This window comes from Durio zibethinus, chromosome 11 (assembly GCF_047325235.1).
Source record: "Durio zibethinus cultivar Kanyao isolate XHJ-2024 chromosome 11, ASM4732523v1, whole genome shotgun sequence".
In the NCBI taxonomy this organism is placed as follows: domain Eukaryota; kingdom Viridiplantae; phylum Streptophyta; class Magnoliopsida; order Malvales; family Malvaceae; genus Durio; species Durio zibethinus.
Window position 1 is genome coordinate 20,602,105 of NC_143172.1, and position 60,948 is coordinate 20,663,052.

Sequence of the window (60,948 nt, forward strand, 5' to 3'; positions counted from 1 at the left end):
GGAAGGCAGCCACCCCACCCAACCCTCCGCTTTCCCCACTAATTCTATGAATACTCCTCCTCTCTGACTAACAAGTAGTAGCAGTAGTAAGAAGCAAAGCAGGCAGCTCCAGCCCCAGCCACCACTATTGCTAGTTGCAACAAATAACCGCTACCATCTCCTTTCTTTCCTTGCATTGAAATTGCATATTTTGCATAAATGAAAATGAATGATTTCAGTATCACTTTCTCTCTCTTCCGTCTTTGTCTTCTATCCAATGTCAAAATTTTGCGTGACCCGTGGGCTTTAAAACAGCGTTTGCATTAAGAATGCCGTATTGGATAATATTTTGATTTAAAAAAAAAAAAAGTGTACATCAATATAAGTTGTTTTGATATATTATTTTAAATTTTTTAATTTAATATAAATATATTTATAGATATACATAAATTTATATAAAATAATATTATTAATAATTTAAAAAATAAATAAATAATATTTTTAAAATATAAATAAATAAGTTTTAAAATATAAAAAATAATATTATTAATTTATAATTATATTTTTAAATATTTAATCTGATCATATTATAATTAAATGAATATTTTTATGTAAATATTAAAATAAAAATTAAAAAATTAAACTTTATTTCATGATTGCTATACTTTAGACAGAAAGCAAAATTATTTTTTTGAAAGAGATTAAAATATTTATAAATTTTGATTTGAAAAATGAAATTATAAAAGATAACAAGTTATAGTAAAAAATAAAAAATAATAATTTTCAAGAATTATTTTCTTAATTAATTTTATTTTTATTAAATTAAAAATAAGTAATAATATAAAATAAATTAAAAATTATAAAATATATTTTATATTTTATATTTACGTGTCAATCAAAATAAATAAATCTATCAAATTTTATCAAAACAAATTAAAATTAACAAAAATAATTAATATTATTTAATGTCAAATTTGATATTAAAAATTATTTTTAAATTTATTTTGATATAACTAAATCATATGGATCCAATTCAAAAATAAAATCAAACATCATGGATTTGCATTCGCCCCTTGGTACATCATACATGGACCTTTCTTTTTTTATATTTTTTTAAATTTCCTGCTCACTCCCTGACCCTGTTTCTCTCCAATTTTTTTTATAATTGTTTTTTAACCGACGCTCAATTTCGGTAGTTTTCTACAAAGTGGTACTAGTGCATCAGACATTATACACTCACTCTGTACACTGTCCAGGTGGGCACAACGGCAAACACCTTTTTATTTACTAATTTCGACAAAACAACCATAGATGCATTGCTTGGCATACCACCTTCTTTGATAGAATGACCTTCTCAAATACTGTATTAACTACCATTAATTTAGCAACCAACCCCCATTCCCCATTGCCTTTTCAAATTTTAAACTCCAATTCTCAAAAACAACACTACTTCTTCCCTCTCAAATTAGTCTTTTATTGATTTTAATAGAGTTTAACAAAAAAAAATTTTGATTTTGATTTTGATGTATACTATATGAAATTTTTAATTTTTAATATATTTGTTGTTCTATACTTTTTAATGCCAAAATGGAAAAAAATTATAAAAAATAATTTTTAAATATAGTCAACAGTAGCGTGATATTTTATTTGTTAAATTTTTAATTTTAATAATGAAAATTTAATATCTTAATAGTCAAATATATAAAAAAATAATAAAATTAGTAGTTTAAAAATAGAAATACTACTTCCTACCTACGGAAGCGTTCATTCATCTTCCAATTAAAGCCTAGAAATTGAATAATTAGAAGAAGCCCATAATGACAAAACTAACCTTTTTGCCATTGCTTCAGCTACTACTACGAGACACAGGTAGTCCAAAGTCCTTGTCTTGATAAGTTTGTTTTTGAGTTGAGAGTAGGATCCAAATCCCAAGCTGAGTCTTACATTCTTGGCTGTTTATGGACACTACGTGGGAGTTTGCCAAAAAGTCAAACTTGATGCCTTTTTGGAGAGGCGCAATTTTCTCATCAGCTAACCCACAATCTTTTTCAACGTGGACACCAAAGATTCTTTCCTCTTTCCCTCTTTTATTCCTTAACGAGGGAAAATCATACTTTTTATTATAATATTTCGTTTAGTATTTTATAGTTGTAAGGAAAAATATTTAGAGTACCCTTAAATTTTGAATTTAATATTGTTTTTATTTTTATACTTTCAAATTCATTTGTTGATTCTAAAACTTTCAACTTTGTAATGAAAATTTTTTTTCTTCAATAATCTTGTTAAATCTAATTTTAAATATTAGTTAGTGCCACGAGTGGACACACATGAATGTTACTTTATATATTATTAATTTATTTAAATTTTCATATTCAATTTTAACTTTAAATTTTATATTAATATTTAAAAATTAAAAAAAAAACTTGTTAAAATGGAAATGTTAAATTTTATTTATTTTACACTATATTATTTGATAAAATATATTAAAAACTTATATTATATTTATTTCTTTAAAAAATTATTAAAAATAGAAAATTTTGAAATTTATTTATTTTAAATTACAAAACTAGACAACATATAAAAATATATTATTTTTAAAAATTAAAAATAAGAAAAACTTCTTAAAATAGAATATTTTAAAATTTATTTATTTTAAACAATAAAATTTGGTAAAATGAATTAAAACTATATTATATTTTAAAAAAAACCTTATTAAAAAATTGAAAAGTTTTATTTTAAATTCTAATATTTGATAAAAAAAAACGTATTAAAAATATATTATATATTTAAAAATATAAATTATTAAATAATAAAATTTTGAAATTTATTTATTTTAAATATAATATTTGATAAAACATATTAAAAATATATATTATATTTGAAAAATAAAAAAACAAAAACTTCTTAAAAAAGAAATTTTAAAAACTTATTTATTTAAATTATAATATTTGTAAATATGTTAAAAATCTATATTAAGATTAAAAAATAAAAAACATAAAATTATTTTAAAATAAAAAATTTTGAAATTTATTTATTTTAAATTATAATATTAATAAAAATATATTAAATTATTTTTACAAAACATCCATTTTTTTTTCTTTTTCTTTTCTTTTCCCTTAACTGTCACATCAAAACACTTAAACGATAAAATTGAATGAATAAATTGACAAAAATATCAACTCGTTGTGATATTTGACAACCAAAGACAAATAAATTATTTTTTGATGTTTAGGACCAAAACGATATGTGCTCTAAAATTTGAAGACCATAAATGTTACTTTTTTTTTTTACATGTTAGAGCTCAAATCCATGCTTGTTTTTCAAAGTATCAAAATTTTAATCATTGCTATCCTCTAATTATTATATGTTACATCTATACTCATCCACTATATCGATTAAATAATAAATAATTTTATATTTAAAAAAATTGTGTAAAAAATTTAACGATATTGGTAAACATGAATTAGAAAAATGTGAAAATAACTTATTAGTATAGTTACTTAATAAAAATAGCAACAAAAGTTTTAAAATATGTAAGTCAAAATCCTATTTTGAAGAAAAGTAAAAATAATAACATATCTTTATTAATACATAATTTTTTACTTAACTTTATTATTTTTTGTAATTACTCATGATTAAATTAATATCACTTACCTCATAAAAACCGTACTTAATAACAAAAATTTTATAATAATATAAAACCATAGATATTTAAAAGTGTGATTAGATGTTGGATCAAATCATTTCAGGATATCAATTTAGATTGGGTGGCATATTATTTCAAGTCAAAACATTACGGGTTTTGGAGTAATTGTAACCATTGAATTATTAAAAGCTTTTTCACGTTATTGAAGGCGTTTGGATTTCCAAAAACTGCCAAAACTTGATGCCAAACAATATGTATTTGTAAGGCCTAGATTAACGTTGGAGTTTTAAAGTTGATTTTTGTGATTAACAGCTACTTTATTATCATTATAATCTCTAAACTTGTATTATTTTATACATTTTTTATATTTTATTTAAATTTGATAATTTAAAATATAATATGATAATATGACATGAATACGATACGAATAAAAAAAGTGATATAATCTAAAATTTTAATAAAAATTATATATGAATTTAATAAAACTAATAAAATACATTTCATGTTTTCATATCGATATAAATTATGACACGTAATTTTTATATAAAATATAATATAAATATATAAATTTTAGTATTTTATATTACACGAACATACAAATCACCAAATATAATTTCAATTCATCATGATACATTTCACACAACTTCAAAATTTTAAATTATATTTTTTTATTATTTTTTAAACACATATTTTTCAACTGCAACAACAAAATCTAATAAAAATAAGTTTGGAACCAGGCTTTTATATATCTTAGTGCAAAACCATCTAGACTTGTGCTTTTGAAGATCGCAAAACCTACTATTTTTTTTTTTTAATTTAAGTTCAAACACGCACCAAAAAAAAGGAAAAAAAAAAAAAAACCAACCTCTCATATTTTCTTAAATGATGAGATTACCGTTAGATTGAATTTTGTTTTTTAGATTTAAAAAATATGCAACATATAGCTCTACATATGTTTAAGTTAGCATATATCCCATATGGCTTATCACATTAACTATAGAACAATTGTCAAATTAGGCACTATTAATTTATTAAAGGCTTTTCTTTATTTAGAAGTTTGTTTATATTTATCATTACTTATTCGTAAAATTCAATGAATAAATATGCTTTCGAAAAGAATTATAAGATGTTGTAATTAAGAGACTTTTTAAAGATTTAAGTTGTTTACTCTCGTAAGTTTTGCCAACATGCATTTACTATTAAGTTACAAAAGTAAATGTTATGTTTTGCTGCCAATGGAAGTCCTATTAACTTTCACCAAGCACTTGTCTTTACAGCTCAATTCAAAGTTCAAACCATCCAATTCTGAACAAATCATGTTATAATTAATTCTTGTTCCTTTATCACTTAATTCTCATAGAAAATCTTCTTTAAATTTTTGTTCAAGGGTTCTAAGTGACTGGATTAATTTTGGTAGAGCTTCTACTTAATAATTTGTGTAGGTTAGCAACGTGCATATAATTATTTAATAATTATTATTATAATCAATTTATTGATTACCTTAGTTACAATTTAATGGATACGTGACAATTTTTAAATTCGTTCTGTTGTGATGGAAATTTTACATCACTTTATGAGATGATTTTTTAAATAAAAAAAATACAATTGAGAAATAAAATCCCTGACTGTTTATTAATTATAATGCTAATTCAAGAGGGCCTGTGTGTATGAAGTCGGGGTATATCTTTGAGAAATCATTGTGCTGATTTTCTTGCAAATTTGGTTACGAAGCTGTTACGAGTATCTCTATCCTTGAGATCGATCGCTCAACCGGACGTTTGTATGCCGTTGAATCTTGGTGCTTGTAGGTGTTGTGTTTAATTTTACGATCTTAGCTGCAGTTAATCCGGTCTCTTCTGCAGAAAAGGGAAATTTTAGGTTTTTTTTTTTTTTTCTTTCTTTTAGTTAAATTTGCTTATTAAACTTAACGAGGATGTTGCAGCAAGATCCGATCCGAGTTCCTTGGCAGCAGCAGGCTTATCTTTTAGATAGTAGTGCCTAGTATTGGTAGTTTAGGATATATGTAGTCTACATCTCATGTTGAAAGGAAAAATCATCTATATGTAATTTAAAAAAAATACTTGTGTTTTAAGTTATTGAATTAAGTGTCAAAGTAGATTAAATGATTTGAATTTATCAGAAAATTTTTTAGTGAGTCAAATAATTTTAAAAGTAAAAAATTAAACATTTAATCTTATTTATTAATTTTTTATTTTTTTAAATTTTTTATTTATTAACTTTTTAAATATTAATAGATTAATGATTTTCTAAATATGATAAATAGATTTATTTTTTAAATTATTTATTTATTAATCTTTTAAATATTAATAGATTAATAATAGTTATTTATATTCTAAATAAGCTTATTTTAATAAAAATAATTATTTTAATATAAAATATCATAACTATTTAAATATAAATAAAAATAATTATTTTAATATAAAAACGCATAACTATTTAAATATAATTATTTAAATAATATAATTATTTGAATAGAAAAAATATGATTGTACTAATGGTCTTTATCATTTAAATAAAATGTATGACTATTCATTCATTATAAATAAAATTTTCTTTTACTAATTTTGCTTCGAAAAATTTAAAATTTTATTGTATTTTAAAAGTATAATTGCTATTAAAAAAAATATTCTTTAAGCCTCAAAATAAAAATTTTTCTTTCTTATTATTTCTTCATTCTCAAAATTTCTAGCAGCTACTGGTTAATGGGCTTCACAAAGAAGGTTGGATGGGGTTTTATAATGAAGGCATAAGTTTATACCCTTTTGATTGGCCTACAACTTGAATGGGAATATAGTTGCAACAATGTTTTGATGGAATCAAATTCTCTTTTAACTGGTCAGAAGATTAGATATGCAGCCTCTTCAGGACATGGATTCTCTTTATGAGGTGGTCTAGGAGTGTAAGCGTACATAAGGATTGGCATTGCTCTCTTACTCATGTTTATGGGGAGACAAGTTTTTGTTATAATTTTCTATCTCAAGCAGATCATGAAGGTGAGTTTGAGGTTGCTACACAATTCAATCTCCATCTGGTTCGGTTAAGTACCTGCACGAAAATATTATGGGTACATCGAGGACGAAAGCCTGTATAGTTTAAGAAGTCAATACCGGATTTCTTTACCAAAAAAATTCGACGGGTTGATATATTTATTAAAAAAAATAAATTAAAAATTGAAATTAGAAAATCGAAATCAGAAAGCTGACATAGTTTGTGTATTAAATGTAATTATTTAATATTCTATGATAATTTTTTAATAAAAACATGCCTTATGCGAAAGAAACGTAGTATTTAAATTTAATCAAATTATATACAGTTTTATATACTCAATATTTAACAAGCCATCTCAATTTAGTTAGCTGATCGAATTTTTGAATTTAATTTTTATCTAACATGAGTTTCGGACAGAAATTCTGAGGAACTTGACAAAAAAAAAAAAAAAAACTGAATCTAAATCTTGTAAGAAAGAAAGGATAGAGTAAAAGTGGGATAATTTACAATCTATGTGTACACGCATGGATGTGTAAGAGTGACGTGGTACAATTTAATTTATTGAACATTACATCGGTAGTCTATTCTTACGTTTGACAAAAGTTCCGGCATAATTTTTGAGAGTTGTGGACAACAATAAATCTGCCCTTATAATGTAGTTAGACATATTTTTTTTCAAATTTATAATCTCTTCCGGTCCTCTCATCTATCTACCCATTCCACGCATGCTTTACCGTTTACACCAAAGCTATTCATTGTTCTCCATGACTACATACATTGGCTGGCTATGTATGATGTATACTAGAATATTACCCTTGCTTTGCGTGGGAATTTTTTAATTTTTATAAAAAATAATTTAAAATTTTTATCTTTTTAAGTTTTTAATTTTTTTATGTTAAAAAAAAGAGTTTAAAAATTTTATATCTAGAGGTTTGAATATGGTTGTTTGTATTGATTGTTTGTTAATTTTTTTGTAATTTATTAAAAAATCTTAAATCTAATATTTTTAGGTTTTTAATTACAAATTTTTTGTTTTTAAAAGACAATTATAAAAATATTTAAATTTTTGGATCTGATAATTTTTAAAGAATTTTTATTATTTTTATGAAATTTTTTAGTTGATTTTCATGTAGTTTATTTTTTCAATTGATTATTTTTAGTTGCAATATTTTTTGTCTTAATAAGTTATTGAAATTTATTATGTTGGTTAGGTTTAAGATTTTGAAGGTTAATTTTTTCTTTGATAAGTTGATATATTTTTATGATTTTTTTTATTATCTAAGTTCTTTTCTTTTTTTTTTTCACAAAAGCATTGGAAGTACGACAACACATCACTCCTATTATATTTTTTTTATTATATAAGCAAATAATTTTTTAAATTTTGTTTATTTTAAAAATTTTCACATGATAAGGATTTGTCACATGTTGACGTGATAGCCACTAAAAATATTTGAAAAAATAATTTATGTACAGGACAAACCTCTATAGCAGACCTTTTCCTTAACTTTGACCCAACAAAAATTAATATACACTAATTAAATACATTTTCCATCACTCTAACAAATAAGATGAATATTTTGTCACTCTTTATTTTTTTTATGACTATATATATATAACTTAAAATCTATTAATCATCTTATCTGAAATTATTAATTAAGAATTATCTATAATATTTGTTATGTCATTATTTTTCTTCAATATTTGATGTTTCAAAGTAATGGATCTTCTTCTTGTGTTTAAATGATAGGTGTTATTCTATGTTGAGCTATAAATACAATTATTGTTTTATTGAATTATTAGGCGTCAATCCTAATAAAAAATTTAAACTCTAAACTTTCAAAACTTTAAAACTTAATATATAATTTTTTTTTTACTCATGCGACAAAGCACATATTTCTATCATATGTGTGTGTATGTATATATATCTATATATATATATATATACATATATATATGCTTTCTTATCGATTTAAAATATGAATCTCAAACTAAATTTGGATGCATTATTTTTAAATTAAATAAAAAAGTGTGTCAATAATTTTTTTCTCACCAAGAAAATTAACTTTATTTTTTTTAATTCAATGTTTACTATTATTTTAGGTTTAAAAATGATTATAACAAAAAATCATTTTCTATACATCATCAATGAAATTTTTAATTTACATAAGTGAGATTCAAATATGTTTTTTTTATTATGATATTAGTTATTTATTTTATTTTATTATATATAAAACTATGTATACAGATTGTAATGGGATGTTTAAATAAAAAATGAAAAGAAAAAAAAATCTTTGGATTCAATATAAAGAATAGAGATTAATACTGCTGATTTGAAACTTCCATTATCATTCACATGTGTAAGAATCACTTATAAATTGCGAAAGTCATATTTATGAATAGTGATTAAATTTGTATTAAAAAGTAAGAGAAAAAATATAATGGAAAAAAGCCTAAACTTCAAAAAAAGCATGCTTTCTTCTAAAACATATATAGTAATAGATGTCATTTGTTAATTCATGTGCAGATCATTAATTGTTTTTTGGGCTTAGAATTTTTTGTTGAAAATATTTATTATTGAGCTCTTATTGATATATTTATAAACATAGGCATAAAGTTTCTATAAATCCATTCCTCCTACTAATTTCCTCTCTTTTTGAACATTTTTAGGTTTTTTACATGATACAATCTTTATATCATAAATTATATAGTATATATTTTGGAAGTTAGTAATTAAAAAAATTTTCAAACAAAGTTAAATTGAATATGAACATCTATTAATTTTGGATATCAGATCCCATAACTATTTTCAAATCTAAACATAAAACTCTTTTTTATTTTTGTTTCAAATTGATTTTTTTATGATTTTATTTTTATTTTTAGGCATTAACCGTTTATCAAATGTTACAAAAATAAAAAAATTTAATTTAATAACTACAACATGCTACATCTTATAAGGTACATGTGTGTTTTTGTAAAACAAAATGCATGATTCTATCTATTTTTACATAAATTAATTATATTCTACTATTTGATATAATTAAATTTTAATCATTTGTTCATTTTAAATCAATTATAATATTTTTTTCATTTATTTTTATTTTATAATAATTATTCAAAAAGTAAAAATAAATAATAAATACACCAATAAAAGGAAAAACTTAATTGACTAGTCATGGACATTAAAAAAAAATAAAAATAATGCGCATTTATTTGTGTCACTGTTAACAAAAATAAGTCTAATAGTGTTGAGCCAAATCCGAAGACTTTCAATTTTAGCCTATTTGCAAATTGTGGTCTCTAAATTGAGACTTAGGAATAGTGGGGGAAGGTTCATTATAAACAAGGATAAAACAACCAAAAGAAAAAAAAAAAAAAAGAAAAAAGACAGATGGCATCTTCAAAATCCTTCAAGGATTCTTTTCATATAGGGTGTATAGATATATTTTAAATTATTAAATATACTAAAAGTAAAATTTTTTAATTCTACAAATGATATTAAGATGGTAACATGTATTTTTTAGTGTACATTTAAAAAAAAAAAAAAAACTAAGTTAAAAAAGAGTGAGACATGTATCATCATCTTAATCTCACTCGTGAAGTTAAAAAATTTCATTATCAATGTATCAAATAATTTCTCATATTTTATATAGTTCTACTATGCTAGTGTAAATGTTACATTTTTTTTATCATTGGATCAAAATGTTTAGTGTAAGTGTTATGAATTTAATTTTGATCCAATTGTTAAGAAAATGTGTAACATTTACACTACTACAAGTAGATCCCCACTCTTATATATATATATATATATATATATATATTTATACACACGCTATATATATACATATACATATACATATACATATACACATATTAGTTTTTGGCACATGCATGATTTATGTGCAATTTTTATTTTTAAAAATTCAATTTAATAATTTTTTTGAATACTATGATAATAATGATAAATACTAACAATTTAACTTTGATTTTGGTATAATATAAGTAAAATTTGATAACTTTTGATATAATTTTTATTTTGATAACTTTTAATATGTTTTGGTAACTTTTGTTAAAAGTTTAATAACTTTTAATAAATTTTTTGTAATGTTCAATACCATTTTGGTAACATTCAATATTAGTTTAGCAATTTATGATATAATTTTTATAATCATTGATATAGTTTTAGTAATTTTTGATAAAATTTTGATAATCTCTTGATGTAATTTTTGTAAACTTTCAAATAACGTTGGTAACATATGATACACTTTTAATAATCATTGATAGAATTTGTATCATCATATATTTAACTATGAATTCTCGTAACAAAACGTAATTTCCATTTTAGCATAAGATAATTTTTTATATCATAACATTATTATTTCATTTAAATTTAAAATTTTTTACTATTTTTTTTAATTGAATGGATTCATGGTAAGTTTATTTTAGCCCCTTACAAAAAAAGTTCTAGTTCCGTTTGTACTAATAACTAGGATTTAACTCCTAACAACTTCAAGTATTTAAAAGTTATTAATTATTAAGAATTAAGATATCATTGATTTTTTTATTATGTTATTAATTATTTACTACTAAATTATGAATTATTTATTATTAAATTATCAATGATATACTATTAAATTGTTATTATTTACTATCGTATTATTGATAATTTACTACTAAATTGCTATAAATTTATTATAAAATTATAACCGATATACTACTAATTTATCGATAATTTACTACATGTTATCAATAATTAACTAATTTATTACTAAATTATCACTAATTTACAATTAAATTATTAGTGATTTCTTCTATGTTATTAATGATTTATTTCTAAGTTACCAATAACTTACTACTAAATTATCAATGATTTAGTATTATATTATTATGCATTTACTACTTAGGTTTTTATTATTTACTATAAAATTATTACAATTTATATCACTAATTTGTATTAAATTATCTATAATTTACTATTAAGTTTTCAATAATTTACTATTAATTTAATTTTAAGTTTTCAATGATTAACTACTAAATTATCATTGATTTACTACTTAGTTATTTACAATTTGCTATTAAGTTTATCAATTAATTACTATTAAACTAAAACTAATTTAGTATTAAATTATCACTAATTTACTATTAAGTTGTAATTGATTTATTATTAAGTTATCAATTATTAATTACTAAGTTATTACGTATTTTGAGCTATCTCTAATTTACTAATATGTTGTCATGCATTTACAATTATAAAATATAGAGTTTAAAAATCCAATAACAATATAAGATAATTTTTTTTTATATAATAACATTATTACTTTATTCAAACTTAGAATTTTTTTACTATTTTTTATTGAATATGTTCATGTTAGGTTTTTTCAAACTTGTTACTAACCAAAGTTAAATCCTAATGAACTTTAAATATAAAAAAGTTATCAATAATTGACAATTAATTTATCATTGATATAATATTATGTTGTCAGTAATTTATTACTAAATTATCAATGGTTTATTACTAATTTATGAATGGTCACCATTAAGGCATAAACAATCTACAATTAAATTGTTAATGATTTATTACTAAGTTATTGATGATTTATTATAAAGTTATAACTGATTTATTATTAATGTATCAATAATTTATTATAAAATTATCAATAATTAACTAATTTACTACTAAATTATCATTGATTTATAAATATGTTATTAATTAGTAATTTACTACTACGTTATTAGTAATTTATTATTAAGTTATCAATAATTTATTACTAAGTTATCAAAATTTTTTTATTATATTATACATTTACTATCATGTTATCATTGGTTTACAATTTAATTTTTGAATGTTTACTACAAAATTATTATTGATTTTCTATTAAATTATCAATGATTCACTATTAAGTTATCACTGATTTATATTAAATTATTTATGATTTATTATTAAGTTATTACTTGTTAACTATTATGTTATCAATTTTTCACTATGAAGTTATAATGATTTACTTTTAAGTTTTTAATAATTAATTACTAAATTATCAATTATTTATTACTAAATTATCACTTATTTACTATTAAGATAATCACTGATTTACTATTAAGATATTTATTATTTACTATATTAGTTAATTACTATTAATCTATTTCACTATTAAATTATCACTAATTCATTATTAAGTTATCATTGATTTATTATTAAGTTATCAATATTTAACTACTAAGTTATTATTTATTTTTTAGTTAGTTATCATTGATTTACTACTATGTTGTTATGTATTTGTAATTGTATTATAATTGATTTATTACTAAGTTGTTATACATTTACAATTTTGTTTTACTGATTTACTACTAAGTTATCAATTATTTACTATTAAATTATCATTATTTGCTATTAAATTATTACTAATTTACTACTAAATTATGCGTAATTTACTATTAAGTTATTATTTATTAACTATTAAGTTATCGATGATTATAAATCGATTATATTGTACTTTTAAGTTTTCAATAATTAATTATTAAGTTATTATATTATAATTAATCTACTACTAAGTTATTATGCATTTACTATTTATATTATCATTGATTTACAATTAAATTATCAATTATTAACTATTAAATTTCTTTAATTAACTATTAAATTATTATTAATTTACTATTAAGTTATCACTAATTAATTATTAAGTTATTGATGATTATTACTAAGTTATACCGATTTACTTTTAAGTTTTCAATTAATAATTACTAAGTTATCAATTATTTACTACTAAATTATTATTGATTTGCACCGATCTATCAACATTTTCTAGATATACTAAAAGAAGTTTAGGTCTGCAAAATCAAAGTTAGATGCGAGAGTAAAATTATAAGTAAGGAAGGTATAGACACTCTCACATCGCTCATTCTAAAAATAGTACCAATTAAATATATGTAATCCTTTAATATTGACAATGTGATCTTTTTTATATTTAAATTTAATTTTTTAAAATTTATTTATTAAAAACTTTTTTTGTTATGAAATCAGTATTTTTATTATTTCATATTCTATAAATTCTTTAACACTTTGACGAAATTTATAGAAAATCATTTTTTAGAAAATATTTTAAGAAAATTAACCATTCACAAAATTCTTTAAATTTCATCATAAAATATTTTATTTATTTATTAACAATGATTTTTAGAACATTTCGACTCTTTGACGAGATCGCAAAATTTATTAAATAGATTTTAGAATTATCCCGACTCTTCGGTAAGATCCTAAGAAATTTTAAACAAATTTAGAATCATCTCAACTTTTCTGAGAAATTCTAAATAAAATCATTTTTTATTTATGATAATTAAGAGATTAAATTAAATATTAAATTAAATTTTATTGTGATTATTTTATTTTATTGTTATTATTTACTATCTATTATTTTTATTATTTAAATGAATAATTTATTTAGTAAAAAAAATAAATTCTTTTGTTTTTTGTTGTGGATTATCCCAACTCTTTTGTGAAATTTAAAAAATATTTTTTTGTAGTAATTAAGAGATTTATTTAAAGAAACACTTTAATTTATTTTTATTTTTTATTTTTTTTATAATTTTTAAATAAATATTTATTTTAGTAAAAATAATTTTAAGATTATCCAAGCTCTATGGTGACATCCAAAAAGATATTTTACTTGTAATAATTAAAGAAAATCAAACTCTTTCAATTTTTTCTAAAATTACATTAAAAAAATTAACTTAAATAATTCATTAGTTTTCATATTATTATTATTGTTATTATTATTATTATTATTATTAGCAAAAATTACTTCTTAAATATCTTAATGCTTTGGTGAAATTTAAGCAACAAAATTTCAATTTCCTTAAATAGTTATTATTAATATTATTTTTATTTTTAAGATTTATGCGTATTATTTTTTTATTACGTCTATATTTTATTTTAATTCTATTTTTATGTTTTATTTATTTCTAAAAGAATGAATATTAATAATAATATAAAATAACAATAATATCATAAAAAAATAGCAAAAATCAAAATCAAAACTAAAAGTAAAAAGAAAAAAGAAAAGGAAAAACCTGCTAAACGGTTCAAGTCGCGTGTGGATCTTGCGCAGGTTGACATGGATCCGGCTCCAAAATGACATTGTTTCACTTAGCCTATAAAAGGTTTTTTTTTTTTAATTTTTCTCATTTCTCTTCTCACTTAAAAAAAAAAAAAAAAAAAACTTTTCTCTTTAGAAATCTAGCCCCCTCACCGACCATCGCTATTCTTAGTTTTCAATCAGTGGTCACTGTGCCATTGCTTGAAATTTCAATCAACATCAAAAAGTTGAAAAAAAAAATCTAGATTTTGACCTATTTCCCAGATTCATGTGGTCGAAAATTCAAACGGTTGTCAAAAAATTCATCTTTCCCAGATTTTGGTGACCTTAAAAAATTTTCAAAAAAATTCTTATAACAGCTTTTTTGATCTCTTAACCCTCTTTTCTAAAGTAGTTTTACCAAAAAAGTTTAAAATACCTAGGTTGAAAAATTTTTTTTGGTGTCTAGAAAAATTTTTTGCTGCTAGTTCATTTGAATAAGAGGATTGTGATAGTTTTGTTTTTTTTTTTTATTTTTTTACTTGTTTATATTCCCTCCCTTTTTAAAACCTAATGGCTTAACCCCCTCTCTGTTTGTTTTTTTTTTTTTTTTAGTATTCCTCTCTTTTGACTTCTATGTGTTTTTTTTTTTTTTTTTTGCTTGTTGGATGGCCCTATTTATAGAGCCTTTGACAGATCCAAATCTTAAAAGATCTGAGATTTTTTTATTAAAATATGCACACCATAGTTAGGCCAGTTGTCAGAGCTGTTGGCGATTGATCGTGATCTTAAACTTAGATGGCTTTCTAGCGAGCGATGCATGCTGGTGCATTCAATGCACCAAGACTTTTAATGTAGTTTGACTTCAGAGAAGAAATGACCATATGTAGAGAAAAAAACATAATAATAATAATAAGATTGAAAGGGAATCGGACAAAATGAGTATCTACATGTTCCTTAAAAATTATTGGTAAATTATCTTTTTTCTTAACAATTTAGGATTTTTTTATTATTTTATTATTTTTTAAGATTTTTGTTGTTTTAAGTATTTTTATAATTTAAGACATTATTTTAGGTGTTATTACATAGTTTAATTATTTTTTATATTTTATTTTTTTTATTTTGTAATTAATAATTCAATTCCTCTTTTTTTTTGCAAAATTTAGGAGCTTGCTTGTTAAACAACACTCTAATAATTCATTGACTACTAGCTTTTAGTTTGTTTTAATTATTAAATAATTATGATTTAGGGTTAGTAATTTTTTGAAATTTTGTTGAATTTGTGGAATTTAGGTATTTTGTGGAAATTGAGTTTTGTGAAATTTATATGATTACTATGAAAATTTTAAATTTTTGTTGAATTTGTGAAATTTGTGGAAATTGTGAAAATTGGAATTTATGAAATTATTATGAAAATTGAAAATTGTGGAACTTGTGAATTTATGAAATTATTGTGAAAATTATAAAGTGTGAATTTTTGTGGAAATTTTGGAGATTGTATAATTGTGAGTATTTGAAATTATTGTGAAAATTGAAATTTTGTTGAATTTAGTAGAATTTATGGAATTTTGAGAATTAATGTTTAATTTAATTAGGTTATATATATATATATAATTATGTGCTTATGAATTTTTTAAAATTCAATTAGGGTTGAGAATGGATAAGGATAGAAGTTGTAGGTATAATTGGTTAGATGCAAGTGGGTTATTAACAATAAGTTCTTGGCAAGAGTTAAAAAGTTTATCAATTTTGTATTTTCTCAAACGAAGTTTGTTAGTGGGGATAGAATTGAGTTTCCATGCAACAAATTTCAAAATAAATGATTCCATTGAGCGGATGATGTGTGTAACTGTCTTCATTATGATGGCTTTTTCATTGGTTACACAAATTGTTATCTTCATGGAAAAGTTGAACAAGGTCAATTATCAAGAAGTAAAGATCAAGAATTTCATCTAATGTGTCAAGTAGAAATAGAAAATTCATATCCCAAAATGGTTATGGATTCTTTAAATTTGAATTTGATTCAAATGAAAATTTTGGTAATGAGCCAAGATATGAGGAGGTACAATCGAATTATGGGGTATGAAACTTTTTTCTTTGATGAATGATGCAAATGAATTGTTGTGGTTAGGTTACACAAAGCACACAATATTATTTGTTGTATCTCAACTTTAAATTGTAAGTAAGAGTTTAACATGAGTGAAGCATGCTTTGGTCATCACATGGTGATGATAAAAGGTATGTTTCTAGAAGATGAAAATTTGTTGAAAAATTTTTCATGGTAGATTTTATGAAACTAAACTAAATATTGAATTATGATATAATACAAGTGTATTTTGATCTATGTGGATGATTTCCATGGGCTTAAAAATATAAACTTAGGCCTAAGACCTCGAAGGATCAATCTTTTAAAAGGAAAGATAGTTCTTCTATGACATGCTAAAGACCATTAGTGATGGATTGTAAAAATACAAAATTTTTAAAAAAGCATGAGCGATGGAAAATCCATCGCTAATGCCTTTTACCAACAGAATGTACAAAACTATTAATGAAATATTTTCCTTTCACTAATTCCCATTACCGATGGAACATTTTTTTTTAATTTTTCCAAAGTAAACAAAAAAATAATTTTGTTAGAAATTATTTGTTGCGACAAATTATTTAGGAGTAACGACAATAAATTCTGTTGCTAAAAATAATAGTATTAGCGATGGAATTGGACTTTAGGGATGGAACACAAATAACCGACCACAACTTTTTGAGAGTATTAGTGATGAATTTTTCATCACTAAAAAAAATTTCTGTCGCTAATACTACTATCTGCGACGAAAAGTTCCGTTACTATTAGTGTTATTTGTTGTAATTATATGGAGCTCTTTCCAAAGTTATTAACTCAAACTGATATCGAGAGGAGATTGTCAATCCCAACCCGTATTTTGTAGTTCTTTCCCTTCATCGATATGCAGATTTGCAAGCTATGGACACCAACGGAGGATTTTGGACTTTTTGATGCACTTGCCGAGACGGAATTTATGCAAAGCATGTTTTTCCTAAGGGATGACTTGAATTTGTCTATGCCAAAAACCTCAAAATCCATGATAAAGCTGTTGTTACAAGGAGAAAGACGTCGAAGCCGCAATTCTTTAGAGAATGGAAGTGAGAAGGGAAATTATGAGGTTAATTAATGGGTCTTGGATTGAGGTGGAGCATTTACATCTATAATGTGTGGCTTATAAGCATCAGCAAAATCAATTTGAAACAATTCAAAATTTAAATTGAGTATATATAATTTTTTAATTTTTAATTTAATTAAAAATAAAATAATATATATAATTGTAAAAATAAATAAACCTGACTTCATTTCAATACATTTTACAAAATCAACAACTTAACAATTATTTAAAACTTAAAATAATTGAATATAATCAAAATTTGAATTGAAATAGTAATCCAATTATAATTTAATATTTATTGTTTATCTTTCATAACAATTTAAAAATACCTTATATAAGTTTTTTTTTTTTTCATTCATCTTCAATATCTTATTTTTATTGTTTTTATGGTTGAATTAGTTAATTAATTTTTTTAAAATAATATTTCTAAAATAAAATTATAATTATAAATAATTAAATATACTTTTTTTATTTGGATCTAGAATTATTTAAATTCAGTTTTTTTTTTTTAAAGCATGCAACGTAATATATTTTTAGTTTCAATCTGCCTATTTTAATTATTTAGGCCTACACTTGTCTTGCTGTCGACTGGTTTATACTAATTAATTCGATCGGAATAATTGCTTCTTCATGTATGGAATTCGAGTAAAGGAGTGAATATACTTAAATTTTGTTTTGATTGATTTTTTTTTTAAATACAAAGCAAAACAGTTAAATAAATAAATAAATAAAAAGGTAAATAGCAAAAATTTTAGTATAAACTGTTTTAAAAATTTTAAATAGTTGAATTTCACATAAACTTTATATTTTTAATTTTAGTTGATTTAAATTGAAGTTGAAAATACATTAAAGATAAACTTGTTAATTAAAAAGTTCATAGGGGCATTTATAATTTAATTTTAATTGATTTAAATTAAATTTTAAAATAAATTAATAAAAGGCATTTACGGATAAATTTGTTAACTTAAAAATTTATAAAAGTATTTAGGTCCATCATTTTTAGCACTTATGGAGTTTACATTTTTATATATAAATAAATATAGAAATATAGATAGATGATATAAAAGAATAAGGATCCACTTATACTAATGTAATTCTTACATTTTTTTAATTCTTGAATCAAATTATTAAATTTAAAATATTATTTTAATTCAAATGAGTCATGATTTAATTTTCATCAAAGGGTCAAAACAAAGATAAGAGTTCTACTAATGTAAATGAATCCCTACTATATATATATAGAGAAAGAGGAAGAATCTAGTTACACCAGTATAAGTGTTGTACTCTTTTTTAACCTTTGAATTTTGATCAAATTAAATATTTTAAATCTTAGCCATTTTGATCTAAAAGTAAAAAAAAAAAAAAAATGTAACACCCACAATATTCATATAATATATGTTTCAAGTTAAGCTTTCAATTAATTTTCCGATTAAACTACTTAAATGTTGACAATTTGTTATAGGCTGTTTTTCCTTTGTCACTAATTAATTAATACTGATGGAACAATCAATCAATCGCTGGCCTTATTACTCAATTTTTTTGCTGATCAACTTGAGCAAATTATTCATAAATGCATTTGAGTTATTAAATTAAAAAAAAAAATTCAATAGCCTATATATCATCTTAAATTGCTTTGCCACAATTGTTGTTGATGTTTGTAATAAATATTATGCTCTATTCTTAATTAGTTTATTTGGCATTTTCCTTCACTTGAATAAATTTGGAAAGCATCATGTGTATTTGCAGGCAAATCTTTTTTTGAGATCACATAATGCCAATTAATATCTAAATTTTGTTCATTACACGAAAAAGAAAATAAACTTCTATGACTAATTAATTTTATTCAATTGTAAATAACTATAATTAATTTCCATTTTGCTTTTTTCATTGAAAAACTATAATATACTAAGAATATTATTTATTATAATTTTATGTGTAATTAAATTTTTAAAAAATATTGAAATTTTTTGTGAAATAGTTAAGAATGTTTTTTATTTATCTTTGGCTTGACCAAATAGAGTTATAATTTTTCATATACATGCACTCTTGGAAAACTCATTTTAAGCTTTTACATACTTATATATATATATAAAAAAAAAACCTCAATGGAGATTGTTGAATCGGTAAAAATCGAATACTTCGCTTATAAGAACTATATTTGATTTCTGTTATCACTAGTTCCTTTTGATGGACAATCTCTAAATGTATGCTCTTTTTAAAACCATTATGAAATAAAAAAGCCTTTTTAACCCTAAACTTTTTTCTACCAAAATTCTTTCACGAAAGTTAAAAGTTTATTTTTCGTAACCCTGTCTGACCCAATTTCTGGTTTATAAAGCAAAGCAAGCTTAGGAAAGAAAAGAAAAGAAAAACATATAATCATACTCGTACTGTAGTAACTTTTCTGCAAGTTTGTTCAGTTTTATTTGGTTTATTGCTTATAAATTATGTTATACATTCTAGTTGGCATTGAATATTGCACTATTATTTTGTATTAATGATTCCTAATGTTTACAAAACCATTATAATATATTATATAGTCCATTATCACATATAAAAAAAATCACATATAAAAATAATAATAATCATACAATTAGGTAAATAGAATAATTTAAAGATCATAGATTTATCATGTAAATTGATCTACTTTTTTCTATATATAATATAACTAGCAAGACGACGAAAGTTCACTTTAATAGCTATATATAATATAACTAGCAAAATGAAAAGAAATGTGTTGGCAACGACGAAAGAAAAAAGGTTGTTCGATATATATTTGCTTAAGCGAAAAAACAAAAAGAATCAGAGATCTACACAGCATATTTTTCTAGGAAACAGTTTCTCCAAGAAATATATAGTAATTGAGGTAATAAAATAAGCCTTCATTTTTTTCAAGTAAACAGATTCTCCAAGAAATATATATAGTAATTGAGGTAATAAAATAAGCCTTCTATTATAAAAGTTCACTTTAGTCCTTATGTTTTTCATAAAATTTCCTTTAAATATGCAGAAATAGACACACAGGCTTGATTTCAGTATTGTTTATTAAATATCTTGAAATTCTATGGAAATTTTCTAAAAGTTGCGACATCAAGTGAAAAAGCTTGTATAAATGTCGTTGGTTACCAATATTATTGCCAAACCTTCCATCGTTATGAGGGGCTAACTCCTCCTCTATATTTTTATAGGCAATTATTGTTCATGAACCTTCCTTGTTCACAAGGGCATAATATGCCAAAGTCATCATGAGATATACATGAAGTATTGACAATAAGATGGATGAAGCATATCCAAAATATGAAAAGCATACAATTAATGGTCGACGCCATTTTATCGCTTAAATCTTACAATTCTATGAATCATCTTTGCTCGTCAATGATATTTAATTACATTAAATGATTATTGTCGTTATTCATTGACTTTTTACTCGGCAAATATTGAGATCATATCTATTAAAATCATATCTATTAAACATCTAACTTAAAATCAATTGAAAGTTGAAAGATCTAACATGAATATATTACAAGATATTAAAAATTTATTATACGTGAGATAATTCACTTTAACAATATCCTTTTAAAAAATAAATCATGTGATCAACATATGTTGGTAAATACTAAATTTTTAATTTCAGTGATTAGAATTCAATTTCTAATAATATCAAATACTAAAAAGAAAAACAAATAACGTGTCAATTTAACTATCAAGAAAACATATTCACAAAATTTATGGTCCTAGGGGGCGTTATGACATTTCAATTGCTTGTTACAACCCGCCATGGTTGATTAATTAGGCAATACCTTGTTTCAAGGGTTCATTTAAAGCTGGTATTAATCGATTGTATTGCATCAGATTATGAGTGAAGCAACCAAAGAATGGTCTTCACTTCTAGCTTAAGGAGGAAGATAAGTGTTGCCAAGAGACGATGATTTCATGTGTAGTAGAACCCACCTGAAAACGAGATGGTTATTAAAGGAGATTGTCAACGTCAAATATAAATAAAGGGACAGCCTTATCATTCATCAGTCATCACCATTTTTCTATTGTTCAACTTGGCGATGGCATGTGATTTACAAACGTTGATTTTTGTTCTGTCCACCCAAGTTTTGTATTTGGCTGTATATTTTTCATTCTTGATTCTTCTAAGCTCGAGTTCCTTGCCCTTGCCGTTGATGATAGCATGACCCAAAGCGGTTTTTTAATATTATGCTAAGTAGTGTTGTCACACATTTGTTAAATAAGTTGAACCTGTCATTAATAATCAGTTGATTTTAAATTGGATGTGTAACATATTTTTTGAATTTTTTTGAAAAGTAATGAAAGTTGAATCATGCATGCATGGATAAAAATGAACATTTTCAAAGCTTTGAAAAGCAGAAAGTACGGCTCCAATATTTTTGAATAATATTTACAGTGAGCTTTGGTGATGATGATGAAAATGAAGAAACACAAAAGAAAGTAGGTTAAGAAAGTGGAAAGTTAACCTAACAAAGAAGGTGATGATCGATCGAAGGGCGTGTACTTTGAATACTGCAATGAAACAGATGGTCCAGCTAGCTCTCTACGCCTTTTAATCCTCGCATTAATTCTTACCATCTTTCAGCTCTTGACGTTGATTACTTCAATTTTATCTCCACGACATCGTTAGATTTTGCAAGCAACCTAACATTTAATTTCATCTATTCATTTTCATATTCATACCGTACTCAGTTGCCAGGTAATTAGGCATATATATGTCCATTTTTTTTTTACCTTTTACAAACAATAAAAATAATGATGGAAGTTATTTGATCATGATTAATCTTCAAGGTTTTTTGTTTTCAAAATTTACAAAATAAAAAAGAAAGGATTGATTCTCGAGGGGTTGGTGACATTTTGCCTTTGAGAGGAGACGGATGCATACTTGAATTAAATTTGGACGATGAGCAATATAATAGGAGATTGTTGAAATCAATATATATGTATATATATATATATATATATATATAAACATGTATATATGTATGTACTATATATAGAAGTATGCGACCTGCAAATCCGATCTAACAAATTTATATGCAATTTCTGTGATGTTATCTTAGGTGTGTGTGTATCTATGTATATTGAATTTTTGTCAAGGGATTAAATCAATGTAATTTTGATCGAAGCATATTAATTAATTAAGCTTCTCCTACTTAGTAAATTAAACTTTATTCTATTATATATATACTTGAAACTGTTAAATATTGAATCTGATCACTAAAATTAAAATTTTAATATTCTAACAATTGTTAGCACTAATTTATTTGATTTGATTATGTTATGTTCTGACCATATAATTTTGCTAATGCTCACTTTAAGGATGAAGGGTATTAAAATGAATATGACCTCAAGGTAGAGTATTTCATTTTTAATGTAAAATTTTTTGTAGCAGGAGGATTTCTTCAAATTTTGAATTATTTGTTTTAGATGTATTTCAAGAAAAATTATTTAATATACTAAAATTTTTTTTATTCTAAAAGCGGAGTTAAAAAATTAACACATCTTATTTTTTAATATACCTAAAAGATACTTGTAAAGTCTACAAGCTTTACTATCAATGCATTTGATAATTTCTTTATATCCTAATCCCATGACCGTGTAGTGAAAATGGGAAGCTTCCATGCACTTCTTCCAGCTGCGTGAATTAAGGCAGATAGGTAAACATTACTAATATTTTTAATGAATTCACAACGCCCAATCTAACAATCCAATAATTTCAATTTCATTGCTTAGCCAAGCCTGAATCTGAATCACAATTCAAAATCAAAACCAAAACACAGCATCTTACCGTATGGCCTATAGTTATTGGGGGTCGGCATAAATTAATGGTAATACGTAACAAACTTCAAGAGTCCATCCCGGAATTCCTTGTTCATACTTTAATGTAAAAGCCTCTCCTGTCTCAAACCAATCATGTCAAACTTATTGGATGCCTTCAAATCCTCAGATTCAATATTTAGCCTACCAATGGTTGCCATCATTAATAGGTTGGGGAGGGATGGGTAGGACGTAACTTGGACAAGAAATATCCTCTGTTCACAAACTGCAATTTAAGATCAACAACTAAATTTTTCGTATAAATAAATTACTCAAAAAGGAACTACAACAGCGACAACTGTCCTGTCCTTCACTTACATTGATGATCCCAAATGAAAATTTCATAGCTTCGTATAAATTTACATGAAATTTTCACATGCTATGACTTGGGACCTTTGAAATGGGATTACATACGCATCTTACATATATTAACTACATATAAAAATCTGAACTCTGCATCTTGTAGATCATTTATTTTTTTCTCCATCTCAACAGACAACAGCCACAGATGCTAAAACTTGAGATAATCCTAACCGTCATAAGTTACAACAAATTTCATTCAAACATGGCCACCTATTTAATAGTCTTAGCGGTATTACATAAGAACCTTACATTTTTACAGTGCAAAAGCTGAAAAAACTATCCTGAAGAATGACCTGTTTGAGAGGTGTCAGCATGATTAAGACGTTTTTTCCGGTATCTCCATGCTACTTGAATATGGTTAGCAGCAACGCTTCTCCAATAGGGTGATTCATACCTGTTACAAGGACAATTTCGTCATGTATGAATAGAGAAATACAAAATCAGCTTCTAATTAAGAGTCCAACATCATTCCTAGCTCTTAACCATAAAATGTGCCCCTAATTGACCTAAAGGGCAGAATTTACATACTGTAACTTTTAGTAGAAACTGGGGGAATGCATGTTTTTATGGAGGTCATGATTGATGAACTCCATCTCCCTAACTGGAAATTGAAGCCATTAAGGCAATAGATCTGAATTGTTATTAAGATATTAACTTTCATGACCATATGCGATCTGCACCACCAAATTGAACTCAACTAGAGAGATAATGATATATATCATGGAAGGTTCAAGCAAAACCATTGAATGATCAAATGACATTTACTTTCCCAAATTTTGAAATGCCTGTTGCAGTAGGTAGTAAATACAGTGGCTATTCCATATCCTTCACTGGAAAGTGGAAATTGAAACCAACGAAGGCAACAGATAGTGAATTGGTAATAAGATATTAACTTTCATGACTGTATGTGATGTTGCTACCACCAAATTCAGCCCAACAAGAAAGATAATGATATAGATCATGAAAATTTCAAATAACATTCCATTGAATGGTCAAGTGTTATTTACATCCACAAATTTTGAAATGCCTATGGCAGTAAGTAGTAAAAACAGTAGCAATTATTAGTTCACTTCTATAACGACCAACCCAACTACTAAAACAATTGATAACCGGGAAAACTGAGGCTTTAAATTGCAGGGATGTAAAAACATTTCATCTGCTTAGATTTGAGAGGGCAGTACAAAACTCATACCCTAGTTTTCTACGTACAAACAGAAAAAGCAAGAAATTGACATAGTAGAAGCTGTGGAGGACCTGTAGTTTCTGAATGTGAAATTCATAAGAGTAAGATTTTAGAGCCTTTTATGAACAGCCCAAGGAATGAAGAATTGAGCTACCAAGAGAATGGTAAAGAATGCACAAGAATCTCTAACTTGTGAATATTCTCTGTTGCTATTTAAATAATCAGAAAAATATCAGTTATTCATTCTTTTGGGGATACGCTGTATGGCCTAACAGCAAATAAAGTGAAAGGACGCCAAAGATTAACATCATTGTGCTAATTTAGGTTTACACCATAAGTTTCATTTCTAAGAAAAGAAGTCATGGCTCAACAGTCACAACAATCACTCAAACGTCCTAAATGACAGCCATGTGAATCATGATTTTTTTAATAAAGAAAAAAAACCTTCACCAATAAATTTAAAACTTGTCTTAACTCCACACATAAAATTTTGAATGTACTTAGTACTGTTAAAAAAGGTTTAGAACAAGTGAGAGTTCCAAATTAGATGCCTAACTTGAGGAAAGTAACCTAAAAGTTAAAGTCAACATGCATGTGCTTGTCCAAGCTTAAAAAAAAAAAAAAACAGAAAGAAAGAAATATGCAAACTTATTTATGAAACTATTGACATGAAAATAACCTTATGGCCCCTTGAACACGAGGATTGCGCAAGAACCTAGCGAAAAGACTGGTAACTTCTTCTATGTCTGCAGCCCGAAGGGAAAATGCTTCTACGTTTGTCAGGCACATAACTCTTCGGTTACTAAGCAATCTCTGTCCAGGAATCCTGATTTTCTTGCCATCTGCAACAGAAATCATGTTGATAAAATATCTTTAGCTTGCAGATCATGAATTCTACGGCCTAAAACACTATTACTTTAAAGTCCAGCATGATAACAATTTGAAAATATTTAAGCATCTAGAAAATGCACCAAAGTAAATGTCAGTTTCAAGTTAGGTATCATTATAATACCTCTGTTTACTGAAGAATGCTCAAGACACCATGTTAGAAGCTCCTCACCACAAACATCCCCTTCAGATAAGGGATCCATGATTCCATTTTCTCCATCACTTACCATTTTCCCACGCACAATAAAAACCATCTTTTCAATCAGACTACCAGGAGACAACACGTTGCTTCCTTTAATATAGGTCTTTTGTCTTAACCTCTTGCAGATGGCATCTAAAATAGGATCATCCATAAGAGCAAAAATACGAACCTGCAGAATGAAACATTTTCCAAATCTCTGAAAGAACATCTCAGTTGTTATAATGTCATTAATCAACACAATCCCAGTAATGTTATGCTGCTAACCATCATTTGCAGGTAGAAGTTCTTAGTAGAAGAAACCTGGTAAATGATGTTTCTAACACAAGATTTATAGAAGTCATCACCACAATTGATGTTTTTAAGAAGGATGAAAAAAAAAAAAAAAAACACTACCCATTTCCATAGGCCCATGGAGTAGCATACTTCCATAAATTAAAGCTATTGGAGCTAACTCAGTTTTCTGGGTTTATCATGACAGACTTTTGGTCAGCCACAACATTTTCCAAAAGATGTGAACCAAATAACATTTAGGTCCTGACCAGAAATAAGAAAAAAACATACAGGCCATTGTTAACAAGTAAATACATGTGAACAAATACTGATTAAAGTTTAGAAGACATTAGCTCATGCTACTAATATGAGAATCCATCATAAAGGAGAAGCCTAATTAAGAAGGAAGAATGCTGAGTTCAGTAACCATCAGACAAGTTCCGGTTTCTCAAAAAGAAAATTAAGGAAAATATGTAAAACATGGTACCAGCAGTGATATAATATATTTTGTTAGCATACCACCTTCTGGAGTAAGCAATTATCCCTTGATACAACAGGACTAACTGTTACAAAGTTGTTATCATCTTTACAAAATATAAAATACGTAAAAAATGAAAAACAAACTACATAAAATATTTTGATGTGCATGTTTGGACAAATTAACCGAATTAGAAAAGGTCTGGAAGATCACTTGATGATATATAAAGTATATTTGTAGCATAAGAGGCAAATTTTTAAATTTATATCCTTCAGTAATAATCGACTAAAACTATTACATACAACCAATATTAATGCAAAAGAAAATGTATTTACGAGTCTAAGGCACAATGAGCACACAGATTAGTTAATCTATTAGCTATCAGCAAAGTTAACCAGATATATTTAGTATTATTCACATGTATATACAAGCACTTATCATTCATGTGTCAATTAAAAAGATAGATTTTGGCTTTCTGCAAATTAGTATCGGTCTGCTTCAAAAAGATAAGCCAACTTATTTTCATACGAGGACAAGTAGGAGGATATGTTTCAAAGGATTTTCCAAGTACGATATTTTGCAGCATGGAGACAGTAAACAGTTTAATTGTGTTTATTAAACCTTCAGTACACAGAAAAGAGCATTATTCATTTCATTCAGAGATTATGAAATTCACTTTCTTAACAAACTTGAAGAGATGGCGTCTTATATCTCTCTGAAGGTCTTCGGGTAAGTTCTCAAGAAGCATTTCTTCATTTACGCCTCTTGTGGCAGACCAATTATATCGTTCAGCCTCTCGTACGTTCCTACACAGCAATTTAGATGATTAATTCTAAATAACTATCACATGTTTAAACATGATGCCAAAAGTAGGTTTTGCTTGAAGCCAGTCGTCCAAAAGGCAGCAGCCTCTAAGGGAAGATCAAACTGCCAACTAAAAACCATGATGCAATGTGACAAGGCATACCGACAAATATATCCTAGTGCAGGATAATAGATCTATCACAATAAATTTTTACATTTTTGACCAAGAGAAAGAGAAATCACATGAACACCACAAGTCCAACAAAGAGATAACAAATGAGATAATGGTAATTAAGTATAATTTGCAACCACTGGCAAAAGGGCCTAACATTTGAGACAGTTGAAGAACTTAAATAGCACATCTCAAACATATTTCTCTTCTAGATGGGACTCCACTTACAAACACAAGTCAATGCAGATCTATCACAGTAATTGCACCTTATTTTTTTAGTACATATGATTTTAGGCTTCAGAATGAGAGGTATACACAATAATTGTACCTTGTATTTGTACAAAAATTTAAAAATAAATTTTTCAGAAAATTGGGCATTATAGGTGATAAATCTTATTCTCATATACTCTTTCATGTGTAATGATTAAAGAACTTGTGAAAAACTGGGCTTCATAGGTGGTGCTAGACGCGATGTACACTATTGTGTAGCAAAAACAGAAACCAGGAGAGTATATCAAGAAATAAGACCACATTTTAATTCTCTTTTACAAAAGAAAAATGTAAAGAGATAATGAGAATGAATGCAAAAAGAGGTAAAAAAGAGAAAGAACAAAAAAATGAACCCACTTACCTTCTTAGTTCTTCTGGCAAGCGCCGATGACTCATCCATTGCTCCACATCACGACGTCTTAGTGACATTTCTAACCTCCTGGAAAGAAAATAAAATTTATCAAGCAAAGCCAAATGGTAATTAAACTAATAAACGAATCTATCAAGCTCTTGCAACGGTTAAAACATGAGACTCAAACTTGGAGTTCTATGGTCCAAATCATGTGATGGGAGGAATGGGATTTATGGGATGATGGGAAAGTGCTGGACTATTCTGTAGCCTGAGATTATATATATCAAAAACATATAGGATACAAAATGAGGCTTGGACTTTGGTATATGGGCGTTTTCTGCACTTATCACAAGCATTTTTTAATTTTCTTTCTTAAAACTTTACAAGAGGTTTGTTGATAGGCCAATAGTGAGGGATAAAGATTCAGTAGGTGTAACATTTATCAAATTTGAGTACACATTTCTTGTAATCTCAAATCTTAATTGGAGTATAGTGAAATTCCACCATTATCAACCATTGATGTAGGCTACCAAGGGGGCCTAAGATTTGGCACGTTCTACTAATTTGGTTTTGCTTGTTGTCCTTGATACACTGATTAGTATCATTTGGGTTTGTTGAGTTTTATAGCATCTTAGTTAGGGTGAGTTTTAGATGTACTAGAATTTGGTCGCAATTAGCTAACATTACATCGAGTTGAAAAATGTTCGGTCAGGTTTCTCCCAGATCTTCTTTGGAAGAGACTTGGAATATTTTTCCAACTTAAAATACAAGTAACACCTAGTGAGACTATTTGGATAGCTTGCTAGTTCAGGTTTTTAACCATTGTGCTTAGCATTTAGCAAGACTACTTTGGCAGCCTATTTTGATTCTGTAGTTCATAACTACATGAATAAACTTTTGAGTTGCTTTGACAGTCATGATCAAGTCAGAGAGAGATGATAGAGGATCCAAGGAGCCTTTAAAGTTTATAGCCATTAAATATTTCTTACTATTATGATTTTGTATTACTGAGTAGGTATTGTCTAGATGTATTTTTGACAAGTAATGTTTTGGATTACTGAAACCTTACGAGATGAATTCTCTTTTCTATTGCTTCATCATTAAGTAAAGATGAAGGAGTCTAGCTAGCACCTCTTAAGTGGTAACCTACTAAGGACTAGTCTCCTTATGACTCCTATGTAAAGTAATGTAATCTTTCTCTAGGAGTTAGTTTTGAGAACTTATTGCCAGTCATACTATTAACAAGTGTGGTGAGATGCCATACTAATTGTCATGGCAGTCCACAAAAAGTTTCTAAATTGCTATCATAGTCAAGTGTGGTGAGATGCCATAGTAATTATGGGGTGAGTCCACAAAAGTTTCTAATTGTGCCCAAAGTGTTTCTATTGTTCTTACTCTCAATATAAATCACTACTTTGCAGCATTATAATCTTTTAAATTCCTGACCAGGCCAGCTAGTTAGAACAGGAATTATTGAGGCATTCAATCTAATCAACCCCTTGAGACTAGACAAGGCCAAAATCGAGAAGTTTGCATAAAATCGAGTTTGACCCATTCGGTTTAGAGGTGTAAATGAACCGAATATGAACGAATTTTGTTATGTTAGCGATCTGTTTGTTTAATTAACAAAAGTTAAAATACTGTTCATGATCGTTTGTTAAGCTTTATAAACAAACATAAACAAACAAAAACCGAGCATGTTCCTGTGTCACGAACCTAAAGAGGAGTCTTGAATCCCACATCAGCTGTGTACTAGAGTTAGCCATGGGATAAAAAGGTTCACACTACCTCCTCCTTGTGATACGCCTTTTATAAGACAAAATCATGAGGCCAGAAGAGCCAGAACGGACAATACCTCACAAGGGTATGAACCGTGACAGTCAGGCTGATATGGGACGCCGGATGAGTGGATGCCTAGGTCCTAGAACCACACGGGCCTAAAGGTTGAGTCTTGGCCTATAACAAGTGGTATTAGAGCCAGCTCTGGGGTACTAGCGATGTGCCACCGATAACAGTGGGCCCTCATTGGAGTAGGAGAAGATGTCACGGACCTAAGGAGGAGTTCTGAATCCTACATCGGCTGCGGTTGTGTGCTAGAGCTAGCCATGGGATATAAGGGTTCACACTACCTCCTTCTTGTGAAGCACCTTTTGCAGGACAAATTGTAAGGCTAGAGGGGTCAAAACAGACAATACCTCACAAGGGTGTGAACCGTGACTCTGGGACGCCAGATGAGTGGATGCCCAGGTCCTAAAGCCACATAAGCCTAGAGGTTGAGTCTCAGCCTGTGACACTTGAACTATTCGTCAAACACTCCATTAGTTTACACTTTGAGGTGCAAATGAACCGAGCATGAACAAATTTTGTTATGTTCGTAATCTGTTGGTTTAATTAACCAAATGCTAAAATGTTGTTCATTATGGTTTGTTAAGCTTAACAAACAAATATAAACAAATTGAAATCGAGCTTATTAATAAATTCTTAGTCGAATGTTTTATTCGTTCACACTCCTAATTCAATTGAATTAGATAACTAAAAATATAAAAAACCCTTGGAAGTTTAAGTCTTGACCATGTTAGCCCCATATTATCATTCCTAATAATAAATCTTCTATTTCTTTATCATATATCTTGATCTTAATATAATTAGGGAGTATAGAAGAAAATGTGAGCCTGGTATTATGGTAAGACATCAAAAGAAATATTGAGAGTTTGAAAAGTAAAAAAGTTGTGTAGGATTTGATGATGAGGATGTTTGAGAAGAGATCTGGTCTAAAACTATGAAAGATAAAAACCAACAAAAGCAGCAGATAGAGAAAACCAATAAAGAAAAATTTTAGCTTCACTCAAGTTCAACAAAACAAAGGAAGAGAAAAAGAATCGAATAAATAAATAAAGGAGTAAATAGAAATGGTTAAAAAATAAAAAAGGAAAGTGGAAAGACACTTTATTGAGTTGAAAAATCAAATGACAACAAAGAGGCATGCTTTGAGAGACATGAACTTAGAAAAGACAATCGAATGGGTAGATCACTCTCCATCTTTAGATTCTTATATTATATTCATCTCCGCACTCATACACAATGAGTATTTTAAATTTATTCCTATCCCTATACACATGGGTATTCAATGGATATGAGTAATCCTTATACCCATAGCTAAATAATAATAATAATAATAATAAATAATAAAAAAATTTTAGTTTTTTTTATTTTGTATATTTAAGTAATTTTTTTATAAATATATATTAATATATATTTTTTCAATAAAAATATATTCATTTTTATTAATCTAAACTAATAATTTATATTATTTAATAAAAAATCTATATATTAAATATATATATAAATATATATGTAGGGTATGGATACGAGTACGGGACAAGTCCCATATTAACATCCCCATCCTCATACTTAATAAAAATTTAAAATCATACCATCCCCATATTTACAATATAATACCTATCCCCATTCGGATAAAAAATAGGATTCCTCATTGAGTATGGGTAAAATTGACATCTCTAATTACTTTCAACTTTTTAAAATCCTCTTCTATAGTTGAATTGGTTGAAGCATCAACTACTAGGCCTAACGGGTCATTTGTCGATCTAGTTTTTAAAACATTGCCTAAAACCCTAATAACAATAAAATTACAAAATGTAACCCTAGAATACGATAATACAAGAAATTACAACACAACCAATGAAAATAGGATAGAAATTAAATATATCCTATGCACTTTTACTTCTTCATTGAACATCTCTTTGTTTTGTGTCATTCACCACAACTCACAAGTGAATGACGAAAAATTGTTCACATTTACAAACTAGTAAGCCTTTCACACAACGATAAAAAATGGGATCTATCAGGGACATATATACATGGAAACCCTCATATGTGTATGGTTACTTCTATCGGTGTAGTTCCATTCAACTCAAGATTTAGCTTTTCTCCCCTACATAGTACATGATCGTTTTTTGGGCCACCATACATTTGCATCAATAAATAAAATTATCTACCACCTTTTTTATAATAAAATGTACTTATGGTGCTTTCTAATAATGCATTGAAAAGGGTGAATTGGGGTTATTTAAATCCATGAATGGCCATTAATATCTTCCATTTAAATGGTTTCTCGATATTGAAATCACAAAGGGTAAGTCAACTATTCCAACAAATATGACCTTTATTTTACGATTGTTATATGGGTTAATGTCATTAATGGTCCTTAAACTTTAGTGAAATGTTCAATGTGGTACCTGAACTTAAAAAATCTCTAGTGTGATACCTAAACTATGAATCTGTTAACTAATATGGTACTTAAAAATTATTTATCTGGCACGTATCATCATTTAAAACTAGCCATGTTAGGAGGGTACCACTTTAGTTAATAGATTCATAGTTAGGTACCACATTGAATATTTTACTATAGTTTAGGAGCCATTCATGACATTAACCCTTGTTATATTTTATGTTTAACTAGACAAATTCCTCATTCAAATTAGTTCAAATAACAAGTTATAGTCTATTTAAAATTGTGTAGAGCACAAGTTTGTGGAGTGTAAAAGCTGATTAGAGAAAATAAGTGAAAAGAGCTAGAGATAAAGGAGAGATAGAGTAAACGACCCGGCCTAGCATCTTTTCATAATTATAATTTTTGTGCTAATTGGTGGCATTGATGATAATAGTGATGTGCTATTGAAGGATTACACTAAAGAAAGAACAACTGTTTTAGTTATAACATGGTCTAATGAGCGAACAAACGTATAAAATACTAACCGATCAACGAGCTGTTTTGCAAGGTCAAGCCTATGCCTAATGTGCATCTATCATTAGTATGGTATATTTGCTTAAGCAAGTCCTGATAAAGGAAACCAAGGATCATTTGTACACTGACTAAATCAAAACAAAATGAAAAGTCATGAATAATGCAACATTTATTCAGTAAATATTGGGCATGGAAAAGGATGAGGAGGGGCAAGGATAACTTTTACAACGACTATTAACAAGTTCCAAAAATATCTTTCACGATAATGTTAAGCCGAAGAGTTGTATCAACTCCTTGTTGCACAAGTCATGTTGATGCAAGAATTAAAGATCGTTGATTTCATCATTAAATATGAGGATATCTCCCTAACAGTTTCTTGTCTATTGCAATATGAAGATCTATTTAAAAGCCTCTAAAATTTGAAGTTATTAACTGGCACTAGTTAAGCATTTTTGGATTAACAAACAAATCCTAAACTTAATGTCAAGGATTTGTCATAAGGTTGGCATTTCATAACTTCAAAGCAGATCTAGTGGAAACAAATTGCTAAGCAAAATGGTACTCTTTAAACTTCCAAGTAGTTAGATGACTGATTAAAAAACCCTTGAAAAAGGAAAAAAAATGAGTAATTCATGTAGATGTTGCAGACAATAAGAATGTTAAGATAAGTAAAGGCTAAAAATACAAGAATACGAGGAACTCTTGTCTTCATTGATTGATGGTCAATAAATTTAGGACCTTGATCTAAAATAGATTTAGTTTGGCAAATAAAGCTCTTTTTATAGTTTATCATAGAAAGTTGTTGTTTCATTTGATCTCTCTTCTTCAGCTTGAAGTGTTAGGGGTATTTTCTCTCTTCTTCAGATTTTGAGGTAAGGTCTGTGTTTCCAGATTTCTTTTTTTCTATAGTGTTTTCATGGGTTCCACTTTTGGAATCCTTGTAAGAGTAGGATTTGTATGACTCTAACAAGCATGTACCCTTTATATGTTTACTACAGAGCAACTTTATGAGAATTTTAGCAAGAACTCCACTTTCTTTTGGCACGTAAAATGCAATTTGAATAACGTTTTGCAATGTTATACCTTCGTCCAAGTGCCTGGAGAAAGTTCTGCATATTTCCAATCAGAAGAGCAAAAAGCAAGAGGCCCAGTCCAATAATGGCCATGGTAAAAAGAACTTCCCAAACAAAATAGCTTGGAGTTTGATTTCCAGCCAGCGTACTGATTTGCTTCACAACATTAAATTAACCAAAAATTTGTCAATGGGAGGTATTGTTAGTTGATAGAACTGCTCATAGCATTTAATCAAACATACAAGGTATAAAATTCAATATATCAATGAAGAAAGACAAAATTCCATACAAAATAGATTGATGAATTATCTGTTTCACTACCTTGAATTGATTACTTAAAAGGGGAAGATAACATAGTTATGATAGAATTAAGCAAAGAAACAGGCAGAAGATGGGTGAAGTGGGAACTGTGCACGATAATCAGTAGAAAAGGAAATAAATTGATGACAGGGCTACTTTACGTTTAAACAATAACAAGACTATAGGGAAGAGAAAAAATAAAATAAAATTGAATGCAAAAGATAGAATTCTTTAGCAAATAAGTGAGAATGCAAGAAAAGAATAGACAACAAGTACTCTTTGCAGTAGAGAATTTTGGCAAATCAATTGAAGAACATAGTGTATTACTTGCATAGGTGCAGGGAATGTTTGTAGGATTTTGTAGCTTCAGAAGTTACTTAGCAGTATTTCAGTGTAACATTTGCAACAACCCTTCTAAATAGTATTCCATTGAGGTTAAACTTCCCATCCAATTGACTGATGGTTTGCCAGCAAGAACAATGATGCACTTTAACAATGTATAATATTTCAAGGATGAGCTTTAGTGTGGAAATGTTTTACACTTTTTGAAGACAAGATCCATAAGTGAACACACACACTCTCTCTCTCTCTGGGCAAGCACTCACACAAGGAGACATAGAAAGAAAGATCCTCACTAAAGTGTTGGTTAATATCACAAGGGTGAATTAAAGAAAAGAGAGTGCAGAAAGAGTAAAGCAAAGCACTATGAGAATATATGACAGTCTAGACAAACTTTCTAGTACTGAACCTATTATAATTTAATGTGCAAAAAACATGTGCTCATATAAGTTCCAGATGACCCATTAACTTAAGCCTTGGAAATGGCCTTTCATGTATTATCTAAATCATCCCTAGGTTATGTGGCAAGTTTTCTTGGGCTTCACTTTGTTGTTACTTTTGTTACTTGCTTTTTGCTTCCTCAAAATTTGCTAAAAAGCAAAAGCAAATAGTAAACATAAAGAAAGAAAAAAAAAATAGCAAATGGATAAAACATAACATAAATCAAACACAATTGTTTCATATAAAAGTAAAATCATGTTTTTTGGTCATAAAATATGCTTAAATGTTTAATTTTAAACTCTTCAAAGATATTAGTACTTTCTTTTATATTAAAATACACTATTTACTTTTTGCTTCTGAAAGCAAATCTATCTAAATAGAAAAAAGCAAAAGAAACAACCAAATGCTCTTATAATTTATTTAAACTCATTGCAACTAAATTATGCCCAACATATAAAAAAGTACAGAAGTACAACTTAGATAACAGGGAAAAATGATGATATAGGCTGAATGGATTACCTGGAATCCCCAAAACAATGAATACACATATCTGGTAACAATACTCTTTTCTGTTGTTAGATTGACTGCCTGTATATATATTCCATAAGAAAATCCATCTGCTGTAAAACAGGTAGAAGCATTTGCATTGTCCTTCCAATTTGTCCAATTAGGATGAAAAGAAGTATGCCCGGAGCCACAATCTATTAACTCTGTACAATTCTCAAATGATGAATCATGGCAGGCATTTCGAAGACATTGATTAACCCTCTGGTAAAGAGAAAGTCAGAAGGGGGACAAACAAGAAAAAAAGAAATATGATCATCTTTCATGCATTTACTAGTAAAAGCGATTTCAACTTCTATCAATTAATCAGGAAAATCAAGCAAGCAGACCTCAATGAGCACTTCATAATGAAACATCTACATAATGCTGATGGATATGCTTCTACCAAGTTATTTAGTTTAAAAATAAAATTAAAGGCTAGAGGGTCAGAAAGGCCTTCAAACAAAAATTAAATAACCATTCAAGTTACTGTTGTTTTATTGCAATCAATTAAACCCTCAAACATCTATTTTTATCAATTGAGCCCTTATTAGACAAAAATTGTTTAACCATCACTTTAATTTCCATCTAGTGAAGAGCTCAATTGGAGTGAAAATAGATGTTTAAGGGTTTAATTGGGTGAAAATAAATGTTTAAGGGCTCAACTTATCCGAAATAGAAATTCAAGGCTTGATTGATTGAAATAAAATGTCAAGGATTTAAGTGATTATTGAATTTTCATTCGAGAGTGTTTTTTTTTTTTTTTGACCTGTTTGCCGGATAAAAACTTTCCCAAGTAGAAAAGGTATACAGCTATTGTATTCAAAGTTGTCAAAGGTACAAGGTGCACTCAAGGAGGTAGAACCCTTATACCGCCTGACGCACAAGGTGCAAAAAAAAAAAAAAAGCATGAATGAAGTAAGGTGCAATAGGTATGTATATGTGTGTATAGCTATAAAATAATCTGAAGATAAATTATGTTAATAAACTCTTAAAGTGTGGTCCACTTTTATCCTGCAAAACATGCAAAATTTCCTTTTTCCTTTTTTTGTTCGATATTCACCATTTCCTTATGGTCCTAAGTTTGTTATTCAATACTCAAACATTGACAAGTAGAGTTTGCTATTGTCCATTTTTACTATTACATGCAAAGTTCATGAGGAAAGAAAAAAAAAAAACTAAAAGAAATGCAAGAGAACTTCAATCAGGCAAGGTTTGCCTACACCTTACAGAAAAGCATGCCTAGGTACAACAGGAGTGAGCCTGATCAAATGCGCCTTGCCCAAGATGGTTAGGCGCTTTTGTTGTCTAGCACTAAGGCATTGCACATGTAAACAATGATCTTATTGCCTTCCAAATATTTTTAATCCGATGAGGACAAAAATTTGCTGGCAGGCTTTGGATGTACAAGTGAAATAGATATAGAAGTAGACACTCAAATGCTTAGTATATTGAGGAATTGGAAAGAACCACATATTACTAATATGAGCACTAATGTACACAGAATAAAGGACATTTGGTTTATGTTAAACTAATTTCTTGCCGTAATTTGACCCACATGTATGATTTACCTTTAAATTAATTTAGCTGCAAGGGGAGGGAACTGTTATGCAATACTTTTTCAAGTTGAAATAAGTGTATGAACAGTTACATGATATTATGCCTATCACTTTTTGAGTCTATCAGTCTCTTAAAGCTGAACACTTGCATTTGTTGAGACTTGTTTAAAAGTTTTTAGTCATTCTTCCTAAGAGCCTTCCAAACTGACATCAGTTACCATTGTCAGCTATTTGGAGTACTTGTTTACCTAACTTTTGGGAGAGTACAAGAATGACTTGTATTGTAGCAAACTATGAGTATATGGCATATCGGCTCATTTGCTGCATAGGGTAGGATTGTATAAGTTTTCTTCTTATTTTATGCTACATTTTGTCCTTGTCTCATATCCTTTAACAAACAGATCTAAAAGGTAGTTAGACTACTTATTATGGGTTTTGCTAATGAGTACCCTAAGGGCACTTTTTAAGGTTACCATTTTAGGAAAGTATATTTTTCCAATGCATTGAAATTATCATATTATCTATCAACTACTGCATTTAATACAAAGATATTACTATAAATAGTATGTTAACTAACCTTAAAAACTGCCCTTCGAGCACTCTTTAGCAAAACCCAATTATTATATACAGATTTAATCTAGGGAGAAGGAGAGGAAGAGATAGTCCTACTTTGATAAGATTAGGTAAGCTAAGATCAGAGCATTTTGTTATGCTTCGACCAAAATAAGATTAAATAAAGGTAATTTGCTCATCAATTTTGTCACATCTTTTCCAATCCATGTTCCTATGCAGAAAATGCTACCTATACATACCAGATTCAGGGGGAGTGTTAAAGGGTATGCTATGAAACAAGATAATCATCTTTCACAATTCACATTTATTAGTATACAAGGAGACTATCATAGTGTTAGGAAGCTTTTTAGTTCCTTAGCAACTAATTAAGTGCATGCATAATGCAACTGTCTCAGAGATTAACCAAAACACTTCAAGACAATTTCTGAAAGGATAAAAAAAGATCATGAAATGTTTTTAAATGTTAAAAATAACAGTTGCCCACCTGTAACCCAAAGAGGTACCAGCATGACCCAACAAAATGGCCAGACAACATAAAAGTGAGAAGGTTTATGACAAAATTTGCCCATGCCGACTCAAATATAAAGCCACTTGGAGACTGACCAGCAAGGAAAGGTAGAAACCTATACAATCTGGGAAGGTACTGAATAAGAATCGCTGTACGTAAAAGATTTTTTGCATAATTTGCTCCTGATGATCCCAAATTTTTTGGTAGGACCAATGATATCATGATCTGTAATTAAATCAGGGAAACAATTAAAGGCAACAGAAAATAAATTAAAATAAAATTGGATGACTAACATCAATATGAAGAATGCACGATAAGATGAATGCTGAGGTAGAGTGCCAGGTGCAAGTAGACATTTTCTGATAAGCTTTGGTAAACTAGAGATTTTAATCGTAGATGACATGCAGTTTTTGGTTAATAAAGAGACTGAGATGCATAGGAACCAATAAACAAATATTTATGTTACTGAAGTTAAGCTCAAGCTAAAAGAAAAATCCTTAAAGAAAAAATTTGCCAAGTATACCATTATAACTTCGTAAGTGGATTTGCATGAACATGAACAAGGGAAAAAAATATATCAACAAAATGAAGTCAAGCTCAAAGATTCATCTAGCAAAACAGAGACAGTAAAACCAAAATCAATAAACATAAAACAACTATCACAGCTGGAGTGCAAGAAATATGAAGTTGTCACACAACAGGGAAAGCCAGAGTAACTTACTTGAGGAAGTGGGAGCACCACAAACAAGTCAAGAAAAAAGTATCCGCTAAGGTAATTGACAGCAATTTTCTTTGGATGGTCAACTAACTCACCAGCACCAACCACTCTAGATTCAGGAGCTATATAAGCCAACCTGAACTGCAGCAGAAAAAATCAAATGAATATTTGTCAAAGTCGCACAGGAAACGAGGTTTAGCCAGAGGTTATTATAATCAAATATATAGTTGTCTTCCAAATTAATAAAATTTATATGCTTCAATGAGACTTATATGATCTTAACAAGGCACCACATCCATGGTCTGAGAAATAGCGTACTGTGGTGCTCATCTTATTTTTCATGCGAAGCCCTAATTATTCAACATTATTCTTTCTCTTTTTGTTCCAAGAGTCAACATTATTCATTCATAAATATAAGTGAGATTCAGTTTTATTAATTTTCTATGTTGGTGATATGACAATAACAAGAGTACTCTCGGTATTTCCTACAGTAAGAATTATCTTGGTAAAATTTTGAGATGAGTGATATTGATCTATTGCAATATTTTTTGGGTATAGAAGTGGATACTTTGTCTTAGAGATAAGCTTTGTCTCAGAGATAAGCTTTGTCTCAAGATGAAATATGTTTCATATCTTATACCAAAGTTGCTTGACTAATAATAAAACTATCATTAGTGCTCTTAAAATGAATGTTAACAGCTAGTACTACGAATATCGTACTTGAGCAACTTTCAAATGTTTCAAATTAGAAGCACCTTGAACTGATGGATTGCTAGAAATATATGTGCATTCTCCTAGTAACATTTTCTATATGCTCAAGTTGACCACAACTATAATTTAGGCCTATTTTGGGGATTAGGATTGTATCATTGTATATAGAGTTTGTAAACATAGAAATTATAAGCAATTTTTGCTTTAATTTTATCAAATTCAATTTGATTTCTGCACAGAGAAAATTCAATTTAGTTTGGTTCTAATTTTTTGGGCCAAAAGAAGCTTGAAAAAGTGAAATAATGATATAAATTAAAAATAAAAATTTTTTTTGGATTTTGTGGTGTATAATTAATATGTTTGTTTGGGTTATGTCTTTTTTCTTTTATAAAATGGTATGAATTTTAAATTTAAGATGTCATAATTTGCAATTTCACTATAAATTTTGGTTAAAATATGGTTCATTTGATTTTGTAGAAAATGATTTTTGCATTTTTTTTTATTTGATAGAAAATACATTGGTTAACAAAAAATGATGTCATTTTTTGAAATTATCTTCTCTCTTTAAATATGTGAAGACAATTTTCAAAATAAAACTGTTTATGAGTAAAATTATTTATCAAACTTATTAGCAAAGTTATACTCAAACCGAACTTTGGATATGATTTTTTTAAACTCAAGTTTAATTTAACCGACTCAAAATATTATTATATTAATAAAATGTTTTTATTTAATTTTATTAACAAAATTTAAATTATTAAAATTAAAAGTTTTCTAATATTTTATTTTTAAATATTTTTATAGTTCTATTTAAGTCGAATCTTAAAACACAATTTTTTAAATTTGACTTTAATTTGACTAAATCCAAAACATTATTCCGTTAATAAAGAATAATTTATTTAATATTAGTAAAAAAATTTTAAAAATTAAAATATTGATATTAAAAATTTTTATATTATAATTTTAAATATTTCTATTTTACAAATTAGTAAACATAATATTTTAATATTTTAATAATAAATATTATTATATTATTATTTTAATCATAAATATTAATATAGTAAATAATATTTATTATTTTACTAAATAATATTATTTAAAATAATAATACAATTATTTTTATAATATAAATATTTTATCATTTCTTAATTTTTTTAATTTAAAATATGTATTTTTATATTTTGTTCACAAATGTATTTATGTTACTATTTTAATAACTAATATAAATAAATAATAGTTTTATTTTGATTTAATAATACAGACTTTAAATATAAAATATTACTATTTTAGTAGTATAAATATTTTTAATATTTAATAACAAATATTACTATTTTTAATATTATCATATCAATAGAAATAATATTTTAAAAATAGTAATACTATTTTAAATATTTTAAAATATTGATATAGATAATAATAAATAGTTTTCTTAAGTGTTTAATATTCATATAATATTTTACTATTAAATATTATATTAAAATATAATTATTTTTAATATTGATAATTTTAATATATTTTAATAATATATCATGCTCAATATTTTAATAATTATGTCAATATTAGTTGAAAAAACAAATTTCTCAAAAAATAACCAAATAATAAAAAAACATTTTTTCATTACTCATTAGAAAATCTCTAGTTTTTCGATTTGCTTTGTAAGAAACTTTTTTTGACTTGCTTCTTGAGAAAGAAAAAAAAAACCCCACAAATTAAAAGGAAACCAAAGGAAAACTTTTAAGTTTCCCATTTGGTATTTATTTTTTTTCTTTTTTTTATAAAAAATGAATAGAAAGAAAAGGACAAAAAAATGAAAAATGAATAGAAAGCAAAAGGCAAATAGCAAAATTTCTTTAAAACTAAATTATGCATAACAAACATTTTAGGTAAGTGTATCAGAACCATTTTATCATAAGGCTTTTTCATAGTCTATATCCATCCATTTTTGCTCTTAATAAGCTTTTTCTTTCAATCATATGGCATCAAATAAATGGAGCCTTAATGTGATTTCAAAATTTCTTTAAAACTAAATTATGCATAACAAACATTCTAGGTAAGTGTCATAGAACCATTTTATCATAAGGCTTTTTCATAGTCTATATCCATCCAAATTTGCTTTGAATGAGCTTTTTTTTTCAATCATATGGCATCAACAGGTCCTGATTGGCAAATTTCATCCCATTTGTTATCCTATTTTTTGAAACATTGTATAATCTAATAATATTTAAATGAGATGAAATGGTGTCAATCCCTCTACCCATTTTGATTCATTTCCTTTTCTATGATATGTTAGAGTTACTTCGTATCAAAAGTATTCTTATTAACCATTTTAGCATTTTAGAGAGAGAAAGAGAGTAATGCTACAAATGATGATAACATGATTTAAAAAGTTGAAGAAGTCGTATACCTGAAGGAGCATGTTAAGCAGGTAAATAAAATCAGTCACGCTTCTTAAGACCACGAACGTTTTAGTTGTAGGCCAATTAATAACTATGCACTTGTTATCCTGCATCCAAATTAATAGCTTACAACATGATACATAAGAAGCAGCCTTATTCGTAGAAATAGTAAAGTCAAACGTAAAAGTAAAAATTGTAAAACTACAATTTTAGCAAAAGAAAAAACTTTTTGAAAACATAATGTAAATTGCAAATAACTAATTAACTATAGATGGTACAATTTTAAATATTTTGGGAGAAAATAGTTGAGAATTAAATAAAGAGTATCTTGATTGAGATGACGAGCGAGCAATGAAAGGTTAAATTTCAAGAGAAGGCATCATTTGCTCATACTATTAGTGTAAATCTTCATATAATATGCTTTCTAATGTAAAACAAATTTATTTTATATGCAACCTATAAATTTTTAGATAACATGCTTCCAAAACTCAAACCTAGAAAACATACCTAAATCCAATCCAACTTTATTAATGTCAACAACCTGAACCCACAAACCTGAACCTAACCATACCTCCAAAACAACATAGACCCGAAATGATCCAAACTTAAACTGAATATTTACTTCAATTAAAAATAATAAATATAACAAAAAGTATTAATTTACTAATATTTAATAACTTTAAATTATCATTTAAAATCTTCTTTTTTTACTCTAAAATTCTATATAACTTTGGATATTATCCTTATTAAGCATAAGTAAAAAAGAGTTAAAAAACAAATTCTTTTTGTAATTATAATTAAATTCAATTTCTACAATTATACATTATAAATAAAAGTTCTTTTCTCATCTATTTTTTCACTCTTACGAAATAACAGACTAAATAATTAGAATAGATAATAGTTACTTTTAAAACAAAAAGTAGTTCAAAAACTCAAAGAAATAAAGGACAATAATTAAATAAGTTAATTGTGGCACCTATTTTTAAACATTTTACTTTATTTCACCTTGAGAAAATATTAGAAAGAAGTTCAATTGGAAGAGCACTATATTAAATTCTCTTTTTTCGTGTCACTTATAAAAGTTATCATTACATATTTCTTAAATTTTTTCATAATAATCTTAACTCTTAAAAGCAGCTAAAGATAGAATTAAATATTATTTATATAAAAAACTTCAAATAACTTTTTATTTTTTACCTTAGAATAAAAGTCTGACTTCAAGAAACTATTTAACACCACATCTAAATGGTAGAGTTATAGTTAACTTTGCAAGTCATAAGTTGTAACCATATATTGGTGAATCACTACAATAATCAATGTAATGAAAATAAAATCAATCAAAAAATCATTAATAATTTTTCCTCAAGAAACTAGTCAATTTTTTTATATAAAATAATTCTAAATCAAAAAATGAGTTTTAATCCACTTTATTCCTTTTATATGATTTAATATTTTTAAAGCATTAATGTGATATTTGGCTCTTGTATTTTACGAAATTTTCTAACATAGTATTTGTGGGAAAACAATTATTTACAATTGATTATAATTTTGTAATCTGTATGTTTATATTTATATATCTAAAATTAAATATTTATATCCTTAAAATTAAATATTTGTATTCCTAGAATTAAGGAAAAAAAATTAAAATAGATAATACCTCAATTATCGGATCAATTTTAGGAAGATTTAATTTTTTAATTTTCCCACTAGTTAATTATTTATAAACCTAAGGTGCTTGTATAATTCTTAAGAGTAGTTTTTAATATACATTCAGTTTTACTTTTAGTTTTTCACATAATTTTATTTTTTAGTTTTTCAACATGGTATCAAAGTTTTAGACTCTTCTTGGGAAGCAAAATTCTTAGTCTTCATTGCTAATTTCTATTTTAGACTTTCATTATTGAACCCTGTTAAGGCCTTTATAGCCATTTTTTTTTTCTTCTTTAGCCTTCATTGCTAAGAGTCATTTCTGGTTATATCTTATGACTTGTTTCAATTTAAAGAAAGATAACAATGTCAAAAATAACAGAATTTGCTATCACTACTACTTGATTTGAAAAAATGTTAATTAGTAAAACTACCAGAGTACTATAGATATCTCGAAAACAATGAGAGTTAGACATAAAAGAGATTGAAAAGCTAAGAAACATATTGAAAATACTTAAAAAGCCTATTAGAATATGTTCCTTGAGTAAGGTCTAACATTCAAATAAAGTCTCTAATTTTCATGGATTAAATATTTCGGTTAAGTTTATTATGAGTTCTTGGATCATTGACTCAAGAGCCACAAACCATATAACACATTCCTTACAGAAGTTTAATACATTTACCTTGTGTCCTAGTAATAAGAAAATTGTTGTTGTAGATAGTTCACTTACTATAATGGTAGGATTAGGAGATATTCAAATTAATCACTCATTTGTTCTTAAAAATGTTTTTCATGTTCCTCGATTATCTACTAATCTGATATCTATACAAAAACTTATTAAAGACATGAACTGCAAAGTGACTTTTTATCCCTCCTATTGTGATTTTCTAGACTAAAGTTCAGAAAAAAAGATTGAACTTACTAAAGAAAAGGATGGACTACACTATCTTGAGACATCAAACGATACAAGTAATATCAAGAATAATTTACCTTTGTCATTTCTTTCTGAAAAATCTCCCAATAAAGATAAAATTTGGCTTTATCAATTTCATCTTGGACATCCTTCTTTTGAAACTTTGAAAAACGTGTTTTCTTCTTTGTTCAAAGGATTAAATGTTGAAAATTTTTATTGTGATGTTTGTGAACTTGCAAAGCATAAACGTGTGTTTTTTTCAATTAGTAACAAAAGAAGTTCTACTCCTTTTTACTTGATTCATAATGACGTATAGGGTCCTTCTACAATTCCTAGTATTTTTGGTGTAAGGTGGTTTGTTTCTTTCATAGATGATTGTACCAGGGTCTTTTGGATATTTTTACTTAAATCTAAATCAGATATGAATAGTATATTTTTAAGCTTCCAAAACATGATCCAAAATCAATTTGGAGTGAAAATCAAAAGATTTAGGTCTGCTAATGCAAGAGACTATTTCAACTAGAGTCTATCTACCTATTTCCAAAAAGAAAGAATTATACATGAATCATCTTGTGTTAATACTCTACAGTAGAATGAAGTAGTAAAGAGGAAAAACAATCATTAACTAGCCATAACCCAAGCTTTACTTTTTAAAGCAAACGTACCCAAATCCTATTGGGGAGAAGCTATTCTCACTACTACATACATTATAAATACGTTACCTTCAAGGGTTTTGAGATTTAAAACTCCTATGGAACTACTCTCACAATTCTATCCCAACTTTAATACCACAAACAACCTCACACCTAGGATATTTGGTTGTACATCATTTGTTTATATTCACAGCCATAATAGGGGAAAGTTGGATCCTAGAGCAATCAAGTGCATTTTTGTGAGGTAATCATCAACTCATTAAAGGGTATAAGTGCTATTATCCTTCTACCAAAAAGTTCTTTGTGCATGCAAATGTCACTTTTGAAGAAAATAAACCATTTTTTACTCAACCTTATTTTTAGGAGGAGACTTCATTCATTGAAGATAGGGATAACAACTTCTTTTTGCTTGAATTACCCTTCTCTTCAACATTTTCACCCATTAAATATTCTAAGTCTAAACCTGCTATTTGTTTTTCAACATTTTCACAAATTAATTCTTCTGAGTCTAAACCTATTTCTTCTAAGTCCAAGTCAAACACTAAATTTAAGTCTAAACCCATTCCAAATACAGAAGATGTGACAAAGGATAATATTGTTCTTGATTCTACAAAGGAATTATAGGTTTACTCAAGAAAAAAAGTTCCAACTCCTAAACTGATGCAAGTTCAAGAACCTAATCCTAACTATGGAAATGAGGTAACTACATTCTCTAACTCTATTTATCAAAATGAGCATAAATCTCCTAAAACTAAAACTAGTGATTATGATCTACCTATTGCCATTAAGAAATGAACCAAAGAATGTACTACGTATCCACTATAAGCAATCTTTAATTTTGTGTCATTTGAAAAATTATCACCATCCCACAATAATTTCCTTGCGAGCCTAAACACTATTTCTATTCCAACAACATTATCCGAAGCATTATCCAATGAGAAATGGAGGCAAGCCATGAAAATAGAAATAGAGGTTTTAGAGAAAAATAAGACATGAGAACTGGTAGAGTTGCCTAAAAGAAAAAATCCAATTAGGTGTTAATAGGTTTTCATTGTAAAATACAAGGCAGATGATACTATTGAAAGGTATAAGGCCAAGTTGGTCGCTAAGGGTTACACTCAAACTTAAGGGGATTATTAGGAAACTTTTGCTCCAATTGCCAAGATGAATACAATTAGGATTTTATTATTCTTGGCTACAAATTACAATTGGCAACTTCAATAATTTTATGTAAAAAATGCTTTTCTACATGGCGATTTGGAAGAAAAATACATAAAGGTTCCACTGGCATTTGGAGGTCATCTAGAAGCAAACAAAGTATGTAAGCTGAAAAAGGCTTTATATGGCCTTAAACAATCTCCTAAGGCTTGGTTCGGGAGATTTGCCAAAGTGATGCTAGCAATGGGATATAAGCAGAGTCAAGGAGATCACACAGTATTTATCAAGCACTTGGATTCAAGGAAAGTCACAGTTCTATTAGCGTATGTTGATGATATAACTGTAATCGGAGATGATGAAAAAGAGAGAGAATCTCTAAGACAGTGTTTCATTAGAGAATTTGAGATAAAAAAGCTAAGGAGATTGAAGTACTTCCTAGGAATTGAAGTAGCTCACTCACAGTATGACATTTTCATCTCACAACAGAAATATGTGATGGATCTTTTGAAGGAAACTGGGAAGCTCGCATGTAAACCTACAAATACCCTATAAATCCTAATTATAAACTTGGAGAAGATAATGAAGATGCTGTTATAGGTAAAGAGATATACCAAAGATAGTTGGAAAACTCATTTATCTCTCACATACTAGAACTGATATAGCATATACTGTGAGTGTGATAAATTAATGTATGCATAGTCTTAAAAAAGTGTACTTATAGGCTGTTTATCGTATATTACACTATTTGAAGGCCAATCTTGGGAGTTGTATGTTGTTCAAAAGAAATTTGGGGCCAGTTCTAGAGGTATATACAGATGCAAATTATGCAAGTTTGGTAACTGATAAAAGATTCACCTCAGGCTACTGCACTTTCCTAGGTGGTAATCTTGTTACTTGAAGAAGTAAAAAACAGAATGTGGTAGCAAGATCAAGTGCTGAAGCAGAGTTCAGAGCAATGGCTCAAGGAATTTGTGAACTACTATGGTTAAAGATTATCCTAGAAGACTTGAAGATCAAGTGGGATGGATGAATGAGACTTTACTGTGATAACAAGTTTGCAATAAGCATTGCACACCATCCTATGCAACATAACAGAACAAAACACATTGAAGTACATCGGCACTTCATAAAGGAGAAACTAGATAATGGGTTAATTTATACACCGTATGTATCAACCAAGGGTGAACTTGCAGATGTGTTGACTAAAGGTCTCAACAGTGCAACAATTCAAAAAATTATCACCAAGCTGGGAATAGAAAACACTTATTCACCAACTTGAGGGAAAGTGTGGGAAAACAATTATTTATAGCTGGTTGTAATCTTATAATCTATATATTTATATTTGTATCTCTAGAATTAAGTATTTGTATCCCTAGAATCCCTAGAGTTAAGAATTTTTATCCTTATAATTAAGGACCAAAAATTATGATAAACAATCCCCTAATTATAGAATCAGTTTTAGGAAGATTTAGTTTCCTAATTTACCCACTAGTTAGTTGTATATAAATCTAAGGTACTTGTATAATTCTTAATAGCAGTTTTTCAATATACATTTGGCTTTTACTCTTTAGTTTTCTACATAGTTTTATTTTCTAGTTTTTCAACAATACCTCTACTTCTAAAATGTGTGATGTGGTGTCCATACCATCGTTATGTATGTCAATCCAATACTTAGGGCTAACATCCTCAAATGAGGTGGTTGACATGGCCACCATCCAATCAGCTAATGACATGCAGCATATTTTGCCACATCACCTTATCACAATATCAACAAATGTATAGTAAAATGTAAATGAAGCATCTACACGTCATTGATATGGCATCTACATGTCATTGATATGGCATCTATATGGATGCCATATGTCAATTGAAAAATTTTGGGCTGCATTTTGGAGGGACTTTTACTACCCCTTGCAAGGTAAAAGCAAAATAAAATATTAAGAGCTAACCCTAATCTCTCAATATCCTAAAATTCCCAAACTTGAACCTGATTACCCTAGTCTCTAAAAATCAATAATAACCCAAAACCCCCAATTATTTTCATAAACCAAACTCAATTATAACCCAAAACCCCCAATTAGGATAACCACATGTATATTTTACTATGGTTTTTATTGATATTGCGGCAAGATGACATGGAAAAATACGCCATGTGTCATCAATTGATTGGATATATGGCCATGTGAAACATCTCATTTAACGATGTTAGCATCGAGTACTAGATTGACATATGGAAAGATAATACAAGCATCATATTATACGTTTTAGGAGTCGAGGTGTCACATATTTTAGAAGTAGAGATACCACATTGGAAAATTTTGTAAAGTACAATGACTAAATATGACATTAACCTTTTTTGAAAATTTTATTTTTATGATATCAAAAATCAAAATTGAAGTTATGCTACAAGTTGACGAAAATTTTACCATAAATGACTTAATTATAGTTGATAAAATTTGGTTTAATCTAAATAATCTCTCCAAATCCAATTCAATTCAACTTTAGAAATCAACAGCTTGTACCCAAAATAACCTAAATCTGAATGACTTGATTCTAAAATAACCCGAACTGATATGAACCAAATCCAAAGTGACCCAACAACAACAAATTACCCAAATTCCTTTGGCCTGAGGTGACCATCCCACCTAATTGCCACCTGCAAAATATAACATAAAATTTTCATAATATTTGATTCGTTTGCTTTTTTCTCAATTTATTAATCCAAATGCTTTTATCCTGACTTATTACCTTAATTTTTATCACCCACAATCGCTCTTCATGTAATATTAGCACACGTGTACTTCATTTCAATACATGACCCCATTCCCTCACTTAGCACAATAATTAAGCGCCCAAAGCAGAACTCGTTCACCAATTAAAAAGTTTAAAAGGCATTCTTATGGACAAATATAACTGATATCATTTGCCTTTTAAGAACACTTTATATCACTTGTCTTTAACTAACACAAGCACCCTACCTATAAAGAAAGAGGAGAATGGAGTAAATAATACAGCACCATCTAAAAAATTAATACGGCATGCTAAATGTTTAAAGATGAAAAAAAATTCAATATTGCTTAGAATCTACATGCTAAACCAAAGCAAACAATGCAAGCAAACCAAATTGCAGGAAGCAACAATAACCAATCACTAGTCTTAGTTAGTTCCAGTGACTAAGGTTGAATTCCTGATAACCTCAATTACCAAAAAAAGTTCTTTTAATAATATGTGATCGAAATAATTAAGAAAGCAATAAAAAGTAAAAAAAGGAACTGACCTCCTGCACAGACAACAAGAAGAAAAACAATGGGTCTATAAAAACTGCCAGCAAGCATGAAATGACAAAAAATTTGTTCCATTGTTGAACAACTTTAGCATGAGGATTCATAACTCCAGGAGCATAAGAACTCAGAAAAGACATCAATCTCCTAGCCCAACCTTTGGCATCCCCATAGAGAGCATTATGGAACTGCAAACAAACATAAATAACATGATTATACTAGGGTTTGGAGCAAATAATTGGATGTCAGAAAGTCTTGAATGGTTCATGTTTGGATATCATTTTTCTTTCATCTTCAAGCAAAAATCTAAAAGGATTATATCTATACTATTAAAATACAAGATACCATATACAGTACATTTCTCAGTCCTATACGCAAAAAAGAGGCATCATTTGTAAGAGGACTAACCCACAACAAGGGTACTTATATTGAAAGATTTTTATAAGAGTGCAAGTTTGCAACACACACATAGATATATACATATGGGCATCCCTATTTGAAATTTTGGGTCCATTGGCTCAACTAGAGCTTCCGTTTGTCTCAACCAGATCTTCTATAAAATGTGCTTTACACGTAAAGCTTTTCTAAAAGTGTTGTCCAGAGAAGCTAAGATAGTGTTTTGATTAGGTTCATTTCATTTCTTCTAAGAAAAATCAAAAGTTGCTTAAAAAAGTGGTTATTCTTGAGGGAAAAAATGTAATAAGAACAATTGCTTTTAATAATTCACAACCAAGCAAGAATTAAAATGGTATGAGGATTCATATCTATTAAAATGATGAAATTTCCAATTACTGTTTTAAAATTTTTAATAAGGTTATTTAATATAAGCAAAATTGAATTCTTAAATTTAAAATTGGACATTTCTAAACAATAAAGTAATTTGGAAGTCAAAATAAAACTAATAATTCTTTACTATGGAAAAAAGCAGATGGAGTAATGAATCAATAACAAATTCAAATCAACTTTGATAAGATTTATGTTAATTTAATAATAATAAAAAATTAGAAAAGGACAATTTAGCAATATATCAAATTTGATGTCCATTTAAGTCAAAAAAATTGTTTTATCAACATCCAAGCTTAGACCACTACAAAATCATGTATTGCAGTTTATATGACTTTTATTCTTCGTAAATGATACATTTAACCTTTAAAAGGAAGGAGCACTACAAATGGAATATTTTTAAGAAAAGTTTGAAGTATGAATTTAGTCCTCTACTATTTCAACTCAGTAATTTTAGTCCCTCTACTCCAATTTTAATGAATTTAATCCTTACACTTTTATTAAGAGTCAATTTAAGGACAATTGACAATGTTCTACTATTAATTTCAATCATGTAGCCTCTTTGTTAATGACTTGGCACGCCAAATTGATTTTTTCTTACCAGATGGTACACATTAGCACAAAAAACCTTTATTTTTAATAAAAATATACAAAAAGATTGTTTCTTTTAGAATCTAAAAAAAATAAAACCTATTATTTAATTAAAATAAAACATGATTTTTTTTATTGATATGTGCCATGAGGTGAAAAAATTAATCTACCTCATCAATCACGTCATCATCACTTAACGTTAAATTGATTTTTAATAAAGGGGATGGATTAAATCATTAAAATTGAGCGGGGGACTAAAACTACCAAATGAAATAGTAGAGGGACAAAATTCAAACTTTGACCTAAAGTAACGGTAGCAAGAAAACTATTAGCATATTTTATAACTTTTATTGTCATCATAACCCCCAAGGAACTTTTTAGTGTAAGAGATGTTCATACAAGAACCAAACCTAAGGTTTTCACTCAAACCTCACCCTAGCCTACCACTTAAGCCAAACCAATGCGATGACTAACAATTTTTTTTCATTAATGGTCTATGATACATCCCCTCTCTTCAATATTTACAAAATTTTTAGTTGTTTGTCTCTAAAGGCACATCCTGTTAGAATTCTAGGATGTGAGGAGTGTGGTTGATGAAATGGAATGGGAGTAGCTCCCACTAGCAACACAAGACCTCATGGATCTCCATATATAACAAAAAATATTTGAGAACCCAACTATTGAGTTCATATAGTTGTATTAGCTAATTTTGTTTGTTTAATATCATAAGTTCAGCGGTTACCATAAGACCTAATCAAAAAAATGTATAAACAAAGTAACTAAATTATGATAACTTCAAAAGTCTACAAAACAATATGTGGATGAAGGAAGTATTGTTCAATAAAACATGTGGATGAAGTCTTGACCAACAGATTAACTCAAAACTTTTGATACACTTTTAATGAAACAAATATTGATAATTCTTAAAAAATTAATAAATATTGATAACACTTTTAAGAACTTCTAAGTTCTTTGTTTATCACTTTTTTCTCCTCTTGTTTTAAGCAAGTCGGACAAGAATATTCTAAACAAAATAGCATTGGGTGTGATGCAGCCATTTCTTAGCAACATTGCAAATACTATTTTATAATTATCGATAGCCATAGTAACCTCCCCATCACTAAAAAGACCTATGCCAAAAACAATGCCCACTAACTGCAATATAGTAATTAGTTGAGATTTCCCAGTTCTCTTATTACCATAAGGTGTGTACCTTTAAAAATGAATAAGTAACAAATGACTACACCACTCTCAATGAACTGATTTTAGAGGATGCAATTGAAAGTATAGCTGCATTTGTCTAAATAGTAGACAACAACCAAACGAACAAACCTTCACTAAAAATCAAGAATCAAACTTGTTATTGGTATAAAAGCAAAATAAGAATTTTACATCAAGGAGGTAGGATAGTCTCTACAGCAAGCAGCTGCTTATAATTATACATTAAACATGCAAAGGGGAAAAGAAATGGAGTGCTTAAAACTAAAAGATGTGCAACAAATTTAATATATTGATAACACTAATGAAAATATGGAAGAGAAAAAATTCTAGATATAAGTTTGGTGAAGACCACAAACGATATTAATGTAGTACATATCCTACTTTAGCATACTTCACATTCACCCTTCTAGACTGTGAGTTTTTTCTTCTTTTTTTTCTCTCTCTCTAGGTGAAATAAAGTAAAATGTGATAAAAAAAAAGTATGGTCATTTCAATCAAACAACTGCAGCACCAGAGACCATATATTATATGATAACTAGGGAAGTGTATGTGGCGATAACTGCAGGTTTCAAACAAGATTTTCATACAATCAAAAAAAAAGAAGAAATAAAAGGGATCTTCCATCTTGTGCACATCATCTAGTAATTATACCATGCTTGAGAGCCACATTAATCATATTCACTTGTAAAAACTTCATACTATGAGTTCCATAGATGTGCAAACATAGGCAAATTAGCTACTGAGAGCTGATATCCTAGTCAAGGGACAGAAACATCACCAAACAGACCCAAAGACTTAGCAACAAGATAGCTCTCATGAATGAAGCTATGCCCTACAAAGCATATAGGACAATTTAACAAGGAATAAATAGACAATCATCTATGAACATCCGTTGGTACCAACAATACTAGTTCTGAGTGGAGAAAATTACCTTGGTATCAAAAATACTTGAAGCTTTTGAGTTTTTCTGTTGTTCTGCTTTGAAATTGTAATATGTTGGGCAAGTAGTGCAGTAGGGATCATTGCAAATTCCTAGTTGCCCAGACCTCAGTAAATGTTCATTTTTTCCACCATAGCTCTTATCTGACCAATCTTTTTCATCCATTCCATTAAAAGAAGGAAATTTTTCTGCCTTAGATTCCACCATTTTACGGCCTGCTACACTTTGATTTAGATGAAAAGAAGTTTCAGGCTTACGGCTAATATATAGCGGACCACTCATCTGCATAAATGGTATTTTTCTTTCATTCCTCAAGGGGCCAGTATGCCCTACAAGATTAGTATTTTCATAGGATTCTGTGGAGTTCATCGGGATAGAAATTGAAGCACTCCAAGTCCTGGAAAAAATTTTCTGAAATTGAGAATCCTGATTATTTTCTGATGATTGAGGATGAATATCTGACAGCATTGGAACCTCATCTCTATCATAAGATGCCATTTCTCATATATTAGATCTACAAAGGAAATATAAAAAGTTAGATTACTGCACATGCTACTATATATTTAATTAGGATACAAAAAAATAAGGGGAGGGGATAGACAAAAAAAATTAGTCCAGCATTGCAAGATAAAATTCAAGAACATAATGGACAATAACTCATTTCCTAGTCTTCTAGATTGAAATAAAGAAAAGTTCATCTCATTGGCCTGCAACACGTTGATTTATTTATTAAGAGACATCATCCAGATGCTCAGTTATTAAAGAGTAAAATAGAAGCAGGTTAAAATTACAGCGAGGCAATATTGATGGTCGATAAGTTTTTTGTAAAGTACTTTTTAAGTGTGTCAACCAAAATAAATATGTCCTGAAATATGTCATGTTATCACAAGGTTAGAGTGTCTACTTCTTCCAAATAGATATCAGTTCCCTGTCCTCATAACCTCTATATTTTGGTGCATCCAATATTTGTTTTTACACAAAAATGAGTACTTTCATCCTTTTCTCCCCATTTTCCACCTTAGATTTGACAAAGAGATGCTTATAACCTACAACCATCAATTTGGCTATGAAATGCACATTCACATTTTTTATTCATAATGATTGCTGTTACATTCTTATTCATAATGATAAGAAAGATTATTTCTCTCCCAAATCAAACTAGGAAAGAATCTAATAAATAAGTCATCCAGGATTTAGAAATAAGTCATAGAAACTACAATCTCTGAATAGATTTGAACCAGACTATTTGCCTTTGAAATATACAGGCGAATGCAAATAACAATCACTAATTATAGGAAATGGGAGAATAGTCTAATAACTAAATGTAGAGCGTAAAACTAGTGTCCCAACTTCCTGTTATTATCTTTGCAGACATAGATACTTTTGACGTAATAGTTTACACATCAAGAACATATATCAACAACAAACTCCTCTCCATATGCATTTTCCAGTATGCATACACTAGGTCATCAAAGTAGGTTAGCAGCTCTAAGAGGAAGGAAATTCTAATTAAAAAGCCAAAGATAATTCTTTCAAAATTCATTTTTCAGAATGAACTTTCTGTAATTCAGCACTATGCCAAGAGGGAAGCAGCCTCTAGATTTATAAAGGTGATAAAATTATACATACGAGATTTCGCCTGTTTGATCTCACAATTGCCCTTAGATAAACCATAGAGTAGCCACCTTGAATCTTGGGGCTTTCTCTAACTAATCTGATCACATAGCTTTATTATGTAATGTCACTAAGGTCAGACTTTACAAGACTGTTAAGTTCAAGGCCAAAAAAAAATGACTGTTAAGAAGTGATAAAATATTATATTACAGAATTGGGTGAATGATAAATGCATCCAAGCTGCTCAAACCAAAGACGAGCTGGAGCTCAATCAATACCCTAAGTGACATCATTTTTTTGATAAACCAGTTTCAAAGTGAAGCAAATGAAAACCGGATTCAACTTACATACGTTCCATTAGGTTCATGCTTTTGCTTTTTGGTTTTTTTTTCTAATACCAAGTGAAAAAATAAAAAAAATAAAAAAACGAAAACAGGGGTCAAATAGCATATAAAAATGAGAATTTGTCTGTTGGTTGTAAAAGTAAAAGCAATAGGAACAAGGCAGTTATGTTTCATGGTAATCTTCTGAGACTACAATTAGCTTGGCTTAGCATATTTCTATGGCATACACTAATTAACAACAAAAAAGAAGCAACAACCATAATAATAATAATAGAGAAGAGCAAGGAACCTGGTTAAAGCTGAATTGGGCTGTAATGGAGACAGTGCAAGAGAAAAACCAAAATGGAGTAGCAGTTTGATAGCCGAAATGACCTCTGAGCAAGAGAGAGATTCAAAGCACTGAAGCAGAGATTCAAAGCGCTGACTGATGGCCGAGACATGAAGAAGAATTATAAGACTTTGAAAAGTCAATGATGTGTTGTGTAGGAGAAATAATTAATGAGAGAAGAAGAAGTCGCTTGAAGCTAAGAAGTAAGGGATTGGCCCACTTGTTGCAGTTGCTTGGAAAAACATTGGAAAACCGGGAGAGGCCTTGCCGACTCATGTATGTGTTACTTCCCCTTTCCCATTCTCGGCTTTTTCGTTTGCCCTTCCTGTTTAATAATTCGATGCTCATTTTTACAGTGATAAAGAGTTGGATATTTTTAAATAAGATTTTGATTTTAAATTTTATGAATAAAAAAATAAATATTTGAAAAAATTTGTTCTTCTTATAAAATCTTATCTAAATCGATTTCAAAATAATCAAAACTAAAAATAATTATGGAACGTCCAAATGTTCCAGACGAAAAAAAAAAATTCAATGCTCATTTTTCAATTGTTTTTGCTGCTCTCCTTAATCCTAACGCCAACTCAACCTTCAATAATCAATGATTAAATTCAATTCTTAATCCTACTAAAGACGTTTGCCCCCGAACAAACCTCGTTGATAACTGCTCCCTCACATAGACACTCCAGGGTCTGCATCATGTCTTTGTTTCTTTAACTAAAGAAACTTGGTCGAAACCAATGTTGTTACTACGGCATCCACGTTTCGGTTTGTTTTTTAGGATGGTATTGGTATATGTTTGAGTTTGCCAATTGAGTAAAAATATATTTATAAATATATTAATATAGCTATATAAAACAGTTGGAATTAATAGTGGTAAATATAAAATTTTTAAAAATTACTTTTATAACAAGTAATAATTATTGTTAAAATTGATAATGATATTTATTTACTTAATTATTTATTTGATTTATTATTTATGTATTTATTTATTATCTCATTAAGTAAATATAAAATTCAATACAAAATCATATAATAAAGCCAAAAGAAAATTATTAGTTACTTTTATGTTTATATTGTATAAATTTATATTAATGTAAATGTATTCTTGTTTATATATATTATTTCATTTAATTAATTCTATTTTAATTCTATTTATTTATTATTTATTTAATTTTTCTTTTTTAATTTTGTAATAATTCTTTGATCTTTTAAATAATTAACTAGAAAAAGGCCCACATTTTGCCGTGGGTCAAATTTTTTATTTTGCTATCTCGAACATTTTTGCAATATTTATTTAATTAAAAAATAAAAAACAAAAAGTAAAAAAAAAAAAACGGAATGACAAGTAGATATCTCAACTAATTTCTTTTTGACATAAAATTTTTCAATAAAAAAATAGAAAAAAGTGACAAAGAGAGAAATAAAAAAATTTTAAAAATAAGAAAAAATTAAGAGCTCTTAAAGGATGCCAAATTAATACCCTATATTAAGTTTAAACTATTAATTTCTTAAATTAGGATAAAAATAACTTTATTAATGTAATGCATATATATGTATAAAATTAAATGAATAATAAAATATACATACTTTTACATATATCTTGAACTGAGTTAGGATAAAATATGCTAAATACAGATATGTTATGAACTCATTTCTATTTAAAAACTCAACATGTCGTAAGTCAATTCCAATTTTAAAAATCATCACTTATTAAATCAAGATAAATTAAAATCGTTAAATACAAATTATTTTTTATATCTTTATCAATTGATACTTTTCATTGCAAAATTTATATCATTAAAAATTTAAAAAAAATTTAAAAAAAATCAAATAAGATGTCACATCAACACCTCCATTAAGTGTTTTCAAAAAACTACTTTAATAAAAAAGATTAAAAAAGAGTCAAAAGAAAAAAAAAAACTCATTAGGTAGTATGGGAATATCCTAATTGAGTGATAATCCATTGAATATAAATTATTTTACCATTCTTATCTATCAGCTCATTTATTATAAAATTTATTTAATAACAAAACAAAAAAATAAAAATAAAAGCAAAAAAGTAAACTAGAATGTCACATAGACACCTACATGGGTTTTTTTTATAAAATTTATTTAAATTAAAAATAAAAACAAAAAAATTGAAAAAAATAAAGTAGCACATCAAAACTTTAAATGATGGTCAAACAAAATATTAAAAAAACTTAACTTTATATAATGAATAGATGGACTGCATATTAATTATGGATAAATATAGTATTTTATTAAATTAAAATTAAATAAAATTTTTATTAATATAACATATACATAAATATAAAATTATATAAATAGTTTAAATTATAATTTAATATATAAAGTTAAGGTAAGATGAAACATTATAAACCTATTTTAAATGCGATCTTGAATTTTTTAAAAAAATTCGATTTGATCTCAAACAAAAGACACACATATTAGATCTTAACGAATGAAACTCAACGGATACATGTTATTTTGTTATATATACCTCCATTAACATTTTTTAAAAAAAATTATTTTTTGATTTCTTTTGATATAAATTATTCGAGAAAAAAAATCAAAAGGACAAAAGAAACGAAATAGAGTGCCACGAGTACATATTCGTTGTTTTTTTGTAATAAAATTATCTAATTAAAAATAAATTAACAAAAATTAAAAAGAAAATACAAAAAAGCAAAAAAAATAAAAACAAAAGTCTAGTTGTGACGCAACATTAGCTATAATTAATTTTCTCTAATATCTTTTTCTTAAAAACTATCAAATTAGAAAACAAAAAAAATAATTTTTTAATCAGTAATATCCAATGGATCTCATGTTAAAAAAAGTTAAAACATTTTAAAATTATAAATATTTAAAAAGAAAAAATGAAGAAAAAGTAAATGGAAAAAAAAAGAAAAAAAAGAAAAAGAAAATAACTTGACATATGCTATACCCTTAATATCAAGTTTGCAATACAAAAAATAATTTAAAATCTAAACAAAATATTTATTAAATATATAAAATAGAAAATAATAGAAGAGAAAAAAAACGCGTGGCATACGCTTAATGTTAAGTGGATGTTATTAAAAAAATAAATGTAAAATCTTAAAAAAAAAAAAAAAGGCAAAAATGAAGAACAAAAAAAGCATGGTATAAAATGGGGCCAATCTTTAAAAAAATAAAATCTTTCAAAAATATTTATTAAATATAAAAAGATTTTTAAAAAAATAAAAAAAATTTAAGAAATAAAAATGATACGTGGATACCTTAATTGTTTTTTTCATAAATTTATCCTATAAAAAAAGTAAATACCTTAAATAAAAATGATTGAAAAAAATGGAAAGGAGAAAACAAAAAAACAAAAAAATATATAAAATGAAACAAAAATCTTACAAAAAATGCCACAATAACATCCCATATTAAGTTTAAAATATTAATTTATGAAATTAAGGTAAAAAATGTTATTAATATAGTACATATATATGTATAAAATCAAATAAATAATAAAATATATATTTTTATATATATCTTAAAATAACACAGGACAAAACACCTTAAAGATGCTTTTGATTCGAGTTTGTTTTTTTTTAAAAAAACTTAACTTGTCTCAAGTCAATCCGGATTTTAAAAATCACTTTTTATCAAATCAAGATAGATCAAAACCCGTTGAATACAAGTTATTTTTGTAGTTCTATCACTTGACTTTTTTTTTATAAATTTTATCTAATTAAAAATATAAAAAATAAAAGGTAAAAAAAGCAAAATGGAACGCCACATTGATATCATCATTTTTTTTTTATAAAATTACTTTAATAAAAGACAAAAAAATGAAAATGAAAAAAATAAAAAAATAAAAAGAAAATTCCATTGGGTATTGCATGAACATCTCAATTTAATGGGGATTTATGGGATATGAATTGTTTTTGTCATTCTTATTCATCAGCTCATTTGTTGCAAAATTTATTTAATTAAAAAAATGAAATGAAAAGGTAAATTGAAGTACTACTTAGACACTTGTATAGGTTTTTCTTAAAATTTATTTAAATTAAAAAAATAGAAAATAACAAAAAAAAATCGTAAGATAACACGTTAAGACATTAAATGAGGATTAAATAAAAGTTAAAATTAGTCAAACTTATATAATAAACGGATGGAAGGATGGATTAAATCTTAATTATGTATGAATATATAATTTTTATTAAATTAAGATATTAAATAATATCTTTATTAATTAAATATTATATATAGATATAAAATTAAATAATTAATTAAAAATATAATTTAATATATATATATATAGTTAAGGCAAGATGAACACCATAAACCCGCATCCAATTTGACCTTAATTTTCAAGAAAAACATCGATCCGATCTCAAATAAAAAATGTACCTATCAAATTCGGACGAATCAAAACCCAACGGATACATATTGTTTTGTTATCTTTAACTCCATTGACTTTTTTTAAAAATTTATTTACTGATTTTTTGTTATAAATTAATCGATTAAAAAATAAAAAATAAACAATACAAAAAAAATAAAAAAGCGAAATAGAGTGTTTAGTATATACATTCATGAGTCTTTTTTATCCATAAAGTTATCTAATTTAAAAAATTAAAAATAACATAATTAAAAAGAAAAGACAAAAAAATTAAAAAAAATCGAGTTGTCATATGACAGTAGCAATGATAAACTTTCTCTAATATTATTTCCATAAAAAATTATTAAATTAAAAAATAAAATGACAAAAATCAATAATATTAAATAGACCTAACATTAAAAAAGTTAAAATATTTAAAAATTTTATAAAATATTTCAAAAAAAGAAAAAATAAATAAAAATAATAACAAGATAACAAACG

General features: G+C 27.2%; 2 protein-coding genes across 3 annotated transcripts in view; both read right to left on the reverse strand.

Moving 5' to 3' along the window:
* HDG11 (homeodomain GLABROUS 11) overlaps positions 1–304 on the reverse strand; it is a 4,301-nt gene extending 3,997 nt beyond the window's left edge. Inside the window, exon 1 of the mRNA XM_022881315.2 lies at positions 1–304. This exon is cut by the window's left edge and continues 506 nt beyond it. The gene's annotated coding sequence lies outside the window, so the exon portion shown is untranslated.
* A 23,851-nt stretch (positions 305–24,155) lies between these two features.
* On the reverse strand, positions 24,156–56,858 carry LOC111289544 (putative cyclic nucleotide-gated ion channel 20, chloroplastic). Of its 2 annotated transcripts, XM_022880667.2 has the most exons (14): positions 56,750–56,858; positions 56,058–56,421; positions 53,802–54,324; positions 50,272–50,463; positions 42,631–42,729; positions 39,519–39,656; positions 38,774–39,022; positions 36,134–36,382; positions 34,545–34,690; positions 28,706–28,783; positions 27,775–27,904; positions 26,273–26,519; positions 25,940–26,102; positions 24,156–24,471 (listed from the first exon to the last, which is right to left on the reverse strand). In XM_022880667.2, the coding sequence occupies exons 3-14, from the start codon at positions 54,306–54,308 to the stop codon at positions 24,354–24,356; spliced, it is 2,316 nt and encodes a 771-aa protein (XP_022736402.1). In that variant the 5' UTR covers positions 54,309–54,324; positions 56,058–56,421; positions 56,750–56,858; the 3' UTR covers positions 24,156–24,353. The 2 variants fall into 2 exon arrangements, with proteins under 2 accessions (XP_022736402.1, XP_022736403.1); XM_022880668.2 differs by lacking the exons at positions 38,774–39,022; positions 56,750–56,858 and having other exon boundaries at positions 56,058–56,198.
* Positions 56,859–60,948: the final 4,090 nt, after the last annotated feature.

Coding starts and splice junctions, on each gene's coding strand:
- LOC111289544 (XM_022880667.2), bottom strand. CDS start 54,308: ATGGCATCTTATGATAGAGATGAGGTTCCAATGCTGTCAGATATTCAT. Junction 42,730..50,271: donor TCTTGTTGTCTGTGCAGGAG/GTCAGTTCCTTT, acceptor ATTTGGATGCAG/GATAACAAGTGCATAGTTAT. Junction 24,472..25,939: donor CGTGTTCAAGGGGCCATAAG/GTTATTTTCATG, acceptor TCCTTGTAACAG/GTATGAATCACCCTATTGGA.